Source organism: Aotus nancymaae, unplaced genomic scaffold (assembly GCF_030222135.1).
Source record: "Aotus nancymaae isolate 86718 unplaced genomic scaffold, 86718_ANA_hifiasm-v0.15.2.pri h1tg000286l, whole genome shotgun sequence".
NCBI classification, from domain to species: domain Eukaryota; kingdom Metazoa; phylum Chordata; class Mammalia; order Primates; family Aotidae; genus Aotus; species Aotus nancymaae.
Window position 1 is genome coordinate 384,450 of NW_026988701.1, and position 70,718 is coordinate 455,167.

The 70,718-nt window shown below is 53.8% G+C and overlaps 1 protein-coding gene and 2 pseudogenes across 2 annotated transcripts in view; 2 read left to right on the top strand and 1 right to left on the bottom strand.

Moving 5' to 3' along the window:
- Nucleotides 1-22,393: 22,393 nt before the first annotated feature.
- Nucleotides 22,394-31,886, top strand: LOC105712390 (rab-like protein 6; annotated as a pseudogene).
- Nucleotides 31,887-34,154: 2,268 nt separating this feature from the next.
- Nucleotides 34,155-40,300, bottom strand: LOC135273144 (selenoprotein W-like; annotated as a pseudogene).
- A 22,287-nt stretch (nucleotides 40,301-62,587) lies between these two features.
- Nucleotides 62,588-70,718, top strand: part of LOC135273134 (NUT family member 2G-like) — an 8,513-nt gene continuing 382 nt past the window's right edge. Inside the window, exons 1-8 of one of the 2 annotated variants that reach the window (XM_064372059.1) lie at nucleotides 62,588-62,721; nucleotides 64,509-65,205; nucleotides 66,812-66,940; nucleotides 67,888-68,024; nucleotides 68,492-68,781; nucleotides 69,247-69,363; nucleotides 69,710-69,911; nucleotides 70,065-70,648. In XM_064372059.1, the coding sequence (XP_064228129.1) occupies nucleotides 62,706-62,721; nucleotides 64,509-65,205; nucleotides 66,812-66,940; nucleotides 67,888-68,024; nucleotides 68,492-68,781; nucleotides 69,247-69,363; nucleotides 69,710-69,911; nucleotides 70,065-70,648 (2,172 nt within the window). In that variant the 5' untranslated portion in view covers nucleotides 62,588-62,705. Of the gene's footprint in view, nucleotides 62,722-64,508; nucleotides 65,206-66,811; nucleotides 66,941-67,887; nucleotides 68,025-68,491; nucleotides 68,782-69,246; nucleotides 69,364-69,709; nucleotides 69,912-70,064; nucleotides 70,649-70,718 lie in introns of those variants that run through there. The other variant, XM_064372060.1, reaches the window with a different exon arrangement.

Below are 70,718 nucleotides of genomic sequence, written 5' to 3' on the forward strand. Positions count from 1 at the left end.
ACAGGGGATGGGCCTCTGAAGAGAGCTCGCTTCTTGGACTTGGTGGCAGGAGCGGGTGCTGGGCTGAGGTCTCTTCTCTTTGCAGATTGGGACTGAAGAGCTCCCTGGGGTTCCCGCCCTTCTAGGCTGAGAAGGCCTGAGGCAGGGACAGGGCTCTGGGACAGCTTCCAGGCCGGCAGCCTGTAGTTGGTACCCACGGCAGAAACTATGCCAGGGATTTCCCTCTCCTCCTCACTTGACCCCTCAGACAGCCTGTGTGACTCCTTGACAGGAGAGGCTCCAGGGAGACCCCAGGTGTCCTTTGTCCCCACGCCTGGGCAGGTGGGTCTGTGGTCCTGGGGAGGAGAGTCTGGCCGGGCAGCCCTCAGCCAGTGGGAATCCAGTCTCTCCAAAACCACAACAGGGTTTATGGACCTGACCATCTCAATGCGCACCCTGCCTCGTCCATGAGGGTCCCGGGAAGCCCTCTGGGGGGTGGGTCTGTGATCCTGGGAGGAAGAGTTTGGCCGGGCAGCCCTCAGCCTGTGAGAATGCAGCCTCTCCAAAAGCACAACAGGGTTTTTGGACCTGGCCATTCCAGTGCACACACTGCCTTGTCCCTGAGCGTCCCGGGCAGCCGTCTGGGGTGGGCAGGTTTCCATGCTGACCCCTTGCTGGGGGCCAGGCACATCTCTCTCTGCTCCTTGGCCCGCTGCAGACTTAGAAGAGATTGAGTCCAGCTGGGTGGTGCCATGACTAGGGACTGCCCTCTGACACCGTTCCTCCTTCAAGGATAGGAGGCACTTCTCTGCTACCTGCGGGAGTAAAGGGGGCACTTACTGGCTCTGCCTCAAGTGTGAACAGGGCCCAGGGTGGTGAAGACCAAGGCTCTTGGGCGGCAGGCAGGGAAGCCTCAGGCAGCTGGGCTTCCTCTCAAAGACAGAGGGTGTGGCTCCGCTGGGCATCCCGCTGGGCCTCACTGCAGTTTGCATCCTGACTCCCCTCCCTGGCTCCTCTCCATCCCGCTCCATCTGAACCTGCACCTCCCCACCTCGGAGTGGCTCCCGAAGAAGCCGAGCATCCCCCTCAGGGTGGGGTGGACAATCAGGTGGGGCTTATGTGCCGGGACCCTCCTGCCCCCAGGGTACCTGGGTTCCCCTCCCTCCCTGCTCTACCTGGGCAAGAGTGAGTCCTTCCTCCTGCTCCAGCTCCTGGCTTAGGGCCAAGAAGTCCATGTGTGGATCTGGGGAAAGCAATTCTTCCAGGAATCGGGGGTGAATGACGGCCTCCACCTGGAAACAGAAGGGAGACGGTGTGAGCTTCCCGGGCAGGGAGTAACCTGGAGCCAAGGACACCTGGAGGAGATGCAGAAAGCAGTGGGCGCCCCGTCCCCACCCTTCTGGAGCTGTCTCATATCATGGCGACCACAGCTACACACACAGACCACAGACCTGGTAGCGTACACACATGCAGACAGAGACACACAAACCACACACAGACACACAAAGAGACCCACATATGACACAGGAATATGTACACAAGTAATTTCCACACTCTACACTCACACCCACACAGACACAGAGTAACCGATCACAGACAGAAAGACACAGACACAATCACATACACAGACAGTCAAATCGATGGCACCACACACACCCCTTCACTGCAGAGGAGCTAAGGAACAGAGCTTAATTCCAAGGACCTGCGAGTGCCACCCCCTGGAATTCTGCAGACCCCAGCACTTGAGGCTAGCCTACCTTGGTGACAAAGTCTTTCTGGGAACACAGATGGTCAACGTAGCTCAGGACACCTGGGTCTAGAAGCATCCCGTCCCCTTCCTGCTCCACTTCGCCCTCTTCCCATTGTCCCTCGATCTCCCTTGTGGCCCCAGCGGGAGGCCCCAGCAGCTCCTCCATGATGTCCATATACTCCTGCACCACTTCAGGGGGAATCTCCTCTGGGGCCTTGGTCTCCGCTGGCTGCTGCAGCCTGGGTGGTGTCAGGTGGGCCTTGGTCTCCGCTGGCCGCTGGGTCCTGGGTGTCGGCAGGCAGGCAAGTGGGGCCTTGGGGCCGGCCTTGCTGGGAAGGTACACTGAGGCAGGGAGGGAGGAGGATGGGTATGGTGAGGGCTGCTCCTCCTGCCTGCATCACACAGGGGAGGGCAGTGCTCAGGGACCTGAAGTGGGTCCCAGCTGGGTCAGGACCACCTGAACCACAGCGCCCCTGGAAGAGACGCCACAGGAGGGGCACATGTGAGACAGCATCCTTTTGGAGGAAGCTTGGAGTCACTGATATATGCTGAGTACTCCACCCGCTCATCCCTGCTTCCTGGGCAGATTGTTGAGTTTTGGAATTGCGAGGGGAGAGAGTAGCTAGGAAACCTGACCAGGTGAATACTCACTTCGTGACCACGGGCCGCCTAGCCCCCCAGCTCCCCTGAGCTGACTTGTTGGAACGAACAAATCCCTCTGTTGAAGGGAGGCATGGGGTGTGGGGACAGTGGCCTCCCTCGGCCTCTCTGGACTTTGCCGTGGCTCCTGTGGGAATGTGGGAAGCCATACCTGGCTGTTTGACCACCTCAGGGGCCGGTGGTCCCTGAGGTTCAAGCCTTGGCAGGGCTGGAGGAGGCAGGCACTGGGGCCCCTTCATCCACTGCGACTTCTGAATCTGCATCTCCTCCTCAGCCTCAAATTCCAGGAACCTGGGGTGAAGAAGGTTTAGGCCGTGCTGAGAGGGTCCAGGCCCTCTGCCCCCAGGACCAGGCAGCAGCTGATGGCAGGGATGGGAAGGTATGCCTTAGGCAGGCTGTGCAGGCCCTCCCTGGGGCCCGTCCCCCAGTCCCAGAGGGAACTACTCCCAGAGTTCTGGGCTCTCCCTCCCTCACCCGGCCCCTGCAGAGCCCATGGCATCAACAGGGCTTTCTGACTTAAGTCAGGGCCACCAGGCCCAGGAGGGCACCAGGGGTGGGGTTTATGGCGGAAGGCGTCCATGATGTTGCCCAGTTGCATGAGTCCTGAGGTTGGGACTGTGGGTCCCTGAAGGATAACCCAGGAAGATGAAGCGTGGGAGACCCCGGTCGGGAGGAAGCAAAAGCTGGGTGCAAAAGACAGGGCCCCTTTCCCCTGAGGCTGCTGTCTTTCTGTCTTAAAGGAAGGGACTACGAGGAGCAAAGGCAGGCAGGCCAGAGATAGGTCTCATGGTGTCCTGGACGCAGGTCTCCCCTGACCCAGCGCAGGTTTCTCCAACCCTGGCCAGGCCGGGATGGGTGAAAACCGACTTCTGGCCACTGCTGTGAGGAGAGTGCACCCCGCTGTGTCTGTAGTCCCCAGCGCCACTTGTCCCCATCCTCCCAACTAGCGGTGATCTCCTTTGGGCTGTGATGCTGGCTGCTCGCTCCCTGACCCTTAATGTCAGGCAGGGGACAGAGCCGTGAACACTGGCATGGAGGCGCCAGGGTTCTCGGTCACACCCGGTTCCAGCTCTGGGCATGCTGTGGAGACAAAGGAAAGAGGTGAATGAGTTGGGGTCTCCAGGTCCACCCTGGTCACTGGGGAATCAGAGGGGTGTCCTACAGCTGAGGGCATGTGACAGGGAAACTGCAGCTTGCAAGTGTCCCTGATTGTGCATCGCATGCTCTGTTCCTCCATAGGAGGGTCCCTTCACTAGAGAGCCTGGCAGTTAACCCAGATTGCACCACTGCATTCTAGCCTGGGTGACCCAGCAAGACTCCATCTTGAAAAAGAAACAATGAAAGAAAACCACTGGATGGAAATCTCTCCCAAGCCAGCACCCCGTGAACCCTGAAGATAACCCATACGCATCACACCAAGTGTGCAAGTGATTGTTCTGGCACCATGCCCAGCAAGTGCTAAACATGGGTCAGAGTCAGGCGACACTATCCTCAGTGCTCGGTGGTCCTGGCTGCCACTCAGGAAGCTCTGTTCCCAGGGAGCAGGTCTGAGAAGCAGTGGTGGAGTTCCCTGAGATACTGTCATTGCACAGCCAGCAAGAGTGGCACACGATTAGAGCAAAGCCAGCAAGCGGTGAGCAGTGGGGCTGTCGGGGGTAGGGGGGTGTCTGGGGATTTTCACAGCTGCTGGTGATGTTACAGTAGGTCGTGGGACAACGAGCCCATCTCTGGTCCTTTTTCTTTGAGCTCCCAGTAACTGAATATAGTGACCAACCAAGAACCAGAGGTTCTTGGGCCACAGGCCAGGTGTGGCAAAGTTGTCTGGAGCTCATCCCTGTTCGCTAGGACTTCATGCAGTCTCCAGTCAAGGGGAATAGGGATACAGCACATGCACCTCATCAGTCAGGACACACATCCTAACTTGAATAATAATAATAAGAGGACCATCTTCTATTTGTGTGCTACTCTCCTGCCTCTACTGAAAAGGAAAACAGTCTTTCCAGGCCTTTCCACTGAGAACCAGCAAGAGTCCACACCTGTCCCCTGTTCATGAGGTAGTAGACATGGAATAGAGGCAAATTGTTGATCTCCACAGAAACACAAAGTGCAGAGGACAGGCCGTGAGCTAGCAGACAAGAGGAAGTGGATCTGAAGACCTGAGCTTCCACAGAAGGACGAACAATTCAAAACAACCTGGGAAGCCCAGGCCGTGTTGCCTGAACTTCCCCACTGCCCCCACCCCTGTTAAAGCCAACAGCTACCTGAACTGACTGAGAAGCCACCTCTGGGGAGCGAGCTGAGAGGCTGTGGCAGTTACAGTAGCCCCAGGCTCGCCCACCCAGAGGCTGTCACTGCATGCTCTGTCACAGCCATCACACCCAACAGCTGTCTCTGGCTGAGACGTCTTCTCCTCACTCCTCCCTAAGATCTAGAAAAGTCCAGTCCAAATCCCTCTGAACACTATGGAAGGGCACCTTCCAGGTGCCCGAAGACATAACACAGGGCTCAGGCTTGCCCGCCATCTTCATTGGGCCACCGGCACAACACGATCCCACCACTCCCTACAAAGACACGGTGACGTGACCTGTCCCCCTCTAGAAAGAATCAGAACATCCACTCCATCCTTTCCCCTACACGGTGTATTCCCCAGGCATCTTGGTCCACCTCCAAGGAGTCGTCCTCCCTAACCACAGACTCAGGGTGCCATGGCCCTCTCCAGGTGTGATGTCTTTGGGGACATCCAGTGCTCCCTCCCTCCTCGACACTAGCCCTATCAGCTGTCCCTGGGGCAGTGTCAAATTTGAATTCCCAAGGATTTGAAACGTGACAGACTTGGATAATGCCCGTGTCCCTACAGACTCACCTCCATTTGAAGCCATCCCCTCAGGCTGGGTGCTGATCACCGCTGTCTGACAGTTTCCACAGTGAGAAAAGTCAAGAGCAGGACCCAGAGAGTGACCTGCCTCAACAGATTCTCTTGAGTTCAGGTAGGTCCGGTAAAATTTGAAAGTAAAGCAGTTTAGAACATAGGACCCCAGACATTCTGCAGAGGGGGAGGGGCAGTGTAGCGGGTACTGGAAGCGGTGGGGGACATTCTGTGAAGGGCTCCAGCCAATAGGAAAGAACTGAGGTTCCCTTCCAGCTGGAGGGCAGCAGCGCAGACTGTGTCCACCTCTTTAGGCAACTTTTTTTTTTTTTTTTTTTGAGATGAAGTTTTGCTCTTGTTACCCAGGCTGGAGTGCAATGGCATGATCTCGGCTTAGCGCAACCTCTGCCTCCTGGGTTCAGGCAATTATCCTTCCTCAGCCTCCTGATTAGCTGGGATTACAGGCACGCGCCGCCATGTCCAGCTGATTTTCTTTTTGTATTTTTAGTAGAGACGGGGTTTCACCATGTTGACCAGGATGGTCTCGATCTCTTGACCTCGTGATCCACCCACGTCGCCCTCCCAAAGTGCTGGGATTACAGGCCTGAGCCATCACACCCAGCCCCTCTTTCACCTTTTTATGTTAATAATTTTGCCTCTCCTAGCCATGCATGGAGGTTCATGTCTGTAATCCCAGCATTTTGGGAGGCCGAGGCAGGTGGATCACCTGAGGTCAGAATTTCGAGACCAGCCTGACCAACACGGTGAAACCCTGTCTCTATTAAAAATAGAAAAATTAGCCAGGCGTGGTGGCAGGTGCCTGTAATCCCAGCTACTCGGGGGGCGGGGGGGGGGGGGTGTGAGGCAGGAGAATCGCTTGAACCTGGAGGGTGGAGGTTACAGGGAGCCGAGATCATGCCACTGCAATCCAGCCTGGATGAGAGAGCGAGACTCCCTCTGAAGAAAATAAAAGAAACCAGCCTGTGCAATATGAGCTTTGAAGCCATGGCAACCAGCAGGGAGACGTGACAGCCCCTCTGCCCACAGGTGCTGGACATCACGGAGCAGCTGGATGCCGGCGTGCGGTACTTACACCTGCAGATTGCCCTCATGCTGGACGGCTCTGAGAAGAACCTGCAGTTTGTTCACATGGTATACACCATGGCACTGGTGGAGGTACGACCAGGCTGAGGGGATACACGGGGAGCGCTCAGGAGGCGGCCGGCCTCCCATGGGGAACCAGACTGCCATAGGGATGGGAGGTTCCTGACCTTTAGTGGGATGACGATGTCAGCTTCAGGGCCAGACAAGAGACCAGGAGATACTGATGCCTGCTGATCTTTTAGGAGCACTTATTTTTTTTTCTTTTGGAAATGGAGTGTCGCTCTGCCACCCAGGCTGGAGTGCAGTGGCTCAATCTCGGCTCACTACAACCTCCGCCCACCAGGTTCAAGCAATTCTCCTGCCTCCGCCTCCCAAGTACCCGGGATTACAGGCGCCCACCACCACACCCGGCTAATGTTCATATTTTTAGTAGAGACGGGGTTTCACCAGGTTGGCCAGGCTGGTCTCGAACTCTTGACCTCAGGTGATCCACCCGCCTCAGCCTCTCAAAATGCTGGGATTACAGGCGTGAGCCACCACACCTGGGGTACAGGGGGTTCTTGACGGATGTGAATTTCTTCATTTCTTTTTTTCTTTGTGTTTTCTTTATATTTTTTTGAGACAGAGTCTTGCTCTGTCACCCGGGCTGGAGTGCAGTGGCGCAATCTCAGCTCACTGCAACGTCTTCCTTCCTGTTCAAGCGATTCTCCTGCCTCAGCCTCTGGAGTAGCCGGGATTATAAGCATGCACCACCATGCCTGGCTAATTTTTGTATTTTCAGTAGAGACAGGGTTTCACCATGTTGGCCAGGCTGGTCTCGAACTCCTGACCTCAGGTGATTGGCCTGCCTCGGCCTCCCAAAGTGCTGGGATGACAGGCATGAGCCACCAAGCCGGGCTGAGTTGGCTCACTGCAGCCTCCTGTCTGCAGGAGGATCCACCTGTCTAAGCTTACCAACTACCTCTCGCTTGGACTAGAGGTGTGAACCACCACACCTAATTCTTTAATTCTTATTTTTTTTTAGCCATGTTGCCCAGGCTATTTTCAAACTCTTGGACTGAAGCCAATTCTCTGGGATCGGCCTCAGCCTCCTCGCAAAGCACTGGGATTGCCACTGTTCTGGCCTCATCTTTTCTCTTTTTTTGCGACAGACTTTTGCTCTTTTGCCCAGGCTGGAGTGCAGTGGCTTGATCTCGGCTCACTGCAACCTCTGCCTCCTGGGTTCAAGCGATTCTCCTGCCTCGGCCTACTGAGTAGCTGGGATTACAGGTGCATACCACCATGCCTGGCTAATTTTTGTATTTTTAGTAGAGACAGAGGTTTTGCCGTGTTGGCCAGGATGGTCTTGAACTCCTGACCTTAGGTGATCTGTCCCCGCTCGGCCTTCTGAAGTGCTGGGATTACAGCTATGAGCCAACGTGCCTGGCCGACATGGCTGGCTGCAGCCTCCACCTCCCAGGTTCAAGCAATTCTCTTGACTCAGCCTCCCAAGTAGCTGGGATTACAGGCGCCCACCACCACACCCAGCTAATTTTTTTGTATGTTTTTAGTATAGATGGGGTTTCGCCATGTTGGCCAGGCTGGTCTTGAACTCCTGACCTCAGGTGATCCGCCCGCCTTGGCCTCCCAAAGCGCTGGAATGACAGGTGTGACCCACGGAGCCCAGCCTTCCCCGAGCTGTGGGACTCATGAAGGACTCTGCCCCGCCCCCTCCCTCCCCCCAGGACACGCTCCTGGAGATCTCAGAGTGGCTGGAGCGGCACCCTCCTGAGGTGGTCATCCTGGCCTGCAGGAACTTTCAGGTACTGAGTGAGGACCTGCACGAGTACCTGATCTCCTGCATCAAGACCATCTTTGGGGAGATGCTGTGTCCCCGCGGGGTGAGTGACGAGGGAGAAGGATGGCCACAGGTCTCTCCCAGGGCTGGGGGATCCTCACACCCTCACCCTGCATTTGCTTACCTGGTACCCCCAGGTGTGGCTGCTGCCGTGATCCCTGCAGCAGGTGGAGTTTGGAACAACAGCAGCTCCCGGCTCTCCTGCAGGCCGACGTGGAGCTGGGGGTGGCTCCTAGTGAGAACTGCTTCCTGTGATGGGTTTAGAAATCTGCATAGCAGAGCCGGACGTGGGGGCTCACACCTGTAATCCCAGCACTTTGGGAGGCCGAGGCGGGCGGATCACAAGGTCAGGAGTTCGAGACCAGCCTGGTCCATACGGTGAAACCCTGTCTCTAAAAATACAAAAATTAGCTGGGCATGGTGGCGGGCACCTGTAATCCCAGCTACTTGGGAGGCTGAGGCAGGAGAATTGCTTGAACCCGGGAGGCAGAGGTTGCAGTGAGCTGAGATTGTGCCACTGCACTCCAGCCTGGGCGACAGAGTGAGACTCCGTCTCAAGAAAAATCAACAAAAAATTAGGCTGGGTGCAGTGGGTCACGCCTGTCATCCCAGCACTTTGGGAGGCTGAGGCAGGTGGATCACCTGAAGTCAGGAGTTCGAGACCAGCCTGGCCAACGTGGTGAAACTCTGCCTCTTCTAAAAATACAACAATTAGTCTGGCGTGGTGGCGAGTGCCTGTAGTCCTAGCTACTTGGGAGGCTGAGGCAGGAGAATCGCTTGAACCTGGGAGGCAGAGGTTGCAGTGAGCTGAGATTGTGCCACTGCACTCCAGCTTGGGTGACAGAGGGAAATGCCATCTCAAAAATATATAGATATATAAATAAATAAGCCTCCACAGTAATTGGGATTACAGGCACCTGCCAGTGGGCCTGTCTAGTTTTTTGTATTTTTAGTAGAGACGAGCTTTCATCATTTTGGCCACGCTGGTCTTGACCTCCTGACCTTGTGACCCACCTGCCTCAGCCTCCTAAAGTGCTGGGATTACAGGTGTGAGCCACTGCACCTGGCCGTAAATTGACTTTTTGAGACCGAGTCTTCCTCTGTCACCCAGGCTGGAGTGCAGTGGTGTGATCTGGGCTCACTGCACCCTCCGCCTCCCAGGTGCAAGCTATTCTCCTTCCTCAGCCTCCTGAGTAGCTGGGACCACAGGCACCAAACACCATGCCGGGCTAGTTTTTTTTTTTTTTTTTTTTCATTTTTAGTAGAGACGAGGTTTCATCGCGCTCACCAGGTGGGTCTGGAACTCTTGAAGTGGGGCCTGTCCTCCCACTGTGTCCTGGTGTGATGTGGGACCCTGGACGCAGGTCCTGTCCTTCCTCTGTGTCCCGGTGTGATGTGGACATGTGGACACGGGCCAGACTTCCTCCCTCTATATCCTGGTGTGATGTGAACCTCTGGACATGGGGCCTGTCCTCCCTCTGTGTCCTCGTGTGACGTGGATCCTTGGACATGGGGCCTGTCCTCCCTCTGTGTCCTGGTGTGACGTGGACCCCTGGACATGGGGCCTCTCGTCCCTCTGTGTTCTGGTGTGATGTGGACATGTGGACATAGGGTCCACCCTTTCTCTCTCTATGTCCTGGTGTGATGTGGACCCCTGAACACCTGGCCTGTCCTCCGTCTGTGTCCTGCTGTGATGTGGACCCCTGGACACAGGGCCTGATTTCCCTCTGTGTCCTGGTGTGACGTGGGCCCCTGGACACGGGGCCTGTACTTCCTCTGTGTACTGGTGTGACATTCACAACTGGACACAGGGCCAGTCCTCCCTCTGTATCCTGGTGTGGCGTGGACCCCTTTACATGGGGCCTCTCCTCCCTCTGTGTCGTGTTGTGATGTGGACATGTGGACAAAGGCCCACACTTCCTTCCTCTATGTCATGGTGTGACGAGGACCCCTCGACGTGGGGCCTGCCCTCCCTCTGTGTCCTGGTGTGATGTGGACCCCTGTACGCGGGGCCTGTCCTCCCTCTGTGTCCTGGCGTGATGTGGAAGTGTGGATACATGGCTCAGCCTTCCTCCCTCTGTGTCTTCGTGTTACGTGGAGCCTTGGACACGGGGCTTCTCCTCTCTCTGTATCCTGATGTGACGTGGACCCCTGGACGTGGGGCCTGTCCTCCCTCTGTGTCCTGGTGTGATGTGGACATGTGGACCCATTGCCCAGTCTTCCTCCCACTGTGTCCTGGTGTGATGTGGAGCCTTGGACACGGGGCCTGTCCTCCGTCTGTGTCCTGTTGTGATGTGGACCTCTGGACATGGGGCCTGTCCTCCCTCTGTGTTCTGGTGTTATGTGGGCGTCTGGACACAGGGCCCAGCCTTCCTCCCTCTATGTCCTGGTGTGACGGGGAACCCTGGACGTGGGTCCTGTCCTCCCTCTATGTCGTGGTGTGATGTGGACCCCTGGACGTGGGTCCTGTCCTCCCTCTATGTCCTGGTGTGATATGGACCCCTGGACACGGGGCCTGTTCTCCCTCTGTGTCCTGATGTGATGTGTATCCTGGACAACGGGCCTGTCCTCCCTCTATGTCCTGGTGTGACATAGATACCTGGACATGGGGCCTGTGCACCCTCTGTGTCCTTGTTTGATGTGGACGTGTGGACACACGACCTATCCTTCCTCTTTGTCATGTGGTGACATGTACCCCTGGACACGGGGCCAATCCTTCCTCTGTGTCCTGGTGTTTCCTGGACCCCTGGACACATTGCCTGTCCTTCCTCTGTGTCGTGGTGTGAAGTGGAAGTGTGGACACACGGCCCAGCCTTCCTCCGTTTGTGTCCTGGTGTGACGACCTGTGGACACCGGGTCTGTCCTCCGTCTATGACCTGGTTTGACGTGGACTCCTCGACATGGGGCCTGTCCTCCCTCCATATCCTGCTGTGATGTGGACCCCCAGATATGGGGCTTGTCCTCCCTCTATGTCCTGGTGTGACGTGGACCTCTGGACATGGGGCCTGTCCTCCCTCTGTGTCCTGATGTGATGCAGAACCCTGGACACGGGGCCTGTCCTCCCTGTATGTCCTAGTGTGGTGTGGACCACAGGACATGGGGCCTGTCATCCCTCTGTGTCCTGGTGTGATGTGGACGTGTGGATACAGGCCCCAGCCTTCCTCCCTCTATGTCCTGGTGTGACCTGGACCCCAGGACATGGGGCCTGTCCTTCCTCTCTGTCCTGGTGTGAAATGGACCCCTGGACACATAGCCTGTCCTCCCTCACTGTTGTGGTGTGATGTTGACGTGTGGAAACAGGACCCAGATTTCCTCCCTCTGTATCATGGTGTGACTTGGACCCCTGGACACGAGGCCTGTCCTTCCTCTGTGTCCTGGTGTGACATGGATCCCTGGACACATGGCCTGTCCTCCCTCACTATCCTGGTGTGATGTGGACGTGTGGACACACGGCCCAGCCTTCTTCCCTCTGTGTCCTGGTGTGACGTGGACTGCTGGACATAAGGCTTGTCCTCCCTCTGTCTCCTAATGTGATGTGGACCCATGGACATGGGGCCTGTCCTCCCTCTGTATCCTGGTGTATTGTGGATGTGTGGACACAGGGCCCAGCCCTCCTCCCTCTATATCCTGGTGTGACATGGACTCCTGGACACCTGGCCTGTCCTCCGTCTGTATCCTGGTATGATGTGGACCCCTGGACACAGAGCCAGTCCTCCCTCTGTGTCCCCATGTATGCAGACCCCTGAACACGGGACCTCTCCTCCCTCTCTGTCCTGGTGTGATGTGGACCCCTGAAAACCTGGTCTGTTCTCCGTCTGTGTCCTGGTGTGATGTGGACCCCTGGACACAGGGCCTGTCCCTCCTCTGTGTCCTGGTGTGACACTGACACCTGGACACAGGGCCTGTCCTCCCTCTGTGTCCCGGTGTGATGTGGACGTGTGGACACAGGGCCCAGCCTTCCTTCCTCTATGTCCTGGTGTGACATGAACCCGTGGACATGGGGCCTGTCCTCCCTCTGTGTCCTAGTCTGATGTGGACGTGTGGATACAGGACCCAGCCTTCCTCCCTCTATATCATAGTGTGACATGGACCCCTGGATATGAGGCCTGTCCTCTCTCTGTGTCCTGGTGTGACATGGACCCTTGGACATGGCCCTATCCTCCCTCTGTGTCCTGGTGTGACGTGGACTCCTCAACATGGGGCTTGTCCTCCCTCTGTGTCCTGGTGTGACGTGGACCCCTGGATTCAGGGCCTGTCCTCCCTCTATATCCAGGTGTGACGTGGACCCCTGGACATGGGGCCTCTCCTCCCTATGTGTCGTGGTGTGATGTGAACATCTGGACAGAGGGCCCACCCTTCCTCCCTGTATGTGCTGGTGTTATGTGGATCCCTGAATACGTGGCCTGTCCTCCGTAGGTGTCCTGGTGTGATGTGGACGCCTGGACACGGGGCCTCTCCTTCTGTGTCCTGGTGTGATGTGGACCCCTGGACACGGGGCCTCTCCTTCTGTGTCCTGGTGTGAGGTGGACCCCTGGACACGGGGCCTGTACTTCCTCTGTGTACTGGTGTGACGTGTACCCCTGGACACACGGCCTGACCTTCCTGTGTCCTCCCTCTGTGTCCCCGTGTGACGTGGATGTGTGGACACAGGGCCCAGCCTTCCTCCCTCTATGTTCTGGTGTGACGTGAACCTGCGGACATGGGGCCTCTCCTCCCTCTGTGTCCTCGTGTGACGTGTACCCCTGGACATGGGGCCTGTCCTCCCTCTTTGTCCTCATGTGACGTGGACCACTGGACATGGGACCTGTCCTCCCTCTGTGTCCCGGTGTGATATGGACGTGTGGACAAAGAGCACAGCCTTCCTCCTGTTATGTCCGGGTGTAACGTGGATCCGTGGACATGCGGCCTGTCCTCCCTCTGTGTCCTGTTGTGATGTGGATCCCTGGACACGGGATCTGTCCTCCCTCTATATCCTGGTGTGATGTGGACCCCTGGACATGGGGACTGTTCTCCCTCTGTGTCCTGGTGTGATGTTTACGTGTGGACACAGGACGCAGCATTCCTCCCTCTATGTCCTGGTGTGACGTGGACCCCTGGACGTAGGGCCTGTCCTCCTTCTGTGTCCTGGTGTCATGTGGACACCTGGATACGGGGCCTGTCCTCCCTCTATGTCCTGTGTGGCACGGAGCTCTGGGCATGGGGCCTGTCCTTCCTCTGTGTCCTGGTGTGATGTGGTCCTCTGGACATCGGGCCTGGACATGCAGCTGGATACCTGGACATGCAGCTGGACGCCTGTCCTCCCTCTATGTCCTAGTGTGGCACGCAGACCTCGACATGGGGCCTCTTCTTCCTCTGTGTCCTGGTGTGATGTGGTCCTCTGGACATGCGGCCTGTCCTCTTGCAGTATGCTGGGGGATTTGGAATTGTGGACACAGGGCACAGCTTTCCTCCTTCTATATCCTAGTGTGACGTGGACCCCTGGACATAGGGCCTGTCCTCCCTCTGTGTCCTGGTGTCATGTGGACACCTGGACACGGAGCCTGTCCTCCCTCTATGTCCTGGTGTGGCACGGAGCCCTGGACATGGGGCCTGTCCTTCCTCGCAGTATCATAGGGGGATGTGGACTTGTGGACACAGGGCCCAGCCTTCCTTCCTCTATGTCCTGGTGTGACGTGGACCCCTGGACATGAGGCCTGTCCTCCCTCTGTGCCCTGGTCTGATGTGGACGTGTGGACACAGGGCACAGCCTTCGTCCATCTCTGTCCTGGTGTGTCTTAAACCCCTGGATATGGAGCCTGTCCTCCCTCTGTGTCCTGGTGTGATGTAGACACCTGGAAACGGTGCCTGTCCTCCCTCTGGGTCCTGGTGTGATGTGGACGTGTGGACACAGGGCACAGCCTTCGTCCATCTCTATTCTGGTGTGTCTTAAACCCTTGGATATGGAGCCTGTCCTCCCTCTTGTGTCATGGTGTGATGTGGACATGTGGACACAGGGCACAGCTTTCCGCCCTCTATGTCCTGGTGTGACGTGTACCCCGGGACATGAGGCCTGTCCTCCCTCTGGTCCTGCTGTGATGTGGACGTGTGGACACAGGGCCCAGCTTTCCTCCCTGTATGTCCTGGTGTGACGTGGACCCCTGGACATAGGGCCTATCCTCCCTCTGTGTCCTGGTGTCATGTGGACACCTGGACACGGGGCCTGTCCTCCCTCTATGTCCTGGTGTGGCACGGAGCCCTGGGCATGGGGCCTGTCTTTCCTCTATCCTGGTGGGATGTGGTCATCTGGACATGGGGCCTGTCCTCCCTCAGTATCCTGGGTGGAGGTGGACTTGTGGACACAGGGCCCACCCTTACTCCCTCTATGTCCTCTTGTGAGGTGGACCCCTGGACATGAGGCCTGTCCTCCCTCTGTGTCCTCGTGTGATGTGGTCGTGTGGACACAGGGCCCAGCTTTCCTCCCTCTATGTCCTGGTGTAACATGGATCACTGGACATGTGGACTGACCTCCATCTGTGTCCTCTTGTCATACGGGCCCCTGGACACAGGGTCTGTCCTCCCACTACGTCCTGGTGTGAGGTGCACCACTGGACATGGGTCCTGTCCTCCCTCTGTTTCCTGGTGTGATGTGGACACCTGGACACTCGGCCTGTCCTCCCTCTGTGTCCTGGTGTGATGTGGATGTGTAGACATAAGGCCCAGCGTTCCTCCCTCTATGTCCTGGTGTGACGTGGACCTCTGGACATAGAGCCTGTCCTCCCTCTGTGTCGTGGTGTCATGTGGTCACCTGGACATGGGGCCTCTCCTCCCTCTGTGTCCTGGTGTCATGTGAACACCTTGACAGGAGGCCTGTCCTCCCTGTATGTTCTGGTGTGGTACGGAGCCCTGGACATGGGGCCTGTCCTTCCTCTGTGTCCTGGTGTGATGTGGTCCTCTGGACATGGTGCCTGTCCTCCCTCAGTATCTTGGGGGGATGTGGACTTGTAGACTTAGGGCCCAGCCTTCCTCCCTCTATGTCCTGGTGTGACGTGGAACCCTGGACATGGGGCCTGTCCTCCCTCTGTGTCCTCTTCTGATGTGGACGTGTGGACACAGGGCACAGCCTTCGTCCATCTCTGTCCTGGTGTGTCTTAAACCCCTGGATATGGAGCCTGTCCTCCCTCTGTATCCTGGTGCGATGTGGACACCTGGACACGGGGCCTGTCCTCCCTCTGTGTCCTGGTGTGATGTGGACGTGTGGACACAGGGCACAGCCTTCGTCCATCTCTGTCCTGGTGTGTCTTAAACCCCGGGATATGGAGCCTGTCCTCCCTCTGTGTCATGGTGTGATGTGGACGTGTGGATACAGGGCCCAGCTTTCCTCCCTCTATGTTCTGGTGTGACGTGGACCCCTGGACCTGAGTCCTGTCCTCCCTCTGTGTCCTGGTGTGATGTGGACGTGTGGACACAGGGCCCAGCTTTCCTCCCTCTATGTCCTGGTGTGACGTGGACCCCTGGACATGAGGCCTGTCATCGCTCTGTGTCCTGGTGTGTTGTTGACGTGTGGACACAGGACGCAGCCTTCGTCCATCTCTGTCCTGGTGTATCTTAAACCCTTGGATATGGAGCCTGTCCTCCCTCTGTGTCATGATGTGATGTGGACATGTGGACACAGGGCACAGCTTTCCGCCCTTTATGTCCTGGTGTGACGTGTACCCCGGGACATGAGGCCTGTCCTCCCTCTGTGTCCTGGTCTGATGTGGACGTGTGGACATAGGGCACAGCCTTCGTCCATCTCTGTCCTGGTGTGTCTTAAACCCCTGGATATGGAGCCTGTCCTCCCTCTGTGTCCTGGTGTGACGTGAACGTCTGAACATGGGGCCTCTCCTGCCTCTCTGTCTTGGTGTGATTTGGACATGTGGACAGAGGGCCCACCCTTCCTCCCTCTATGTCCTGGTGTAATGTGGACCCCTGAACACCTGGCCTGTCCTCCGTCTGTGTCGTGGTGTGATGTGGACCGCTGGACACGGGGCCTGTCCTCCCTCTGTATCCTGGTGTGAGGTGGACCCCTGGACACGGGGCCTGTACTTCCTCTCTGTACTGGTGTGATTTGGACCCCTGGACACGAGGCCTGTCCTTCCTCTGTCTACTGGTGTAACTATCACCCCTGGATACAGGGCCTGTCCTCGCTCTGTGTCCTGGTGTGATGTGACGTGTGGACACAGGGCCTAGTTTTCCTCCCTCTATATCCTGGTGTGTCGTGAAACCCTGGACATTGGGCCTGTCCTCCCTCTGTGTCCTGATGTGATGTGGACGCCTGGACATGGGGCCTGTCCTACCTTGGTGTCCTGGTGTGATGTACACCTATGGACACCTGATCTGTCCTCCTTCGATGTCCTGGTTTGACGTGGACGCCTCACATGGGGCCTGTCCTCCCTCTCTGTCCTGGTGTGATGTGAACGTATGGACACAGGGCCCACCCTTCCTTCCTCTATGTCATTGTGTGACAAGGACCATTGGACATGTGGCCTGCCCTCCCTCTGAGTCCTGGTGTGACTTGGACCTCTGGAAATGGGGCCTGTCCTCACTGTGTGTCTTGCTGTGATGTGTACGTGTGGACACAGGGCGCAGCCTTCCTCCCTCTATTTCCTGGTGTGACGTGGACCCCTCGACATGGGGCTTGTCCTCCCTGTGTATCCTGGTGTGACGTAGACCCCTGGATACAGGGCCTGTCCTGCCTCTATATCATGGTGTGACATGGTCCCCTGGACATAGGACCTCTCCTCCCTCTCTGTCCTGGTGTGATATGGACATGTGGGCAGAGGCCGCACACTTCCTCCCTCTATGTCCTGGTGTTATTTGGACCCCTGAACTACTGGCCTGTCATCCATCTGTGTCCTGGTGTGAGATGAACCCCTGGACACAGAGCCTGTACTTCCTCTGTGTACTGGTGTGACATTCACACCAGGATACTGGGCCTGTCCTCCCTCTGTGTCCCCATGTGATGTGGACGTGTGGACACAGGGCCCAGCCTTCCTCCCTCTATGTTCTGGAGTGACATGCACCTGTGGACATGCGGCCTGTCCTCCCTCTGTGTCCTGATGTGATGTGGACATGTGGACACAGGCCTCAGCCTTCCTCCATGTCCTGGTCTGACGTGGACCCCTGGACATAGGGCCTGTCTTCCCTCTGTGTCCTCATGTGACTTGAACACCTGGACATGGGGCCTGTCCTCCCTCTGTGTCCCGGTGTGATATGGAGGTGTGGACAAAGAGCCCAGCCTTCCTCCATGTCCTGGTGTGCCGTGGATTCCTGGACATGGGTCTGTCCTCCCTCTGTGTCCTGTTGTGATGTGGACCCCTGGACACGGGGCCTATCATACCTCTATATCCTGTTGTTACGTGAACCCCTGGATATGGGGCCTGTCCTCCCTCTGTGTCCTGGTGTGATGTGGAGGTGTCGACACAGGGCGCGGCCTTCCTCCATCTCTTTCCTGGTGTGACGTGAAACTCTGGACGTGAACCCTGTCCTCCCTCTGTGTCCTTGTGTGATGTGGACATGTGGACACAGCGCCCAGCCTTCCTCCCTCTATGTCATGTGACGAGGACCCCTGGACTTGAGACCTGTACTCCCTCTGTGTCCTGGTGTGATGTGGACCCCTGGACACAGGGCCTGTCCTCCCACTCTATCCTGGTGTGACGTGGACCCCTAGACATGGGGCCTGTCCTCCCTCTGTGTCCTGGTGTGAGGTCGACCCCTGAACATGGGGCCAGCAGTTCCTCTGTGTACTGGTGTGATGTGTACCCCTGGACACAGGGCCTGACCTCCCTCTGTTTCCCGGTGTGATGTGGACTTGAGGACACATGGCTCAGCCTTCCTCCATGTCGTGGTGTGACGTGAACCCATGGCCATCGGGCCTATCCTCCCTATGTGTCCTGGTGTTATGTGGACATGTGGACACAGGGCCCAGCCTTCCTCCCTCTATGTCCTGGTGTGATGTGGACCCCTGGACATGGGGCCTGTCCTCCCTCTGTGTCCTCGTGTGACGTGGAAACCTGGACATGGGGCATGTCCTCCCTCTGTGTCCCGATGTGATATGGACGTGTGGACAAAGAGCCCAGCCTTCCTCCCTCTACGTCCTGGTGTGACGTGGACCCCTGGACATGGGGCCTGTCCTCCCTCTGTGTCCTCGTGTGACTTGGACACATGGACATGGGGCCTGTCCTCCCTCTGTGTCCCGATGTGATATGGACGTGTGGTCAAAGAGCCCAGCCTTCTTCCCTATATGTCCTGGTGTGACGTGGACCCCTGGACATGGGGCCTGTCCTCCCTCTGTGTCCTGTTGTGATGTGGACCCCTGGACATGGTGCCTGTCCTCCCCCTGTATACTTGTGTGACGTGGACCCCTGGACATGGGGCCTGTCCTCTCTCTGTGTCCTGGTCTGATGTGGTGAGGACATCGGGCGCAGCCTGTTGTCCATCTCTGTCCTGGTGTAACGTGAACCCCTGGACATGGAGCCTATCCTCCTTCTGTCCTGGTGTGATGTGGATGTGTGGACACAGGACCCAGCCTTCCTCCCTCTATGTCATGCTGTGACATGGACACCTGGACACGGGACCTGTCCTTTCACGGTGTCCTGTACCCCTGGACATATGTCCTGTCCTCCCTCTGTGTCCTGGTGTGATGTGGCAGTGTGCACACACGCCCCAGCCGTCCTCCCACTGGGTCCTGGTGTGATGTGGACCCCTGGATATGCAGCCTCTCCTCCCTCTGTGTCCTGGTGTGATGTGGACGTGTGGACACAGGGCCCAGCCTTCCTCCCTCTATGTCCTGGTGTGACGTGGACCCCTGGACACCTGGTCTGTCCTCCGTCTGTTTCCTTGTGTGATGTGGACCCCTGGACATGGAGCCAGTCCTCCATCATTGTCTTCGTGTGATGTGGACCCCTGAACATGGGGCCTGTCCTTCCTATGTGTCCTGGTGTGACATGGACCCCTGGATACGGGGCCTTTCCTCCTCTGTCTCCTGGAGTAACAATGAACCCCGTACATGGGGCCTGTCCTTGCTCTGTGTCCTGTTGTGACGTGGACGTGTGGACACAGGGCCCAGATTTCCTACTCTATATCCTGGTGTGTCGTGAAACCCTGGACATGCGGCCAGTCCTCCCTTTGTGTCCTGGTATGATGTGGACCCCTGGATATGGGGCCTGTCTTACCTCGGTGTCCTCTTGTGATGTGAACCTCTGGACACGGGACCTGTTCTCCCTCTCTGTCCTGGTGTGATGTAGACCCCTGCACATCTAGTCTGTCCTCCTTCTGTGTCTTGGTTTTATGTGGACACCTGGACCTGGGGCCTGTCCTCCCTCTGTGTGCTATTGTGATGTGGACGTGTGGACACAGGGCCCAGCCTTCCTCCCTCTATGTCATCATGTGATGAGGACCACTGGACTTGCAGTCTGTCCTCCCTCTGTTTCCTGGCGTGATGTGGTCCTTGGACACCGGTCCTTTCCTCCCTCTGTGTGCTAGTGTTATGTGGACGTGTGGACACAGGGCCCAGCCTTCCTCCCTCTATGTCGTCGTGTGACGAGTACCACTGGACATGCAGCCTGTCCTCCCTCTGTGTCCTGGTGTGACGTAGACCCCTGGACATGGGGTCTGTCCTAACTGTGTGTCTTGCTGTCATGTGGACGTGTGGACACAGGACGCAGCCTTCCTCCCTCTTTTTCCTGGTGTGATGTGGACCCCTGGACATGGGCCCTGTCCTCCCTCTGTGTCCTGGTATGACATTCACACATGGATACAGGGCCTGTCCTCCCTGTGTCCCGGTGTGATGTGGATGTGTGGACACAGGGCCCAGCGTTCCTCCCTCTATGTCCGGGTGTGACGTGAACCCGTGGACATGGGGCCTGTCCTCCCTCTGTGTGCTCGTGTGACATGGATCCCTGGACATGGTGCCTCTCCTCACTCTGTGTCCTGCTGTGATGTCGAATCCTGGACACTGGGCCTCTCCTCCAAGTCCTGGTGTGATGTGGAACCCTGGTCATGTGGCTTGTCCCCCCTATGTGTCCTGGTGTGATGTGGACATGTGGAAACAGGGCCCAGACTTCCCCTTCTATGTCCCAATGTGACGTGGACCCCTCGACATGGGGCTTGTCCTCCCTCTCTGTCCTGGTGTGACATGGACCCCTGGATACAGGTCCTGTACTCCCTCTGTATCCTGGTGTGACGTGGAACCCTGGACATGGGACCTCTCCTCCCTCTGTGTCTTGGTGTGATGTGGACATGTGGACAGAGTGCCCACCCTTCCTCCCTCTATGTCCTGGTGTTATGTGGACCCCTGAACACCTGGGCTGTCCTCTGTCTGTGTCCTGGTGTGATGTGGACCCCTGGACACAGGGCCTGTCCTCCCTTTGTGTGCTAGTGTGATGTGGACGTGTGCACACAGGGCCCAGCCTTCCTCCCTCTATGTCATCGTGTATCAAGGACTGCTGGACATGCGGCCTGTCCTCCCTCTGTGTCCTGGTGTGATGTGGACCCCTGGACATGGGGTCTGTCCTCCCTCTGTGTCCTGGTGGACCCGTGGCTCAGAGCAAGATGGGTCTCAGAGCAGATAGGTCTCAGAGCAGACGGGGCCCAGAGCAAAATGGGACTCAGAGCATATGGAGCTATGAGCATATGGAGCTCTGAGCAAGATGGAGCTCTGAGCGAGATGGAGCTCAGGGCAGATGGAGCTCAGAGTGAGATGGTGCTCAGAGCGAGATGGAGCTCAGAGCAGCTAGAGCTCTGAGTGAGATGGAGCTCTGAGCAAGATGGATCTCACAGCAGATGGAGCTCCGAGCAAGATGGAGCTGAGAGGAAGGTGGAGTTCTGAGCAAATGGAGCTCAGAGCAAGATGGAGCTCTGAGCAAGATGGAGCTCAGAGCAGATGGAGCTGAGAGCATGATGGAGCTGAGAGCAACATGGAACTCAGAGCAGATGGAGCTCAGAGCAGATGGAACTCCGAGTGAGATGGAGCTCAGAGCAGATCGAGCTCAGAGCGAGATGAGGCTCAGAGCGAGATGGGGCTCAGAGTGAGATGGGGCTCAGAGCGAGATGGGGCTCAGAGCAGACGGACCTCAGAGCAGACGGAGCTCTGAGCAAGATAAAGTTCAGAGCATATGGAGCTCAGAGCAGATGGAGCTCTGAGCAAGATGGAGCTCAGAGCAGATGGGGCTCTGAGCAAGATGGGGCTGAGAGCAGATGGGGCTCTGAGCAAGATGGGGCTCAAAGCGAGATGGGGTCCTGAGCAGATAGGGCTCAGAGTGAGGTGGGGCTCAGAGCAGATGGGGCTCAGAGCAAAATGGGGCTCAGAGCAGATGGGGCTCAGAGCAAGATGGGGCTCAGAGCAAGATGGAGCTCAGAGCAGACGGAGCTCTGAGCGAGATGGAGCTCAGAGCGAGATGGAGCTCTCTGAGCGAGATGGAGCTCTCTGAGCGAGATGGAGCTCAGAGCACATGGAGCTCTGAACGAGGTTGAGCACAGAGCAAGATGGAGCACAGAGCGAGATGGAGCTCTGAGCAATTTGGAGCTCCGAGCAGATGGCACTCTGAGCAGATGGGGCTCTGAGCGATGTGGAGCTCCGAGCAGATGGAGCTCTGAGCCAGATGGGGCTCAGAGCAGATGGCGCTCTGAGCAGATGGGGCTCAGAGCAGATGGTGCTCTGAGCAAGATGGAGCTCAGAGCAGATGGAGCTCTTAGAAGATTAAGCTCAGAAAAGAAGCACCTCGATGCAAGCTTGAACGTGGAGCTGATGTTCTTCTGTGTAAGATGGAGTGCAGAGCAAGATGGAGCTCTGAGTAAGATGGTGCTCAGAGCAGATGGAGCTCTGATCAATAAGGAACTGTAAGCAAGATGAAGCTTGGTGCAGATATTGCTTGGTTTTAGATGGAGTTCAGAGCAGATGGTGTTTACAGCAGGATGGAGCTCAGAGTGATTAGAGCTCCAAGCAAGATGAACCTTGGAGCTGAGGGAGCTTTGAGCAATATGGAACTTGGAGCAGATGTTGTTCAGAGTAAGAAGGAGTTCCAAGGAAATGGCACTCAGAGCAAGATGGATCTCAGATAAGATGTTGTTCACAGTGAGATGGAGCTCTGAGCAGATGGTGCTTAGAGCAAGATGGAATTCTTGAGTAGATGGTGCTCAGAGCAAAATGAAGCTAGAAGTGGTTGGAGTTCTTAGCAAGATGGAGCTCCAAGGAGATGGTGCTCAGAGCAAGATGGAGCTCAGAGAAGATGTTGTTCACAGTGAGATGGAGCTTCAAGCAGATGGTGCTCAGTGCAAGATGGAACTCCAGAGTAATTGGAGCTCTGAGCAAGATGGAACATAGAGTAAATCGAACTCTGAGCAGATGGGGTTTAGAGCAGATGGTGCTCAGAGCATGATGGAGCTCTGAGCAAATTGTGCCCAGAACAAGATGGAACTCAGCTCAGTCGGAGCTCTGAGAAAGACAAAGCTCAGAGTAGATGGTGCTCAGAGCAAGATGGAGCTCTGAGCATATAATACAGCAAGATGGAGTTTAGAGTGATTAGAGCTCAGAAAAGATGGAGTTCACAGAAATTGCTTCCAAGTAGATGGTAATCAGAGCAATCTGGAGCTCCAAGTAGATGGTGCTCAGGGCAAGATGAACCTCAGAATGATCAGAACTCCAAGAAAAATTAAGCTCTGTGCAGATGGCACTTAAAGCAAGATAGAGGTCAGAGTGATTGGAGCTCTGAGCAAGATGGAGCTAGGAGGAGGTAGAGGTTTGAGCAAGAAGTACCTCCAAGTAAGATGGAGCTTGTAGAAGTTGTTTCCTGGTGTAAGGTGGAGCTCAGAGCAAGATGGAGCTTGGAGTGATTGGAACTGTGAACATTGCTCTGAGCCATTGGAACTCTGAGCAAGATGGATCTCTGAACAAGAAGGAGCTCTAAGCAAGATGGAGCTTGGAATAGACATCGCTTGGTTTTAGATGGAGCTCAGAGTGATTAGAGCTCCACAGAAGATGGAGCTCAGAGCAGACAGAGCTCTGAACAAAAAGGAGCTTCAAGCAAAATGGAAGTCGAAGCAGATGTTGCTTGGTGTAAGGTGGAGCTCAGGGCAGATGGTCCTCAGAGCAAGATGGAGCTCAGAGAACATGCTGCTCACAGTAGTAAGGTAGAGCTTTGAGCAGATAGATGGTGCTTAGAGCAAAATGGAGCTGGAAGTGACTGGAAATCTCAGCAAGGTGGACCTAGGAGAAGATGGAGCTCTGAGCAGAGGGTGCTCAGAGCAAGATGGAGTTTGGAGTGATTGAAGCTCTGAGAAAGATGGAACTTGAAGCAAATGCAACTCCAAGTAGATGAAACTCTGAGCAGATGGTGCTCAGAGCAAAATGGAGCTCAGAGTGATGGGAGCTCTAAGCAAGATGAGCTCAGAGCAGATGGAGCTTCAAGCAGATGGTGTTCAGAGCAAGATGGAGCTTGAAGTAATTGAAGTTTCAAACCAGATGGAGCTCAGATCAGATAGACCTCTGAGCAACAAGGAACTCCAAGCAAGATGGAGCTTGGAACAGATGTTGCTGGTGTAAGATGGACCTCAGAGCAGATAGTGCTTAGAGTAAGAGGCAGCTTGGAGTGATTGGCACTCTGAACATTGCTCTGAACAATTGGAGCTCTGAGCAAGATGCAGCTTGGAGTAGATAGAGCTCTGAGCAAAAATGAGCTCTAAGCAAGATGGAATTTGGAGGAGATGTTGCTAGGTTTTGGAGCTCAGAGCAAAATGGAGCCCATAGTGATTATAGATCCTAGCAAGGTGGAGCTCAGAGCACATGTTGCTCAGAGTAAGATGAGTTCCGACCAGTTGGTTGCTCAGAGCAAAATGGAGCTGGGAGTGATTGGAGCTCCCAGCATGATGGAGCATAGAGTGATTAGAACTCCCAGCAAGATGGAGCTCAGAGTAAATGGATCTCCAACTAGATGAAGCTCTGAGTAAGATAAATGTCTATGCAGATGGTGTTCAGAGAAAGATAGTGCTTGGAGTGACTGGAGCTCTGAGCAAGATGGAACTTGGAGCACGTTCAGCTTGGAATAAATAGAGCTTGAAGCAAGAAGGACCTCCAAGCAAGATGGAGGTTGCAGCAGATGTTGCTCGGTGTAAGATGGAACTCAGAAACGTGATGCTCACAGCAAGATTGAACTGAGTGATTGGCACTTCAAACATTGCTCTGAGCCATTGGAATTTGGAGATCATGCTCAGAGCAAGATGTTGCTCAGAGTGATTGGAGCTCCGAGCAAGCTGGAGCTTGGAGAAGATGGAGCTCAGAAAAGATGATGCTTAGAGTAAGATGGAGCTCCGAGCAGATGATGTGCAGAGCAAAATGAAGCTCAGAGTGATTGGAGCTCCAAGCCAGCTGGAGCTCAGAGCAGATGGACTTGGAAAAGAGACACATCATTTGTGCTATATTTCATTCATTCATGGTGACTTTTTAAACAGCACACACATTATTTAGACATCATTTGGGAAAAATATAAACACTCAACATTTATCTTTTGCAGTCTTACAGAAGGAAATTCTAGCAGATTTTATTACCAAACTTCTAGGGAAGGAACAGACCAGATGTTTATTAGCCACATATACCATGATGTCAGTCCTAGAATCACCTTGCAATGGAAAGTTTAATGACAGTTTAGGTGTCAACAGAATACATAATCCAAGAGAAGACTTAAGGATTCCTACTTCAAGCTCATTGTCTTCAAATATCAGAATGGAAAATTACTTGTCAAAGGTTAGCTACAGTATCTCTTTTCTTTAGTTTTCAGATTTCTTACATAATTCTTGTATTTTTCTGTTAACAGATCAGAACAGCTCCAGGAGCATAGAAGAGATCTTATAGACCAGGCCTCTGATCTTTGGTAAAGGGATATCAAGAGTTGACTCTGCTGGGGTGTCACCTTGTCTTCATTCTCAGAGCTCTTCCCTTTCCTGGGACCCCTGGCCTCTATCTTCCTTCTCCTTTTTGAGCCTTGCTCTCTGAATATTCTCAGTTTATTTCCTCCCATCTAGAAACCATCAGACTTCAAATGGTCTTGTGATGGGGATATCAACCTCTTTCCCTCCAGGACAACCAAGTCCCCATATGTCTCCTGTGGACAGCACGAGTGAAATCTTCTAAGAGACAACAATCACCAAAACCTCCTCACCATGACAGCACTCAAGGAGGAAGGACCCTGAAGACCCTCAATGTCCCTTTTCAGCAGGAAGTAGCTACAGAGAATGACCTCTGCCCCATCTCACAAAAGATTTCTGGGTCCCAACCACTTGAGGGAGAAATGTAAGAGTAGACAGATATGAGCAGGCACAAGGGAGAGGTACCCATGCTGGAAAGAATCCCCCAGAACACCTCTTTGGATGCTCAGTACTCCATCTTTGAACTGTCAGAATGTTAAGTAGCCAGAATATTTTTAAGACATGGGAATACTAATAGCTTTTTCACAGGATTTTAGGAGTTAAAGGTGAAAATACTTTTTAACCAATGCAAAAAGGAAGGACATCAAAGGGCCAGTTTGGCAGAAACAATGGTTTGTGGAAAGAAATGTAAAGAGATGAAAGTAGGAAGAGTAGGTTTCTTAGCATTATATGAATTAACGTGATGATATTGCTGTTGCAAAGAAAATAAAACTGAACACATTTCCCGAGTCTTAAGGTGGTGGAGTTACCTGTAAATAGAACTTACTACTTGTGACTCCCACCTGTTCCTTTCGAGATTTGCCTTTATAACTGAATAATTTGAGCTGAGTTAAAAGGAAAAAGAGAAGCAAAACATATACATACAGTGATTGAAAATGTACCAGTAAGTGAATATCCTCAACTGCATACTAGGAGCAAAAATGGGGGAAGGGAGAACTGATGAAAAACATCAGTTTGGACTGGATGCCGTGGCTCACACCTGTAATCCCAGCACTTTGGGAGGCCAAGACAGGAGGATCACAAGGTCAGGAGCTCAAGATCAGCCTGGCCAAAGTAGTGAAACCCCATCTCCTCTAAAAATACAAAAATAATTAGTTGGGCGTGGTGGTGGGCATCTGTAATCCCAGCTACTCAGGAGGCTGAGGCTGCAGAATTGCTTGCACCTGGGAGGTGGAATTTGCCGTCAGCCGAGATTGCACTACTGCACTCTAGCCTGTGTGACAGCAAGACTCCTTCTCAGGAAAAAAAAATCAAAAAACAAAAAAAATCATCAGTTTGTAACCAAGGAAATTAGAAATTTTTATCTGCCAGTCTCCAGATAATTATTTGATTTATAAGTAGTAACTTTTTATTTATGGGAAAAATGTATTGAATTAGCATGTTTCTTCCCAACCTATTTCTAGAAATAATTTTACATGTTGAAAGTTTTCAGGTTCTTTAAAAAAACTGTTACGAAGTTAACATTGTAATACAGTAATATTTCATCGCTGAAGCCTGCTGCCTTTTTTTTCCAGTGTAAAGAGAATGGCGCTTTCACTGTGCTCGTTGACAACTACATGAAGGAAGAAGAAGGCACAGCGGTTGTCCACCAAGCTCCTTATTTTGGTGCTGTGAGTAGCATAAATCTGGCAAATGTATTTGAAAAGTATGTTGGTGGCCACTTTTCATAGATGCTGACTCACATGTCTTATCATGTTGGGCCACCAGGTTGGCCTCTTTTCTGACTCACTGCCTGCAAGATGGCTTATAAAATTTGCATCTGCAATTCCCTTTCATCCTAAGCTAATTTCTGGAAAGAGTGGGTAAAATTCAGGGCCACTTCCAGTCATTTAATCTTTGTAAAAGGCCACAGTGCCTTGCTGTGTCTTTATTTATTCATTCATGCAGTAAACTCTTTCTGGTATACAGTTCTGTGAGTTTTGACAGGTATCTAGAGACGTGCAGGTGCCTCAGCCACCGAAATACACACCATTCCCATCACCTCTGCTGTGTTCTTAATTAAATGCTACATGATCAGAAGGGGAAATGTGACCTCTCCTCTCAAAACCGTACTTTTCAGTTAATTTTATATTTTGCCCAGAATAATTTTTCTAAAAACACTTTACCTTTCATGTAATTTGTGTATGAATAAAAACAGAATAACATAAAGGCACATGCTTTGCGGTAAACCACCTCTCACCTTAAATCATGGAGCGGCCACTAACGGGCAGTTCCAGGCTAAGTTGCTTGGCCTGTCTGGATTTCCTTTGCCTCCTCTGTAGCATGGTGTAGCACCTACACATTCATCTAGGCTTGATCATTTTGTTGGTGAGAGGCATTGGAAATGTGACTTTGTCCTGTACATCACCATTCTGAGCGCATTACTCAGCATCTGGCCTCTCCACGCGGGCTTGTGTATACATCAGTCTTAACATTTGTGCAAATGGCAGTGAACAAGGTAAGAGTAAGTTCCATGATTTGTATGACTGTTTTTTAGTTAAACTTATGGATATGAAAAAACAACCAAAAAAACTTACGGATGTTTTTAAGGGAATTGGAAGAATTATTTAATAGATAACTTTTTTCTCTTAATTGTCATCAAAATGAATTCATTAGGTGAGATGAAATGGCTCATGCCGGTAATCCTACCACTTTTGGAAGCCAGGGTGAGAGGATTACTTGAGGCCAAGAGTTGAAGACTAACCTAGCCGGCATGATAAGACCCTGCCTCAATTAAAAAAAGAAAAAAGAAAAGGCCGAATGCAGTGGCTCATGCCTGTAATCCCAGCACTTTGGGAGGCCAAGGCAGGTAGATTACTTGAGGTCAGGAGTTTGAGACTGTTCAGTACCAGCCCCAGCCCCATTCATTGGTGCCCTTAGTCCTGGTGGTTGGCCCCGAGCTCTGGGCTCCAAACACTTTGATTATGTGCATAATTCATTGATCTTACGGGCATGGAAGGGGAGGGTGAAGTGGTAGGTAAGATGGTGGGGAGTACTTGAGATGCTTCTAAGACATGCTAAACTAGTGATCTGATTGTTACCAGGATGCGGCTGCATCAGAAGTCTGGCATGAGGAGCCACCCTGTCTGACCCCACCCAATGCATCAAGGGCTTTTATCTCCCAAGCATTGAGAGCATAGAGCAATTAAAACCGTTCCATATTCCAAGAACCTAGGCAGAGGCTGAGGTGTTCTAGGATCTCTGCCCTGCAATGCTTTTCTCCTCCTTGCCAGCTCCCATCTACAAAGACCCTCCCAGATCTTGTGAGCAGAGGTCGCCTCCCTTCTCAGAGGTCTTTGCATAAGCCCTCTTTACCAGACCCTCATATATTCTCCATGTTGAGAAGGCATTTGTAGGACTAGAGCAGTATTGCCTGCTCCACAACCACCCTGCATTGTTTCCCGGTGTTACTTCGCGCTCAGGTGGTCTTTACCTTAGGCCTCCTGTTGCTGTTTGATTTCTAATTAACTGCAATAATACAGTTTAGTTTGCTACATAAACTTAAGTGTACTTTGAACCAAACAAGCTTATAATTATTTAGCTAGAATTAACATAGGTCTCCCCCTGGCCATCTTGATCCACAGAGACTAGCCTGACCAACATGGTAAAATCTCGTCTGTCCTAGAAATATAAACATTAGACAGGTGTGGTGCCGGGCACCTGTAATCCCAACTACTCGGGAGTCTGAGGCATAAGAATTGCTTGAATCTGGGAGGTGGAGGTCAGAGTGCGCCGAGATATTTTTGGTCAGTAACTGCTCTACTCTAGCTAGGCACCATAGAAAAAACTATGGTCCCATCACCACCCATACCAGCAAAGGCCAATTAGGTAACCTGGCCTTGACCCTTGCCAAGCTGAACACCCCCGTTACAGGGGTATCAGAGAAGACCAAGTAGGGAGTTGGGACTTTCATCCTAGTGGGGCAGTAATGAGCCCCTCTGCCCAGTGGTATCAGTAGAGGCCACATGGGAAGCCTGGATTTCTATCTCCTTTGGGTAGTAACAAGGCATCCCTCCCATTCACAAATGCATGGCAGCAATGAGGCCACATACTACCAGCAACTCCTCTGTAGTGTCAGTAAAGGTATGTGTGAAACCCAAATAGGATAAACCCAAAAGAATCCACTTCAACATATATCATAATCAACTTCTGAAAACCGAAGACAAAAAAAAGTCTTGTATGCAGTGAAAGATGTAACACCTAACTTAGAGGGGAAGAACAGTTCAAATGATACTGGATTTATCATTAGAAACTACAGAGGCCAGAAAATGAAAAGGCAGCATTTTTGAAGTGCTGAAAGATAAGTATTGTCTACCAAGAATTCCGTATCAATCAGAGATATCCTTCAGGAAGATGGGAAAATCAAGACATTCTCAAATGAAAGAAAACTAAAAGAATTTGTTGCCAGCAGACCAGTCCTAAAAGTAGCTGAAGGAAGTTCTTTTTTTTTTTTTAAGTTATTTATTTATTTTACTTTAGGCGAATACTGTATCTGGCATTTCCCCCCATGTTACCAGTCCCCACCCTCCCCTCCCTCCCCACCCCCATTGTCTCTCCCCTACCCCCCCAACTGTCCCCTGTGTGTGATGCTCCTCTCCCTGAGTCCACGTGTTCTCGTTGTTCAACACCCACCTATGAGTGAGAACATACGGTGCTTGGCTTTCAGTCCTTGGGTCAGTTTGCTGAGAATGATCATTTCCAGATTCATCCAAGTCCCTACACGAAATCATCATTTTTTATGGCTGCTTAGTATTCCATGATGTACATGTACCACATTTTCTTTGTCCAGTCTACCATTGAGGGCATTTGGGTTGCTTCCAGGTCTTTGCTGTTGTACACAGGGCTGCAATGAACATACGTGTGCATGTGTCTTTATAGTATAATGATTTGTAGTTCTTTAGGGTATATTCCCAATAGTGGGATTGCTGGGTCAAATGGAATTTCTATTTCTAGATCCTTGAGAAATCACCACACTGTCTTCCACAATGGTTGAACTAATTTACACTCCCACCAACTGTGTAAGTGTGTTCCTATTTCTCCGCATCCTCTCCAGCATCTGTTGTCTCCAGATTTTTTAATTATCACCATTCTAACTGGCGTGAGATGATATCTCAGTGTGGTTTTGATTTGCATTTCTCTAATGACCAGTGATGATGAGCATTTTTTCATGTTTGTTGGCCTCATATATGTCCTCTTTTGAAAAGTGTCTGTTCATATCCTTCGCCCACTTTTGAATGAGGTTGTTTGTTTTTATCTTATATATCTGTTTTAGTTCTTTGTAGATTCTGGATATTAGCCCTTTGTCAGATGGGTAGATTGCAAAAATTTTTTCCCATCCTGTTGGTTGCTGATTCACTCTAATGGTGGTTTATTTTGCTGTACAGAAGCTCTGGAGTTTCATTAGATCCCATTTGTCTATCCTGGCTTTTATTGCCATTGCTTTTGGTGTTTTAGTCATGAAGTCCTTGCCTATGCTTATGTCCTGGATGGTTTTGCCTACGTTTTCTTCTAGTGTTTTTATGGTGTTATTTATTTTTTATTTTTTTTTTATTTTTTAAGACAGAGTTTCACTCTTGTTACCCAGGCTGGAGTGCAATGGCGCGATCTTGGCTCACCACAACCTCCGCCTCCTGGGTTCAGGCAATTCTCCTGCCTCAGCCTTCTGAGTAGCTGGGATTACAGGCACGCACCACTATGCCCAACTAATTTTGTTGTATTTTTAATAGAGACGAGATTTCACTATGTTGACCAGGATGGTCTCGAACTCTTGACCTCTTGATCCACCTGCCTCGGCCTCCCAAAGTGCTGGGGTTACAGGCTTGAGCCACCATGCCCGGCTACATTTTATGTTTAAATCTTTGATCCATGTGGAGTTAATTTTAGTGTAAGGTGACAGGTAGTGATCCAGTTTCTGCTTTCTTCACATTACTAGCCAGTTTTCTGAACACCATTTATTAATAAACATAGAGTCCTTGCCCCATTGCTTGTTTTTGCTAGGTTTGTCAAAGATCAGATGGTTGTAGATGTGTGGTATTTCCTCTGTGGTCTCTGCTCTGTTCCATTGGTCTATGTCTCTGTTTTGAGCCAATGTTTTTAAATGGAAATAACATAAAAATACGGCTTTTGGCTCCCCCGGCGTCCCGCGGAGCCAGCGCCAAGATGGCGGCATTAAAGCCTGGAGAGCGGCCGTGCCTGAGGCCGTGGGGCTGGAGTGAAGCCGCCGAGGTTGAGGCTCCCGAGCTGCCGCTCCAGGCCACGCTCCACCGCCGGGACCCCGGCCTCCGGGACATGGTGCAAGTCGCGCCCCTTGTCTTCTGCTGCTGAGCTTGTTTTCCGCCCTGAAGAAGCTGGTGGGGCTGGATTAGACCCTGGGACAAGAACATTCCTGCCAGGCTGCAGTCCTTGAACCAAGCGTCGAAAAGGCGCTTCACCAACGGGGTGCAGTACATGAAAACAGTGATCTGGGAGACAGGAACACCGGCAAGACGGCACTGTGGCACCGCCTGCAGGGCCGGCCGTTCATGGAGGAGGCCGTTCTCCCCACGCAGGAGATCCAGGTCACCAGCATCTACTGGAGCTACAAGATCACGGATGACATCATGAAAGTTGAAGACGTGGTGGACAAAGGAAAATTTAAAAAGTGAGACAGTGGCTTGAAGATTGAGAATGACCCACAGGAGGTGGAATCCGAAATGGCCCTGGATGCCGAGTTCCTGGACGTGTACAAGAACTGCAACAGGGTGGTCATGATGTTCGACATCACCAAGCAGTGATTTGGCAGAAGCAAGTGGCCGCTTGTGTACGGGGGTCCCCGAGACCTCCATCTTCCATGAACGCGGGTTTCCCAGAGGTGAACTTCTTCACCTAGAAGGGGCTCAGCGCTGTCCAACCCCAGGCCTCACTGGTGTTAAAACACGCACTCTGAATGGAGAGACCCCCCAAAACAGGCTTTGTGTGAGCAACATGGCTGTTTATTCACCCGGCTGCAGGCAGGCTAAGTCCGAAAAAAGTCAACAGAGGGCAGTAGGATAGGAGTTAGTTTTGTAAGTTTGAGGTAGTGGAAAGTTACATAAGTAACTTTAGGGTGGTATTTGGCAAGCTGGGAGGGGGTCCTAGGTTGTGGAGTCACGAAGTTGGCCAAGGTCGGCTGCAAAGTCGAAAGACCTTGTCAATTGAGGCAGGAATAAGAAACGACAGAAGAAGGTCTCAGGTTAGTTAGGTGCCACAGGTGTTGATCGTCCTTCCGTTTTCCATGTCTTCCAGCTACTTCAGGTTTTCTAATTCTGGAAGGCCCTCGGGAGGTGTGTGTGTGGGTCATGGGGGTTGCCATAGCGTCAGTGGCGCATCAGTCAGCCTAAAAGACATTACAGCTGGGACTCCCTCCCGAGCTTTCCATCTGTGCATTTAGGGCCCAGCACCCACAGGTGTCTCAGAGAGGACGCTGGGCCTGGTGCTGACTCCTGCCAGGCAGGCTCCCTGAGCCACAGAGTGGGTGGCCAGTCCCATCTAGTGGACTCATTCCCCCTGCCCAAGTGCATGGATGTGTGTCTGTGAATTGAGTGTCTGTGTTCTTGGTCCATTTATCTTTGGGGCTTTTGTGTTTTCTTACGTAATCATTTTGCATGGGTGCTTCATATAGGAAAGATGTTAGTTAATATTTGTTTAACAAAACACATTTGGGATCTATTGATTAAAAAAGAAAATGGTGATAATGACAATCCAAGGACACGGTTGAAACTGGCAGAGGCTGGGCCGAGGGCTCAGGCAGTGGTGCGTGGAAAAGGTGCTTATTGTAGTTTCGTTCTTGAGATGAAGCCAGTGAGGGCCAGGGGATGTTTCTGAACCTCTGCCCTGAGAGGAATTGGGTCGGCAAACAGAGGAGTGGGAGACTGGTTTTGTCTTGCACACACAGCCTTTCCCAGGAACAAATTCTCTCTTAAAATGCAGCATCAAGAAGTCACCTCAGAGCGGGTGCAGTGGCTCATGCCTGTAATCCCAGCACTTTGGGAGGCTGAGGTGTGGAAATTGCTTGAGCTCAGGCGTTTGAGACCAGCCTGGGCAACATGGCGAAACCCCATCTCTAAAAATACAAAAAATGAGCCAGGCATGGTAATGGGTACCTGTAATCCCAGCCACTTGGGAGGCTGAGGTATGAGAATCACTTGAACCCGGGAGGCCGAGGTTGTAGTGAGCCAAGATCACACCACTGCAGTCTAGCCTGGGTAACAGTGAGACTCTGTCTCAAAAAATAAAGATAAAAATTAAAATTGCAACCCTCCCCACTGAGCATGGTAGCTCATGCCTATAATCCCAGCACTTTGGGAAGCCAAGGCAGGAGGATTGCTTAAGCCCAGGAGTTGAAGATCAGCCTGGGCGACACAGAAAGACTCCATCTCTACAAAATACTGGAAAAAAAAAAATTAGCTGGGCATGGAGGCCTGTGCCCATAGTCCCAACTACTTGGGAAGCTGAAGCTGAAACCGAAGGATTGCCTGAGCTGGGGAGGTCTACTGCAGTGAGCTGTGATCTTGATGCTGCACTCCAGCCCAGGTAAGAGAGCAGGACCCTGTCTCAAAACTAAATGATTGCAACCCCCCTCCTTGCAGCTGCTGCTCGGCTTGGGAAAGAGTTGATTCTCCCAGCTGACTCCAGAACGTCCAGCTCTCTGTGGTTACGAGGGCTCAGAGACCATTGTTTGCGCTGGGTCCTGGGATGGGTTTACACAGGGCCACGTGCCTTCTGCTCCCTTCCACTCCCGTCTGCATTCCCTGTTTGTGGTTCTTACCATTCTGCTTGCCTGAGTCCTTGGTCTCCCCAAAAAGAGCACAGTGGAGGTCACCCCATATGCACCCCAGCATGCACAGACCAACAGCAAGCAGACATCAGGGGCGCCTAAGCTGGTCCCACTGGAGCAGCCGGCGGCCTGCAGCAGCGCTGGGCAGAGAGGGTGGTGTGCAGCCCTGCTAATAACTCACCTGTGCCCTGTGCCCCATCCGTGGGCTGTGGGGGTTCCCGCTTGCCCCTGCACCAGACATGACCTCTCACCCAAGCTCTCGCTTCCTCTCCGCTGCCCTGTGGCTATCCTCCTGGTTGTACAGTTGGCTGATCTTGGCTGTACTATAACACCCTGACAGTGTGAGGGAGGAAGCATGGGGGACTGTCACAGCCCACGAACCTGTTCACCTCCAGAAGCAGCTCCCAACAGCAGGCTCCTTCCACTAGACCCTTGGAAAGTTCACCCAGCTTGGCTGCCCCAGGCCTCAAGGGGCAGAGGATGGGGTGCAGCAGGGTGGATAGAGGTGCCTTGGGCCACGCTGAGGGGTTCAGGGCTTCACCTGGGAGGGTGTGTGCTGGGGAGACGTAGGAGGCCCCATGGCAGGAGGAAGGGACCCTCCGGGCTCCCAGCTAGGGAGGGGTGGCTTGAGTCACATGGAGACTGTGGGCTTGGGATGCTGACTCCTGGAGTGGGAGGAACTGCAGGCCCGCTGGCTGCAGGCAGAAGGTGGGGGCCACAAGAGCAGCCTGGGCAGGTCTGGGGTGAGGTGAGGATGTGACAGGGGAGGTAGCTGGAGTGTGGAGCTGCACGGGCCCATTTGAGGGACATGGGTCCCGCACAAGCGTCCACTGGACTCAGGAATCTGGGCAGTGATGCCTTGCTCCTAGCTCCAGCCTTGGGTGGCTGGACAGCACTGCACTCCAGCCTGGGTGACAGAACGAGACTCCCTGTCAGAAAAAAAATTGTTTTGTAAATACATATATATATATATATGCAGACAGTTAAGGATCAGCATGACATTTGGGAAAAGCATATAATGTGAAAAATAAACACCAAGCTAAGCATAAAACAGTTTAGAAGTTTAGAGGGAAAAGATTATGCAGGTTTTGTGTATATATATATATATATGTATATGTGTGTGTGTGTGTGTATATATATATATATATATCACTTGTATAAATATACATATCTTTGGCCGGGCACGGTGGATCACATCTTTAATCCTAGCACTTTGGGAGACCAAGGTGGGTGGATCACCCGAAGTCGTGTGTCTGAGACCAGCCTGACCAACATGGGGAAACCCTGCCTTTACTAAAAATACAAAAATCAGCCAGGCATGATGGTGAGTGCCTGTGATCCCAGCTACTCAGGAGGCTGAGGCAGAAGAATCGCTTGAACCCGGGAGGCAGAGGTTGCAGTGAGCTGAGATCGCACCACTGCACTCCAGCCTGGGCGACAGAGAGAGAGACTCCATCTCAAAAGACATATTTTGGCTCGTGCTCTTGGCTTCTGCTACCTGGGCCCCATCTTCCTTTCTGTGGCTGCCCCATCATTTTGCTGATGCCCACCCTCCGTCACTTCTTTAAATATATATAATGGGTTTTTTTGCCCATGGCATACTCTCAAGAGGTCTTAAGAACATGTTTCCTCCATGTCCTCCTACTTATGTATTTTTTGAGACAAAGTCTTGTTCTGTCTTGGAGTGCAGTGGTGAAATCTGAGCTCACTGCAACCTCCACCTCCCACATTGAAGTGATTCTCCTGCCTCAGCCTTCCAAGTAGCTGAAACTACAGGGGCACCCCACCACGTCCGGCTAATTTTTTTCACATTTTTAGTAAAGACAGGGTTTCACCATGTTGGCCAAGCTGGTCTCAAACTCCTGACCTCAAGTGATCGACCTGCCTCGGCCTCCCAAAGTGCTGGGATGACAGGTATGAGCTGCTACGCCCAGCCATGGCCTTCTAATTCTTTCTTTCTTTTTTTTTTTTTAAAGATGGGGTTTCACCTTATTGGTCAGGCTGGTCTCGAACTCCTGACCTCATGTGATCCACCCACCTCAGCCTCCCAAAGTGCTGGGATTACAGGCATGAGCCACTGTGCCCAGCACATTCTAATTAATTCTTTTGGTTTATTTTTTGAGACAAAGTTTTGCTCCCTTTACCCAGGCTGGAGTGCAGTGGCATGATCTCGGCTCACTGCAACCTCTGCCTCCTGTGTTCAAGCGATTCTCATGCCTCAGCCTCCCGAGTAGCTGGGATTACAGGCATGAACCACCATGCCCGGCTAATTTTTGTATTTTTAGTGGAAAAAGCGTTTCACTATGTTGGCCAAACTGGTCTTGACCTCCTGACCTCTGGTGATCCACCGTCTCCCCCTCAAAGTACTGGGACTACAGGTGTGAGCCACCGAGCCTGGCCATAATTATTTATTTTGTAGAGACAAGGATCTCACTGTGTTGACCAGGCTGGTCTCAAACTCCTGGTCTCAAGCAGTCCACCCTGCTTGGCCTTCCAAGCTACTAGGATTACAGGTGTGAGTCATCGAATCCAGCTTCCATGGCTTTCCTGAGAAACGGGCTGGCCAGACATGGTGGCTCACGCCTGTAATCCCAGCACTTTGGGAGGCTGAGGCGGGTGGATCATGAGGTCAAGAGATTGAGGCCATTCTGGTCAACATGGTGAAACCCCGTCTCTACTAAAAATACAAAAAATTAGCTGGGCATGGTGGCATGTGCCTGTAATTCCAGCTACTCAGGAGACTGAGGCAGGAGAATTGCCTGAACTCAGGAGGTGGAGGTTGTGGTGAGCTGAGATTGTGCCATCCCACTCCAACCTGGGTAACGAGCGAAACTCTGTCTCAAAAAAAAAAAGAGAAATGGGCTTACAAAGAAAATCTCTGAGATCTCAGGTGACCAAAAAGTTGTTTTGTTTTTTCTGGTTTTTTTTTTTTTTTTTTTTTGAGACAGAGTCTTACTCTGTCACCCAGGCTGGAGTTCAATGGTGCAATCTTGGCTTTCTGCAATGTCCATCTCCCAAGTACAAGCGATTTTTCCTGCCTCGGCCTCCTGAGTAGCTGGGATTACAGACATGCACCACCATGCCCTTCTAATTTCTGTATTTTTAGTAGAGATGGCGTTTCATCATGTTGGCCAGGCTGGTCTCGAACTCCTGACTTTGTGATCTGCCTGCCTTGGCTTCCCAAGGCGCTGGAGTTGCATGTGCCACAGTGCCCAGCTCATAAGTGTCTTTAATCTCAAACTTCATACAGCATTTGGTAAAGCATAGAATTCTGGGATAGAAATCATTTTCCATCAGCATTTTGAAGTTTCAGCTCCAGTGTCTTCCAGCTTCTGGCACTGCTGTTGAGAAGCCTGGGCCATTCCCATTTTTAGTCCTTTGTGCAAAACCTAAATTTTCTCCTCCCTGGTTTGTCTTCAGTGTTTGGAAATTTCACAATGATGTACCTTTCCCCCATTTGCCCTGAGTCCTCAGTGTGCCTTTTAAATCTGGAAACTCACATCCTCTGTTTCTTTTTAATATTTATTTATTTATTTGAAATGGAATCTCACTCTGTTGCCCATCCTGGAGTGCAGTGGTGCAATCTCAGCTCACCACAACCTCCACCTCCTGGGTTCAAGCAATTCTCCTGCCTCAGCCTCCGACACAGCTGGGACTATAGGTGCACCTCACCTTGCCCAGCTAATTTTCATATTTTAGTAGAGACAGGGTATCACTATGTTTCCCATTCTGGTCACCAACTCCTGGACTCATGAGATCCTTCTGCCTTAGCCCCACAAAGTGCTGGGATTACAGGCATCAGCCACCATGCCCAGACTTACTATTATTTTTGAGACAAAGTCTCTGTCACTCATGCTGGAGGCAATTAAATTGAACAGGCTGGACACGTTGGAACATCCTCCCTCCTTTTTTTTTTTTTTTTTTTTTTTGAGATGGAGTCTCACTCTGTTGCCCAATCTGGACTGCAGTGGCATAACCTTGACTCACTGCAACCTCCACTTCCCAGGTTCAAGTGATTCTCCTGCCTCATCCTCCTGAATAGCTGGGATTACAGGCATCTGCCACCATGCCCAGCTAGTTTTTGTATTTTTGGTAGGGATGGGGTTTTGCAATGTTGGCCAAGCTGGTCTCAAACTCCTGACTTCAGGTGATCCACCCACCTTGGCCTCCCAAAGTGCTGGGATTATAGGTGTGAGCCACTGTGCCCAGCCTATTTTTGAGACAGAGTCTCACTTTGTCACCCAGGCTGGAGTGCAGTGGCAGAATCTCTGCTCACTGAAACCTCTGCCTCCCTGGCTCAAGCGATACTCTCCCCTCAGCCTCCCAGGTAGCTGGGATTACAAGCATTCACCCCAGCCACTGGCTAATTTTTGTATTTTTATTAGAGATGGGGTTTCACCATTTTGGCCAGGCTAGTCTCAAACTCCTGACCTCAAGTGATCTGCCCAACTCGGTCTCCCAACGTGCTGGAATGACAGGCTTGAGCCACCACACCCAGCCTCCTAAGCACATTATTTAAGGATAAAAAGGCAGACATGGAAAGACTGACCTGAAACAGAAACACTGGAACAATAAACACAGGGGCATGTGAGGCTTGTGGATGCACTAGGTTGGGGATTGTTTTTATAACAGGTGCATGAACCACTTGTGTCCTCAAGACACACATAGGTCCTTGGTTAACAGAGAGAATGGAGTGGGAGGAGACCTCACACTGCACTCCCACCCAGGAGGTACTGGGCCTTGTAGGGGACACAGGGAAGGGTCATTGGGCTCCACCTGGGATATGGGAAGGGTGAGGGAGGGGACTCTACAGGGGGAAGAGAGGAAGTTTCACTCCAGAGACACCAGAGCCAGACAGCAGCAGCCCTGTTCCTGGTACAGTGGAAACTCAGGGGTGGAGAAGAGAAGTGGCAGTGGGACTGGTGCTGCCTGTTGGCTGGGACCCCCCCACACACCCCCATGGCCCGCTGTGGGTCTCATGGATATAGCACCTTCCGTGGCCCATTGTTTCAAGGCTCTGGTTCATTGCTTGTCTTCCTGGGGAAGACAGGAAGAAAGATGAAGGCATTGGAGAGATGCAGCTTTGGCCGGGCTCGGTGGCTCACGCCTGTTAATCCTAGCACTTTGGGAGGCCGAGGTGGGTGGATCACCTGAGGTCAGGAGTTCAAAACCAGCCTGGCCATCATGGTGAAACCCCATCTTTATATATATATTAAAAAAAGGGAATATTAAAAGTCTGGGCGCAGTGGCTCAAGCCTATAATCCCAGCACTTTGGGAGGTCGAGGCAGGTGGATCAAGAGGTCAAGAGTTCGAGACCATCCTGGTCAACATGGTGAAACCCTGTCTCTACTAAAAATACAAAAAAATTTAGCTGGGCGTGGTAGCACATGCCTGTAATCCCAGCTACTCAGGAGGCTGAGGCAGGAGAATTGCCTGAAACCAGGAGGTGGAGGTTGCGGTGAGCTGAGATCACGCCATTGCACTCTAGCCTGGGTAACGAGCAAAACTCCATCTCAAAAAAAAAAAAAAAAAATTAGCTGGGCGTGGTGGTGCACCCTGTAGTCCCAGCTACTTGGGAGGCTGAGGCAGGAGAATTTCTTGAACCCAGGAGGCGGTGGTTGCGGTGAGATGAGATCGTGCCATTGCACTCCAGCCTGGGTAAGAAGAGCGAAACTTCATCTCAAAAAAAGAAAATAATAATAATATAAAATTAGCCAGGCATAGTGGTGCATGCCTATAATCCCAGCTACTCTAGAGGCTGAGGCAGGAGATTGCTGGAACCTAGGAGGCAGTGAGCCGAGATCCTGCCATTGTACTCCAGCCTGGGTAACAAGAGTGAAACTCCGTTTCAAAAAAAAAGTAAAGAACCTTGCTTTCGGCCGGGCGCGGTGGCTCAAGCCTGTAATCCCAGCACTTTGGGAGGCCGAGGCGGGTGGATCACGAGGTCAAGAGATCGAGACCATCCTGGTCAACATGGTGAAACCCCGTCTCTACTAATACAAAAAATTAGCTGGGCACGGTGGCGCGTGCCTGTAATCCCAGCTACTCAGGAGGCTGAGGCAGGAGAATTGCCTGAACCCAGGAGGCGGAGATTGCGGTGAGCCGAGATCGCGCCATTGCGCTCCAGCCTGGGTATCAAGAGCGAAACTCCGTCTCAAAAAAAAAAAAAAAAAAAGAACCTTGCTTTCCGTGTCCATGTAGACATCGCCTTTCTTCTTAGAGTGAATCAACTTCCCAGCTACCGTTACTTCGAAGATCTCGGTGGCCTGGGGAGTTCCCTCGCTGGAGATGTCGAGGTGGCCAGGGAACTCATCTTCTAACTTCTTGAGCTAAAGATACTTGGACTTGTAGCCTCAAGTGCCACAATAAACGGCTCAGATGGTGAGAGCCATGGCTTGGGGCTGCCACATCCGCCGGGAAGCAGAAGCCCGGGCCACACCGAACCTCCCGCCTGGACGCACGAGGTCTGCATGAGTGCAGCAGGAACCAGTTCAGTAAGGATGGAACCTCCCTAACAATTCTTGTATCCTCAGGTGCTGAGTGTGAGCCCAAGGACTGCGCCAGCTAGTTCACCTCCACTGCTGTGTTTGCATCTGATTTGCCATTTAGTCTCCATGTGTTAAATTTGCATTTCCCTTGCTACTATGGTATTAGGTTTTATTCCTAATACTCAGAGCTAGAATACATGGCTCAAAGTGATTCATGAAGGCTTGCAGGGGTCATGTGGATCCCACCACGTGGAACGATCTTGTACACATAAGGCGCAAGTGAGCCATGCAAATGCAGAGAGGGCTGCACCAGCCAATCCGCAGGTGCAGCTGGAAGGAACAAGCAGGCGGGATAGCAAAAAGCTGGCAGGGACTGACTAGCCGCACCCAACCCAGCTCCTAGCAGTGGCTGTGATGCAGCTGTGAGTGCAGAAGAGGCCAGGAGCTCTTTTTTTTTTTTTTTTTTTTCTCCCTTTTTTTTTTTGAGACGGAGTTTCGCTCGTTACCCAGGCTGGAGTGCAATGGCGCGATCTCGGCTCACCGCAACCTCCGCCTCCTGGGTTCAGGCAATTCTCCTGCCTCAGGCTCCTGAGTAGCTGGGATTACAGGCACTCGCCACCATGCCTAGTTAATTTTTTGTATTTTTAGTAGAGACGGGGCTTCACAATGTTAACCAGGATGGTCTCGATCTCTTAACCTCGTGATCCACCCGCCTCGGCCTCCCAAAGTGCTGGGATTACAGGCGTGAGCCACAGCACCCGGCCCTCTTTTTCTTTTCTGAGATGGAGTCTCGCTCTGTCACCCAGTCTGGAGTACAATGGTGTCATCTTGGCTCACTGCAACCTCCCCATCTTGGGTTCTTCTTTTGTCTTTTTTTCCATGTACCAAGAACTTAGTTTTAGCTGAACCCCTTTTCAGGTTCTATGGATTCTCCTGCCTCAGCCTCCTGAGTAGTTGGGGTCACAGGTGTGTGCCACCACACCTAGCTAATTTGTATTTTTAGTAGACACGGGGTTTCACCATGTTGGTTAGGCTGGTCTCGAAATCCTGACCATGTGATCTGCCTACCTTGGCCTCCCAAAGCACTAGGATTACAGGCATGAACCACTGCACCCGGCCTGTAATCTCAGCAATTTGGGAGGCTGAGGAGGGCAGATCACTTGAGGTCAAGAGTTCAAGATCAGCCTGGCCAACATGACGAAATCCCATCTCTACTAAAAATACAAAAATTAGCCAGGTGTGGTGGCATGTGCCTGTAATCCCAGCTACTCAGGAGGCTGAGGCAGGAGAATCGCTTGAACCCGGGAGGTAGAAGCTGCAATGAGTCAAGATCACGCCACTGCACTCCAGCCTGGGCAACAGAGTGAGACTCTGTCTCAAAAAAAAAAAAAATAGCTGGGCGTGGTGGTGCATACCCATAATTCCAGCTACTTGGGAGGCTAAGGTGGGAGAATCACTTGAACACAGGAGGTAGAGGTTACAGTGAGCCAAGATGGTGCCACTGCACTCAAACCTGGGTGACAAAACAAGACTCTCTCAAAATAAACCCTGAAAAATCCCGTCAGTAAAGAAACCCCCAGCCATACGTTATGGGGCTGTGACTGATCTTTAATCTGCTGGTCTTGTGCGTTTGCAGAGGGACTCTGCTGGAACTGGAGTAATTTGGTCAGGGCCGAAGCTGGGTGAACACAGACAGCTTGTCCTGGGTACTGGCAGGGGGGCGGGAGGGAGGCCACAGGTTCCCAGGACGGTACGCCTCACAGCTCGAAGGGAATTGGGAGAGACCCCCTCCCTGCAGAGACCCCAGTAACCAGTGTGTCACCCCAAGCCTGGGAGGGAAGGAGCTTCCCTCTTCCTAGTATACAGATGAGGAAACTGAGGCTCTGAATGGCCCATGGTCTCAGAGAATGAGCAGCTGAAACATGCTGACCAGGCCTGTCAGAGTCCACAGCCTCATCTGCCTCTCGGTGGATAGGTGCTGCCACTCAATGAGGTGGCTGAGCCAATCTGGGGTGTCCTTCCCCTCTTTCCCATGGGCCCCTCCCATGTCTGGAAGCTCCCTTTCCAGAGCCAGCCTTTGGAGTCCTGGAAAGGATCTGCCCAGGTCACTTCCTGGGGACTTGCCTTAGCTGACCCCCAGCTGGTCACCAGGGAGGGAGCCTGGGATAATCGAGGAGGACCAGGGGGTAGGGGAGTCTGCATGGACTCCACCCCTCCCCTCACTTCCCCTTCCAGTCTGGCCCTGGCCTTTCCTCGTCTCACTCTGCTCCCCACAGACCCCGAGGGACAGATGTGGCCTCTTACTGCTATCCGAGAGCTATGGGGGATGCCTGTTACCTGTGTCCATGACTCAAGGGATGAGTCAAAGTCCTCTCTTGGTTCCCAAAAGGCTGACCCCACCCTGGCAGCATGGTCCTTTGTCCTGCTTTCCTGGGGGAACCGCTTGTAAGTTGATTTGAGAACTCGTCCTAGTTCCAGATTATTTGTTTTATTTCAAAAGAGCAATCACTGGGAGCAGGGTGGGAGGGGGACACAGGGGCAACTGGGCAGAGTGCCAAGGGGCTAGCTCTCTGGGGAATGGGCTGAAGCCAGCAGTCATCGGCCATGCGCCTTAACCCTTGAGAGGCCTGGCCGGGTCTGTGCCCACCCTCTGATGGGTGCAGTTGGGCACCTGGAGAGACCACCCCAGTGACACACTGGGACACACTCGTCTTCCCAAAGAGAAATGATGAGCTGTCTCGAGAGAAGGGCTGGATGCAGCAAGGGCAGGGACATGGTGCTTGCCATTGGCCCTTGCCTGGGGCCACCTCCACATGGGGGACCCAAAGGTGACAACCATAGTGAAGGCATGGGGCCACCCTTGAGCTGCAAAAGAAGATCCTGTTTCATCTTTTTTTTGATACAAAGTCTCACTCTGTTGCCCAAGCTGGAGTGCAGTGGCACAATCTTGGCTCACTGCAACCTCTACCTCCTGGGTTCAAGCGATTCTCCTGCCTCAGCCTCCCCAGTAACTGGGAATACAGGCATGTGCCACCACACCTGGCTAATTTTTTTGTATTTTTTAGTAGAGTCAGGGTTTCACTATGTAGGCCAGGCTGGTCTTGAACTCCTGACCTCAGGTGATCCACCTACCTCGGCCTCCCAAAGTGCTGGGATTTCAGGCATGAGCCATCATGCTCAGATCGTTTCATCTTAAGAACTACTCAGCCAGTGGGGCACGATGACTCACGCCTGCAATCCCAGCACTTTGAGAGGCTAAACCCAGTGGATCACCTAAGGTCAGGAGTTCAAGACAAGCCTGGCCAACATGGCAAAACCTCATCTCTACTAAAAATACAAAATGTAGCCAGATGGCATGGCATGCACCTGTAATCCTAGCTACTCGGGAGGCTAAGGCAGGAGAATTGCTTGAATCTGGGAAGTGGAAGTTGCAGTGAGCCGAGTTCCTGCCACTGCACTCCAGCCTGGGTGACAGAGCAAGACTCTATCTCCAAAAAAAACTCAGCCAGGCAGGCACAGTGGACCAGCCTGGCCAACGTGGCAAAACCCCTTATCTGCTAAAAATACAAAGATTAGCTGGGCGTGGTGACAGGTACCTGTAGTCACAACTACTTGGGAGGCTAAGGCAGGAGAATCTCTTGAACCACAAGATGGAGACTGCAGTGAGCTGAGATCACGCCACTGCACTCCAGCCTGGGAGACAAAAGCTTGACTCCATCCATCTCAAAAAAAAAAAAAAAAGTAATCAGGCAAGAGGAGGAAAAAAATGGAAATAAGTCAAGCTTACAAGCTACTCAGCATGAGCCGTGAGGGCAGCCTCTGACCAGCTGCCTCACCGCCATGCAGTGCCTGCAGCCTCAGAATCACACAGACCCTGTCACAGGATAATGGCATCCTTTAGCTGCTCTGTAGATAGCCACTTGCACATCATGAAACGTTAACTTGCGCATTTGAGGTATTATTTCAGGTCCTGCATCTGGGTGAAACTACCGACGCCAGCTAATCTGAAAGATCCCACAAAGGACCAACTCGCCAAAAAAAGTATGTCATTTCCACATCGGATGAATTCATCTCCCTGCCTCCATCAAACAACAACTCCAGTTTCCCAGCCCCTTCCCTCTTTATAGCATCCCCATGAAAGCCCAGAACTCGGGAGGTGGATTTGAGGGTCTCCTCCCATTCCCTCGCTCTGTGCTCTGTGCCTCCTTCTTTGCTGCAAACCTTGCTGTCTCAGTGTTCTGACTGGCTACTCAGCAACAGGCATGCAAACATGTCAGTCCTATGACACCAGCCTTAGGCAAACCCTAGGCCCAGGAGAGTCACACCCTAGAGGTCTAGACAAGAAGAGTGTCAGCAGAAACCATTTTGTATTGTAGACTACAGTCTCAGCTAAGTTTCGTATTTTTAGTAGAGACAGGGTTTCACCATGTTGGCCAGGCTGGTCTTGAACTCCTGAGTTCAAGAGAACCACCCACCCTGACCTCCCAAAGTGCTGGGATTACAAGCATGAACCACCTTGCCCAGGCTGGAAGTTCCTTTTAATGAGTATAATAAAACCTTTGTATCTTGTTTTTCTGAAAATGCTATATTTCCACTTTGTTCTTTTTTTTTTTTTTTTTTTTTAAAGATGGGGTTTCACCATGGTCAGGCTGGTCTTGAACTCCTGACCTCAGGTGATCCACCCGCCTTGGCCTCCAAAGTGCTTGAATTTCAGGTGTGAGCCACCACACCCAGCCCCACTTTGTTCTTAAAAGACTGTTTTCCTTGGCACACATTACCATTTAATAGTTATTTTCTCTTAACATTTTGGAAACATTGTTCCATTGTCTTCCAGCTTCCATTGTCGCTGAAAGCCTCCCTGTTGTGTTCTAGGTTTGATGGTTTAAAAAAAAAAAGTCTCCGGCCAGGTGCGGTGGCTCATGCCCATAATCCCAGCACTTTGCGAGGCTGTTCGGTTGCTTGAGTTCAGGAGTTCAGGACCAGTCTGGGCAACATGGCGAAACCCCATTGTCACAGTTGGAGGCTCTTGGCATCTTGAACAAAGAATTGTTCACAAAGCAAGGAAGGAATAAAGGGATTTATTGAGAATGAATATACACTCCACAGTATGGGAGCTGGCCGGAGCACAGGGGCTCAAGGGCCCCATTACAGAATTTTGGGGAATTTAAATACCCTCTAGAGTATTCCATTGGTTACTTGGGGTACGCCCTATGTAAATGAAGAGGATGAAGTAAAGTTACAACGTTTTAGACTTGGCCTATACCCACTATGGAGAGGGTATTTGCTGTCATAGCTGAAGTGTGAATTGAGCTTATGTTCCCTGTCTCCAGACCTGATTTTCCTGTCTCACTGTCTCTACTAAAACTACAAATGAATTAGCCAGGCATGGTGGCGGCTGCCTGTAGTCCCAGCTACTGGGGTGGCTTAAGTGGGAGGATCACTTGAGCCTCGGAGGCAGAGGCTGTAGGAAGTAGAAAGCATGTCACTGTACTCCAGCCTGGGTGATAGAGAAAGACAGTCTCAAAAAAAAAAAAAAAAAAAAAAGCCTTCTATTCATCTTGCTACCATGATCTGTGACTTTGCAAAAAAAAAAAACCTAGGTTTAGATTCTTTTTATTTATCCTGCTCAATATATGCTGTGGCCTCTATGTTTTTAAATTCCTCACTTGCATCAATGCTAGAAAACTCTCAGTCATTAGCTTTTTTTTTTTTTTTTAGAAGGAGTTCTGCTCTTGTTGCCCAGGGTTCAAGCAATTCTCTCTCCTGCCTCAACCTCCCAAGTAGCTGAGATTACAGGCATGTGCCACTACACTGGCTAATATTGTATTTTTATTTTGCATTTCTTTTTGAGATGGAGTTTCGCTCTTGTTACCCGGGCTGGAGTGCAATGGCGTGATCTGGGCTCACCACAACCCCTGCCTCCTGGGTTCAGGCAATTCTCCTGCCTCAACCTCCTGAGTAGCTGGGATTACAGGCATGTGCCACCATGCTCAGCTAATTTTTTGTATTTTTAGTAGAGACGGGGTTTCACCATGTTGACCAGGATGGTCTCGATATCTTGACCTCTGATCCACCCGCATCAGCCTCCCAAAATGCTGGGATTACAGGCGTGAGCCACCACGCCCAGCCTATTTTGTATTTTTTGAGACCAAGTCTCCCTCTGATGCCCAGGCTGGAGTGCAGTGGCGTGATCCCGGCTCACTACAACCTTTGCTTCCCTGGTTCAAGCAATTATCTTGCCGCAGAGATTCTCCTGCACCAGCCTCCAAAGTAGCTGGGGTTACAGACTCCTGCTACCATGCCTGGCTAATTTTTATATTTTTAGTAGAGACAGGGTTTCACCATAATAGCCAGGCTGGTCTCAAATTCCTGACGTCAGGCAATCCACCAGCCTCTGCCTCCCAAAGTGCTGGGATTACAGGCATGAGCAATCGCACCTGGTCATTACCTCCTTATGGGCTGCCTCTCCTCCTTCCCCTCCTGGGACTCAAGATTAGACTCTGTGAATCTCCCCTGGTGGGTGATGGGCAGGTCTAGACAAACCTGCCCCCAAAGTCTGAGGAAGCTAGGAGGCTGGAAAAAGAGGCTGACAAATCGGGCTTCTCAGAAAGAAACTAATAGGGCCTTACGAACAGCAGCCATGTCTGTTGCTAAGGCAGCAACAAGATGGTGAATTTCCATCTCTCACTCCCAGACCCAAGGCTTACTTAGCCTGGGAAGGGAGGGTCAGAGGGACGTGCAGGACACTTGATAACATTAATGTTGTTTGACCTCAGGGCAGGATTTACAGTAAGTGTGTGCTCTCACACAAGGAACAATAGATAAGCTGGAAATATTTTTGTTTGTCTGAGTCTCACTTTGCAGCCTGGACTGGAGGGCAGTGACATGATCTCGGCTCACTACGACCTCTGCCTCCCAGGATCAAGTGATCCTCCCCGCTCAGCCTCCCGAGTAGCTGGGAGTACAGGAGGAGGTGTGACATCACTGTAGCTGGTACTACAAGTGCACACCACTATGCCCAGCTAATTTCTATCTTTTCTGTAGAGACAGGGGCTGGGTACACTGCCCAGGCTGGTCTGGAACTCCTGGGCTGAAGCGATCTGCCTGCCTAGGCCTCCTGCAGTGCTAGCATTTCAATCTCTGCTTACTTGATCGGTGGAAAATGGTCATCTATTCATGTTGAATAGTGGTGTCTCCTCACATGCATGTCTTTTGAGAATGCCATACAAAGTCAAGTGAGTTTCCTGCCGTGTGTCTGATCAGAGGTGATTTTGGTATTAGAAGGCCTGTGTTACGATTTTGAGCATGGGGATTTGGAGCATAAATGATTAGCAGGTGGACAAGTGCAGCTGGGATCGGGGTGAGGAGCCCTCATCCCTGACTCTGCCTTCATCCCTGACTTCCTAACTCCAGCTCAGGGCTTTATTTTATTTATTTAGTTTTTGAGATGAGTTTTGCTGTGTCTCCCAGGCTGGAGTGCAGTGGCACCATCTCGGCTCAGTGCAACCTACGCCTCCTGGGTTCAAGTGATCGTCCTGCCTCAGCCTCCCCAGTAGCTGAGATTACAGGAGCCTGCCACCATGCCTGGCTAATTTTTTATGTATCTGGTACAGATGGAGTTTCACCCTGTTGGCTAGGCTGGTCTTGAACCCGTGATCTGAAGTGATTTGCCTGCATTGCCCTCCCAAAGTGCTGGGATTACAGGACTGAGCCACTGTGCCTGTCCTATTTAGTTATTTATTTGTTTATTTTGAGACAGTCTCACTCTGTCACTCAGGCTGGAGTGCAATACCATCATCTCGGCTCACTGCAACCTTCACCTCCTGGGCTCAAGCGATTCTCCTGCCACAGCCTCCCGAGTAGCTGGGATTACAGGCACCCGCCAACACACCCAGCTAATTTTTTTTTGTTTATAGACGTGGTTTCACCATGTTGGTCAGGCTGGTCTTGAACCCCTGACCTTGTGATCCCAAAGTGCTGGCATTACAGGCGTGAGGCACCATGCCCAGCTTCATTTATTTATTTTTGAGATGGAGTCTCTCTCTCACCCATGCTGGAGTGCAGTGGCACGATCTCACCTCACTGCAGCCTCTGCCTCCCAGGTTGAAGCAATTCTCCTGCCTCAGCCTCCTGAGTAGCTGGGATTACAGGCACCAGTCACCAACCCTGGCCTAAATTTTGTACTTTTTTAGTAGAGACAAGGTTTCACCTTCTTGGCCATACTGCTCTTGAACTCCTGATTTCAAGGAATCCGCCTGCCTCGGCCTCTCAAAGTTGTCTCTTTTCTCTAGTAAAGGGGTAAGACCCACCTTCGGAGACACCAGTCCGTATCCTTTTTACTTCTCAGGAAGGAGAGGGGGAATGGAATTGGTGATGGTTTAAAAGAAGCCAGCTCAGGCCGGGCACAGTGGCTGACACCTGTAATCCCAGCACTTTGGGAGGCTGAGGCAGGCAGATCACATGAGGTCAGGAGTTTGAGACCAGCCTGGCCAACATAGTGAAACCCCATCTCTACTAAAAATACAAAAACTTAGGAGTGGTGAGGAGTGTTGTGATCCCAGATACTTGGGAGCCTGAGGCAGGAGAATCTCTTGAGCTTGGGAGGCAAAGTTTGCAGTGAGCCGAGATCACAACACTGCCCTCCAGCCTGGGCAACAGAACAAGACTCCATATCAAAATAAATAAATAAATAAATAAAATAAACATTTATCTCCACCTGGTGTCCCTCCTTGCCATTGGAGGAGGTGCTCCCCATCCTCAGTATTTGAAACCCAATATGGAGTGATGGAATGTTCCAGTGGAGAAGAGGTCTTTGCATCACAGGTAGCGCCCCGACCAAGAGCTTCCATGCCGGGCATCGGGAGGGGTTGGCAAACGCACCTTGCAGTACACAAGGGCACTGTCAAGAGGGAAGTCCGAGCATTTCCAGGGCCTCAAACCCAGCCCATTTAACTCAAGCACCTTTCAAAACCCTCGGCTCACACAACAGAGGCAGCTCCAAGGCACGGACGAGACATCCCTTAGCTGACTGGAGGTCCCCGCCCACTGTCCGGCCCACACGCAGCGGCCCAGGACACAGAGCGGGAGGAGCGACTGGGTGCCATGACCACAGGTCCACATCACACGAGGACAAAGATGGAGGACAGGCCCCGTGTCCAGGGTTCCAAGTCACACCAGGACATAGAGGGAAGAAGGCTGGGCCCTGTGTCCATATGTCCACATCACACCAGGACACAGAGGGAGGACAGGCCCCATGTCCAACGGTCCACATCACAAGAGGACATAGAGCGACGAAGGCTGGGCATTGTGTCCACACGTCCACATCACACCAGGACACAGCCAGAAGACAGGCCCTGGGTCCAGGGTTCCATGTCATACGAAGACACAGAGGAAGGACAGGCACCATGTCCAGGGGCCCACATCACACCAGGACAAAGAGGCAGGACAGGCCCCGTGTCCAGGAGTCCACATGACACCAGGACATAGAGGGAGTACAGGTCACATGTCCAGGGGTCCACATCACACCAGGACAAATAGGGAGGATAGGACCCATGTCCAGGTGTCCTCATCACATCAGGACATAAAGGGAGGAAGGCTGGGTCCTGTGTCCATTCGTCCACATCACACCAGGACACAGTCAGAAGACAGGCCCCGTGTCCAGGGGTTCCCATTATACCAGGACACAGAGGGAGAAAACGCCCTGTGTCCAGGGGTCCACATCACAACAGGACACAGAGGGAGTACAGGTCCCATGTCCAGGGGTCAACGTGACAGCAGGACATACAGGGAGGAAGGTTGGGCCCTGTGAACACACGTCCACATCACACCAGGACACAGATGGAGGACAGGCCCCATGTACAGGGGTCCACATCACACCAGGACATAGAGATAGGAAGGCTGGGCCCCGTGTCCACAGGTCCACATCACTCCAAGACACAGAGGCCAGAGAGGCCCTATGTCCAGTGGACCATGTCACACCAGGACATAGAGGGTGAACTGGCCCTATGTTAAGGGGTCCACATTACCACAAGACACAGAGGGAGGACATGCCCCGTGTCCAGGGGTCCACGTCACACTAGCACACAGAGGTAGGACAGACCCCTTGTCCAGGGGTGCACATCACACCATGACACAGAGGGACAACAGGCCCCATGGACAGGGGTCCACGTGACAACAGGACACAGAGGGAGGACAGGCACCATGTCCAGGTGTCCACACCAGGACACAGAGTGAGGACAGGCACAATGTCCAGGGGTCCACGTCACACCAGGAAATAGAGGGAGGAAGGCTCGGCCATGTCTAACCACGTCCACATCTGTCCAGAACACAAAGGCAGGACAGGCCCCAAGTCCAGGGTTCAACGTCACACCAGGACTTAGAGGTACGACAGGCCCCGTGTCCAGGGGTCCACATCACAACAGGACACAGAGGGAGGACAGACCCCATGTCCAGGGGTCCACATGACATCAGGACACAGAGGGAGGACAGGCCCCGCGTCTAGGGTTCCACATCACATGAGGACACAGAGGGAAGACAGTCCGCATGTCCTGAGGTCCATGTCACAGCAGGAAATGGAGGAAGGCTGCGCCCTGTGTCCACACGTCCACATCACAGCAGAACACACAGTGAGGACAGGCCCCATGTCCAGGGTTCCACGTCACACCAGGACAGAGAGGGAGGAAGGCTGGTCACTGTGTCCACATGTCCACATCACTCCAGGACACAGAGGGAGGACAAGCCTCATGTCCAGGGGTCCACATCACATCAGGACTTAGAGGGAAGACAGGTCCCGTGTGCAGGGTTCCACATCACACCAGAACAAAGAAGGGAGGACAGGCCCCGTGTCCACGGGTTCATGTCACACCAGATCATAGCGGGAGGAAGGTTGGGCCCTGTGTCCTGGTGTGAATGTCACACCAGGACACAGAGGAAGGACAGGCCCAGTGTCCAGGGGTACACATCACATCAGTACACAGAGGAAGTACAGGCCCCGTGCCCAGGGGTCCACCTTACACCAAAACACAGAGGAAGGACAGGCCCCGTGTCCAGGGTTTCACATCACACCAGGTCACAGATGAAGGACAGGCCAGGTGTTGAGGGGTCCACATCACACCAGGACAAAGAGGGAGGAAAGGTGGCCCCTCTGTCCACATCACATCAGGACACACAGGGAGGAGAGGACCCATGTCCAGAGCTCCACGTCACACCAGGAAATAGCGGGAGGAAGGCTGCGCCCTCTGTCCACACGTCCACATCACAGTAAGACACACAGTGAGGACGGGCCCCATGTTCAGGGGTCCACGTCACACCAGGATATAGAGGGAGGAGAGGCCCCGTGTCCAGGAGTCCACATCACACCAGGACACAGAGGAAGGAGAGGCCCCATGTCCAGCGGTTCTCGTCACATGACATAGAAGAAGGAAGCCTGGGCCCTATGTCCACACGTCCACATCACACTAGGACACAGAGGGTGGACAGGACCCACGTCCAGGTATCCACGTCAAACCAGGACAAAGAAAGACGACAGATCAGGTGTCCAGCGGTCTACATCAAACCAGGACACAGAGGGAGAACAGGCCCCGTATCCAGGGGTCCACATCACACCAGGACACCGAGGTAGGACAGGCCCCGTTTCCAGGGGTCCACATCACCCCAGGACACAGAGGGAGGACAGGACCCGTGTCCAGGGTCCACGTCACACCAGCACAAAGACGTAGAATAGATCACGTGTCCAGCGGTCCACATAACACCAGGACACAGAGGGACGACAGGCCTCATGGACAGGGTTCCACGTGACACCAGGACACAGAGGGAGGACAGGCACTGTGTCCAGGGGTCCACATCACACCAGGACACAGAGGGAGGACAGGCCCAATATCCAGAGGTCCACATCACACCAGGACATAGAGGCAGGAAGGCTCGGCCGTGTCTCCACACATCCCCATCTGACCAGGACACAGAGGCAGGACAGGTCCCATGTCCAGGGATCAACGTCACACCAGGACTTAGACGGAGGACAGGACTCGTGTCCGGGGGTCCACATCACAACAGGACACAGAGGGAGGACAGGCACCATGTCCAGGGGTCCTCGTCATACCATGACATAGAGGGAGGTAGGCTGGGCCCTGTGTCCACACATTCATATCACACCAGGAAACAGAGGGAGAACAGGCCCCGTGTCCACGGCTCCACATCACACCAGGATACAGAGGGAGAACATGCCCTGTGTACAGGGGTCCACATCACACCAGGACACAGAGGGAGGACAGGTCGCATGTCCAGGGTTTCACGACACACCAGGACATAGAGGGAAGAAGGCTGGGCCCTGTGTCCACATGTCGACATCACAACAGGAGACAGAGGAACGACAGGCCCCAAGTCCGGGGGTCCACATCACACGGGGACACAGAGGGAGGACTGGCCCCGTGTCCAGGGATCAAGATCACACCAGGATACAGAGGGAGGACAGACCCCATGTCCAGGGGTCCACATCACACCAGGACACAGAGGAAGGACAGGCCCCGTGTCCAGGGTGCCAGGTCACATCACGACACAGATGGAGGACAGGCCCCATGTCCAGGGTTCCACATCACATAAGGACACAGAGGGAGGACAGGCCCCATGTCCAGGGGTCCTCATCATACCATGACATAGAGGGAGGAAGGCTGGGACCTGTGTACACATGTCCACATCACAGCAGGACATACAGTGAGGACAGGCCTCATGTCCAGGGGTCCACGTCACATCAGGAAATAGAGGGAGGACGGGCCCCATGTTCAGGGGTCCACATCACAGCAGGACACAGAGGGAGGACAGGACCCATGTCCAGGGGTCCTCATCACACCATGACAAAGAGGGAGGAAGGCTGGGACCTCTGTCCACACGTCCACATCACACCAGGACAAAGAGGGAGGACAGGCCCCATGTCCAGGCATCCAGGTCACACCAGGACATAGGAGGACGGACCCGGTGTCCAGGGGTCCACATTAGACCAGGACAAAGAGGGAGAACAGGCCCCGTGTCCAGGGGTCCACCTAACAGAAAGACACAGAGGTAGGACAGGCCCGATCTCCAGGGGTTCACATCATATCAGGACACAGGAGGAGGACAAGCCCCATGTCGAGGGTTTCAGGACACACCAAGACATAGAGGGAGGAACGCTAGGCCCTATGTCCACGTGTCGACATCACACCAGGACACAGAGGGAGGACAGGTCCGGTGTTCAGGGTTAATAATTATACCAGGAGATAGAGGAATCACAGGCCCCGGGTCCAGGGGTCCACATCGCACCAGGACACAGAGGGAGAACAGGCCAGGTGTCCACGAGTCCATGTCACACCAGGACAAAGAGGGAGGAAGGCTGGGCCCTGTGTCGACACGTCCACATCACACAAGGATACAGAGGGAGGACAGGCCCCATGTCCAGGGGTCCACATCACACCAGGACACAGAGGGAGGAGAAGCCACATGTCCGGGGGTCCACGTCACACCAGGACACAGTGGGAGGAAGGCTGGGATGTGGGTCCATACTGCCACATCACATCAGGACGCAGAGGAAGGATATGCCATGTGTCCAGGGGTCCATGTCACACCAGGACACAGAGGACGGACAGGCCCCATGTCCAGGGGTCCACGTCACACCATGACATAGAGGGAGGAAGTCTGGGTACTGTGTCCACACGTCCACATCACACCAGGACAAAGAGCGAGGACAGGCCCATGTCCAGGGGTCCATGTCACAGCAGGACAGAGAGGGACGAAGGCTGGGCCCTGTGTCCACACGTCCATGTCACACCAGGACACAGAGGGAGGAGAGGGCCAATGTCCAGGGGTCCACGTCAAACCAGGACATAGAAGGAGGATAGGCCCCGTGTCCAGGGGCCCACATCACACCAGGACACAGAGGGAGGACAGGCCCCATGTCCAGGGTTTCACGACACACCAGGACACAGACGGAGGAAGGCTGGGCTCTGTGTCCACACGTCCACATCACACCAGGACACAGAGCGAGGACAGGCCCTGTGTCTACGGGTGATTGTTACACCAGGAGACAGAGGAAGGACAGGCCCCGTGTCCAGGGGTCCATATCACACCAGAAGACAGAAGAAGGACATGCCTGATATCCAGGTTTCCACATCACACGAAGATACAGAGGGAGGACTGGACCCATGTCCAGGGGTCCACGTTACAGCAGGACACAGATGAAGGACAGGCCAGGTGACCAGCAGTCCACGTCACACTAGGACATAGACGGAGGAAGGCTGGGACCTGTGTACACATGTCCACATCACACCAGGTCACAGCGGGAGGACAGGCCCCACGTCCAGGGGTCCGCATCACACCGGGACACAGAGGGAGAACAAGCCCGGTGTTCACGGCTCCACGTCACACCAGGACACCGTGGGATGAAGGCTGGGCCATGTGTACGCACTGCCACGTCACACCAGGACACAGAGGGAGGACAGGCCATGTGTCTAGGGGTCCATATCACACCAGGACACAGAGGAAGGACTGGCCCTGTGTCCAGGGGTCCATGTCACACCCTAACATAGAGGAAGGAAGGCCGGGTCCTGTGTCCACAAGTCCACATCACAACAGAACACAGAGGGAGGACAAACCCCATGTCCAGGGGTCCCCGTCACACCAGGACAGAGATGGAGGAAAGCAGGGTCCTGTGTCCACACATCCACATCAGACGAGGACACAGAGGGAGGACAGGCCCCATGTCCAGTGGTCCACGACACACCAGGACAGAGAGAGAGGAAGGCAGGGCCCTGTATGCACACGTCCACATCACACCAGGACACAGAGGGAGGACAGGCGCCATGTCCAGGGGTCCACGTCACACCAGGACATAGAGGGAGGACAGGCTCCATGTCCAGGAGTCCACATCACACGAGAACACAGAGGGAGGACAGGCCCCATGTCCAGGGGTCCACGTGACACCAGGACATAGAGGGAGGACAGGAACCGTGTCCAGAGGTCCACATCACACCAGGCGACAGAGGGAGGACAGGCCCCATGTCCATGTGCCCACGTGACACCAGGACATAGAGGGAGGAAGGCTGGACCTTGTGTCCACACGTTCACATCACACCAGGACACAGAGGGAGGACAGGCCACATGTCCAGGGGTCCACGTCACACCAGGACATAGAGGTAGGACAGGCCCCACGTAGAGGAGTCCCGTCACACCAGGACACAGAGGGAGGAAAGGCCCCATGTCCAGTGGGTGCACGTTACACCAGGACAGAGATGCAGGAAGGCTGGGCCCTGTGTCCACACGTCCACAACAGACCAGGACACAGAGGGAGGACAGTCCTCATGTCCAGGGGTCCCTGTCACAAAAGGACACAGCGGGAGGACAGGTCCCGTGTCCACGGGTTCACGTCACACCAGGACATAGAGGGAGGAACGCTGGGCCCTGTGTCCAGGCGTGAGTGTCACACCAGGACACAATGGAAGGACAGGCCCCGTGTCCAGGGGTCCACATCACACCAGGACACAGAGGGAGGACAGGCCCCATGTCCACAGGTTCACGTCACACCAGGACATAGAGGGAGGAACGCTGGGCCCTGTGTCCACACGTCCACATCACACCGGGACACAGAGGGAGGACCGGCCCTGTGTCCTGGTGTCAATGTCACACCAGGACACAGAGGAAGGACAGGACCTGTGTCCAGGGTCCCACATCACACCAGGACACAGTGGGAGGACAGGCCCCATGTCTAGGGGTCCACCTCACACCAGGACATAGAGGGAGGAAGGCTGGGCCCTGTGTCCACACATCCACATCACATGGGGACAGAGAGGGAGGACAGGCCCTGTATCCAGGTGTGAATGTCACACCAGTACACAGAGGACGTAGACGCCCCGTGTCCAGGGACCCACCTCACACCAGGACACAGAGGGAGGACAGGCCCCATGTCCAGGGGTCCACATCACACCAGGACACAGACAGAGGACAGGCCAGGTTTTCAGGGGTCCACATCACACCAGGACATAGAGGGAGGAAGGGTGGGCCCTCTGTCCACATGTCCACATCACACCAGGACACAGAGGGAGGAGAGGCCCCATGTGAAGGGTTCCACGTCACACCAGGATATACAGGGAGGACTGGCCCTGTATCCAGGAGTCCACGTCACATCAGGACACAGAGGGAGGACAAGCCCCATGTCGAGGGGTCCACGTCACACCAGCAAATAGAGGGAGGACGGCTGTGCCGTTTCCAGACATTCACATCACAGGAACACACACAGTGAGTACAGGCCCCATGTCCAGGGGTCCACGTCACACCAGAACATAGAGGGAGGACAGGCCCCGTGTCCAGGGGTCCACATCACACCAGGACACAGAGGGAGGACAGGCCCCATGTCCAGCGGTCCTCATCACACGATGACATAGAGGGAGGAAGGCTGGGCCCTGTGTCCACAGGTCCACATCCCACCAGGACACAGAGGGAGGACAGGACCCATGTCCATGGGTTCAGGTCACACCAGGACACAGAGGGAGAACAGGCCCCGTCTTCAGGGGTCCACATCACACCAGGACACAGACGGGAGGACAAGCCAGGTGGTCAGGGGTCCACATCACACCAGGACATAGAGGGGAAAAAGGGTGGGCCCTATGTCCACATGTCCACATCACACCAGGACACAGAGGGAGGAGAGACCCCATGTCCAGGGATCCACTTCACACCAGGATATAGAGGGAGGACAGGCCTTGTATCCAGGGGTCCACGTCACACTAGGACACAGAGAGAGGACAAGTCCCATGTCGAGAGGTCCACATCACACCAGGATATAGAAAGGGAAGACTGGGCCTTGTTTCCACATGTCCACATCACGCCAGGACACAGAGGGAGGAGAGACCCCATGTCCAGGGATCCACCTCACACCAGGATATAGAGGGAGGACAGGCCCCGTATCCAGGGGTCCACATCACACCAGGACACAGACGGAGGACAAGCCCCATGTCGAGGGGTCCACATCACACCAGGACATAGAAGGGGAAGGCTGGGCCCTGTTTCCACATGTCGACATCACATCAGGACACAGAGGGAGAAGACGCCCCATGTCGAGGGGACCAGGTCACACCAGTACAAAGGGGGAGGAAGGCTGGGCCCTGTGTCCACACGTCCACATCACACCTGGACACAGAAGGAGGACAGGCCCTGTGTCCTCGGGTGATTGTTACACCAGGAGTCAGAGGAAGGACAGGCCCCATGTCCAGGGGACCACATCACACGAGGACACGGAGGGAGGAGTGGCCCCATGTCCAGGGATCCACATCACACGAGGACAGAGAGGGAACACAGGCCCCATGTCCAGGGGTCCACATCACATGAGGAAAGAGACGGAGGAAGGCAGAGCCCTGTGTCCACACGTCCACATCACAGCAAGACACACAGTGAGGACAGGCCCCATATCCAGGGTCCCACATCACACCAGGACACAGTGGGAGGACAGGCCCTGGGTCCAGGTGTGAATCTCACAGCATGACACAGTGGGAGGACAGGCCCCACTTCAAGAGTTCCACACCCACCTGGTGAGCGCGATGAAACCTCGTCTCTACTTAAAATGAAAAAAAAAAAAAAAAAACTAGCCCAGCATGGTGTTAGGTGCCTGTGGTCGCAGCTACTCAGGAGGCTGAGGAAGGAGAATAGCTTGCACCTGGGAGGCGGAGGGTGCAGTGAGCCCAGATCACACCACTGCACTCCAGCCTGAGTGACAGAGGAAGACTCGGTCTCAAAAAGTCAATTTACGGCCAGGTGCAGTGGCTCACACCTGTAATCCCAGCACTTTAGGAGGCTGAGGCAGGTGGGTCACAAGGTCAGGAGGTCAAGACCAGCGTGGCCAAAATGATGAAAGCTCGTCTCTACTAAAAATACAAAAAACTAGTCAGGCCCGGTGGCAGGTGCCTGTAATCCCAGTTACTGTGGAGGCTGAGGCAGAATCGCTTGAATCTGGGAGGCAGAGGTTGCGGTGAGCCGAGATTGCGCCACTGCACTCCAGCCTGGGTGACAGAGGGAAACACCATCTCAAAAATATATATATATAAATAAATAAATAAAAAAAACATTTAAAAATTTAAAACCTTTTTACAAGGGGGTTGGGGGAACACATGTAGCCAGGAACAGACCTGTGGGGAGGCTGGGGCACCCTCTCTGGGTGCCTTCAGGACGCCTTGACCGTGGCCTGCAGCCTGCAGAGCGGGGGGCTGGTCAGCTCACGTCTCAGCCCTTCTGAGGCTGCTGTCTGGGCTCCCGGGTGCCTGCAACCCCGGTAAAATAACACAGACCCTGATTGGGGTGCCCATGGAGCCAGGAAGATGCTGCTCACATATCCTTTTTCGCCGCACCTGGCCATTTTTCCTTTTTGTTTTTAATTTTATTTTAAGTTCTGGGATACATGTGCACATCTTGCAGGATTCTTACAGAGGTATACACATGGCGTGGTACCTCCTAATGCTATCCCTCCCCAATCACCCCACCCCGTTATCCCTCCCCTAACCCCCTGTTTTGTTGTATTTTGAGATGGAGTCTCGCTCTGTCACCCAAGCTGGAGCGCAGTGGCACAATCTCAGCTCACTGCAACCTCTGCCTCCCGGGTTCAAGACATTCTCCTGCCTCAGCCTCCCAAGTAGCTGGGACTACAGGCACTCGCCACCACGCCAGACCAATTGTTGTATTTTTAGAAGAGGCAGAGTTTCACCACGTTGGCCAGGCTGGTCTCGAACTCCTGACTTCAGGTGATCCACCTGCCTCAGCCTCCCAAAGTGCTGGGATGACAGGCGCGACCCACTGCGCCCAGCCTGATTTTTTGTTGATTTCTCTTGAGACGGAGTCTCACTCTGTCGCCCAGGCTGGAGTGCAGTGGCACAATCTCAGCTCACTGCAACCTCTGCCTCCCGGGTTCAAGCAATTCTCCTGCCTCAGCCTCCCAAGTAGCTGGGATTACAGACACCCGCCACCATGCACGGCTAATTTTTGTATTTTTAGAGACAGGGTTTCACCGTATCGACCAGGCTGGTCTCGAACTCCTGACCTTGTGATCCGCCCGCCTCGGCCTCCCAAAGTGCTGGGATTACAGGTGTGAGCCCCCACGTCCGGCTCTGCTATGCAGATTTCTAAACCCATCACAGGAAGCAGTTCTCACTAGGAGCCACTCCCAGCTCCAGGTCGGCCTGCAGGAGAGCCGGGAGCTGCTGTTGTTCCAAACTCCACCTGCTGCAGGGATCACGGCAGCAGCCACACCCGGGGGTACCAGGTAAGCAAATGCAGGGTGAGGGTGAGGATCCCCCAGCCCTGGGAGAGACCTGTGGCCATCCTTCTCCCTCGTCACTCACCCCGCGGGGACACAGCATCTCCCCAAAGATGGTCTTGATGCAGGAGATCAGGTAGTCGTGCAGGTCCTCACTCAGCCCCTGGAAGTTCCTGCAGGCCAGGATGACCACCTCACGAGAGTGCCGCTCCAGCCACTCTGAGATCTCCGGGAGCGTGTCCTGCGGGGAGGGAGGGGGCGGGGCAGAGTCCTTCATGAGTCCCACAGCTCGGGGAAGGCTGGGCTCCGTGGGTCACACCTGTCATTCCAGCGCTTTGGGAGGCCAAGGCGGGCGGATCACCTGAGGTCAGGAGTTCAAGACCAGCCTGGCCAACATGGCGAAACCCCGTCTATGCTAAAAACATGCAAAAAAATTAGCTGGGTGTGGTGGTGGGCGCCTGTATTCCCAGTTACTTGGGAGGCTGAGTCAAGAGAATTGCTTGAACCTGGGAGGTGGAGGCTGCAGCCAGCCATGTCGGCCAGGCACGTTGGCTCATAGCTGTAATCCCAGCACTTCAGGAGGCTGAGCGGGGACAGATCACCTAAGGTCAGGAGTTCAAGACCATCCTGGCCAACACGGCAAAACCTCTGTCTCTACTAAAAATACAAAAATTAGCCAGGCATGGTGGTATGCACCTGTAATCCCAGCTACTCAGCACGCCGAGGCAGGAGAATCGCTTGAACCCAGGAGGCGGAGGTTGCAGTGAGCCGAGATCAAGCCACTGCACTCCAGCCGGGGCAAAAGAGCAAAACTCTGTCTCAAAAAAAGAGAAAAGATGAGGCCAGAACAGTGGCAGTCCCAGTGCTTTGCGAGGAGGCTGAGGCCGATCCCAGAGAATTGGCTTCAGTCCAAGAGTTTGAAAAGAGCCTGGGCAACATGGCTACAAAAAAGAAGAATTAAAGAATTAGGTGTGGTGGTTCACACCTCTACTCCAAGCTAGAGGTAGTTGGTAAGCTTAGACAGGTGGATCCTCCTGCAGACAGGAGGCTGCAGTGAGTCAACTCAGCCCGGCTCGGTGGCTCATGCCTGTCATCCCAGCACTTTGGGAGGCCGAGGCAGGCCAATCACCTGAGGTCAGGAGTTCGAGACCAGCCTGGCCAACATGGTGAAACCCTGTCTCTACCGAAAATACAAAAATTAGCCGGGCATGGTGGTGCATGCTTATAATCCCGGCTACTCCAGAGGCTGAGGCAGGAGAATGGCTTGAACAGGAAGGAAGACGTTGCAGTGAGCTGAGATTGCGCCACTGCACTCCAGCCTGGGTGACAGAGCAAGACTCTGTCTCAAAAAAATAGAAAGAAAACAAAAAGAAAAACAGAAATGAAGAAATTCACATCGGTCAAGAACCCCCCGAATGCCAGGTATGGTGGCTCACGCCTGTAATCCCAGGATTTTGAGAGGCTGAGGCGGGCGGATCACCTGAGGTCAAGAGTTCGAGACCAGCCTGGCCAACCTGGTGAAACCCCGTCTCTATTAAAAATATGAAAATTAGCCGGGTGTGGTGGTGGGTGCCTGTAATCCCGGGTACTTGGGAGGCGGAGGCAGGAGAATCGCTTGAACCTGGTGGGCGGAGGTTGTAGTGAGCCGAGATTGAGCCACTGCATTGCAGCCTTGGTGACAGAGCGAGACTCCATCTCCAAAGGAAAAAAAAATAAGTGCTCCTAACAGATTAGCAGACGTCAGCATCTCCTGGTCTCTTGTCTGGCCCTGAAGCTGACATCGTCATCCCACTAAAGGTCAGGAACCTCCCGTCCCTATGGCAGTCTGGTTCCCCATGGGAGGCCGGCCGCCTCCTGAGCACTCCCCGTGTATCCCCTCAGCATGGTCGTACCTCCACCAGTGCCATGGTGTATACCATGTGAACAAACTGCAGGTTCTTCTCAAGAGCCGTCCAGCATGAGCGGAATCTGCAGGTGTAAGTACCGCACGCCGGCATCCAGCTGCTCCGTGATGTCCAGCACCTGCGGGCAGAGGGGCTGTCACGTCTCCCTGCTGGTTGCCGTGGCTTCAAAGCTCATATTGCACAGGCTGGTTTCTTTTATTTTCTTCAGATGGAGTCTCGCTCTCTCATCCAGGCTGGATTGCAGTGGCATGATCTCGGCTCCCTGCAACCTCCACCCTCCAGGTTCAAGCGATTCTCCTGCCTCACCCTCCCGAGTAGCTGGGATTACAGGCACCTGCCACCATTCCTGGCTAATTTTTCTATTTTTAATAGAGACGGGTTTCACCGTGTTCGTCAGGCTGGTCTCGAAATTCTGACCTCAGGTGATCCACCTGCCTCGGCCTCCCAAAATGCTGGGATTACAGACATGAACCTCCATGCATGGCTAGGAGTGGCAAAATTATTAACATAAAAAGGTGAAAGAGGGGCTGGGTGTGATGGCTCAGGCCTGTAATCCCAGCACTTTGGGAGGCCGACGTGGGTGGATCACGAGGTCAAGAGATCGAGACCATCCTGGTCAACATGGTGAAACCCCGTCTCTACTAAAAATACAAAAAGAAAATTAGCTGGGCATGGTGGCAAGTGCCTGTAATCCCAGCTACTCAGGAGGCTGAGGCAGGAGAATTGCCTGAACCCAGGAGGCGGAGGTTGCGCTGAGCCGAGATCATGCCATTGCACTCTAGCCTGGGTAACAAGAGCGAAACTCCATCTCAAAAAAAAAAAAAAAAAAAAAAAAAAAGTTGCCTAAAGAGGTGCACACAGTCTGCCCTGCTGCCCTCCAGCTGGAAGGGAACCTCAGTTCTTTCCTATTGGCTGGAGCCCTTCACAGAATGTCCCCCACCCCTTCCAGTACCTGCTGCACTGCCCCTCCCCCTCTGCAGAATGTCTGGGGTCCTAAGTTCTAAACTGCTTTACTTTCAAATTTTACCGGACCTACCTGAACTCAGGAGAATCTGTTGAGGTAGGTCACTCTCTGGGTCCTGCTCTTGACTTTTCTCACTGTGGAAACTGTCAGACAGCGGTGATCAGCACCCAGCCTGAGGGGATGGCTTCAAATGGAGGTGAGTCTGTAGGGACAGGGGCATTATCCAAGTCTCTGTCGCGTTTCAAATCCCTGGGAATTCAAACTTGACACTGCCCCAGGGACAGTTGATAGGGCTAGTGTCGAGGAGGGAGGGAGCACTGGATGTCCCCAAAGACATCACACCTGGAGAGGGCCATGGCACCCTGAGTCTGTGGTTAGGGAGGACGGCTCCTTGGAGGTGGACCAAGATGCCTGGGGGAATACACCGTGTAGGGGAAAGGATGGAGTGGATGTACTGATTCTTTCTAGAGGGGGACGGGTCACGTCACCGTGTTTGTAGGGAGTGGTGGGATCGTGTTGTGCCGGTGGCCCAATGAAGATGGCGGGCAAGCCTGAGCCCTGTGTTATGTCTTCGGGCACCTGGACAGTGCCCTTCCATAGTGTTCAGAGGGATTTGGACTGGACTTTTCTAGATCTTAGGGAGGAGTGAGGAGAAGTCGTCTCAGCCAGAGACGACTGTTGGGTGTGATGGCTGTGACAGAGCATGCAGTGACAGCCTCGAGGTGGGCAAGCCTGGGGCTACTGTAACTGCCGCAGCCTCTCAGCTCGCTCCCCAGAGGTGGCTTCTCAGTCAGTTCAGGTAGCTGTTGGCTTTAACAGGGGTGGGGGCAGTGGGGAAGTTCAGGCAACACGGCCTGGGCTTCCCAGGTTGTTCTGAATTGTTCGTCCTCTTGTGGAAGCGCAGGTCTTCAGACCCACTTCCTCTTGTCTGCTAGCTCACGGCCTGTCCTCTGCACTTTGTGTTTCTGTGGAGATGAACAATTTGCCTCTATTCCATGTCTACTACCTCATGAACAGGGGACACGTGTGGACTCTTGCTGGTTTTCAGTGGAAAGGTCTGGAAAGACTGGTTTCCTTTTCAGTACAGGAAGGAGAGTAGAACACAAATAGGAAGATGGTCCTCTTATTATTATTATTATTCAAGTTAGGATGTGTGTCCTGACTGATGAGGTGCATGTGCTGTATCCCTGTTCCCCTTGACTGGAGACTGCATGAAGTCCTAGCGAACAGGGATGAGCTCCAGACAACTTTGCCACACCTGGCCTGTGGCCCAAGAACCTCTGGTTCTTGGTTGGTCACTCTATTCAGTTATTGGGAGCTCAAAGGAAAAGGACCAGAGATGGGCTCGTTGTCCCACGACCTACTGTAACATGACCAGCAGCTGTGAAAATCCCCAGACACCTCCCCACCCCCCGACAGCCCCACTGCTCACCGCTTGCTGGCTGTGCTCTAATCGTGTGCCGCTCTTGCTGGCTGCGCAATGACAGTATCTCAGGGAACTCCACCACTGCTTCTCAGACCTGCTCCCTGGCAACAGAGCTTCCTGAGTGGCAGCCAGCACCACCGAGCACTGAGGAAAGTGTCGCCTGACTCTGACCCACATTTAGCACTTGCTGGGCATGGTGCCAGAACAATCACTTGCACACTGGGTGTGATGCGTATGGGTTATCTTCAGGGTTCACGGGGTGCTGGCTTGGGAGAGATTTCCATCCGGTGGTTGTCTTCCATTGTTTCTTTTTCAAGATGGAGTCTTGCTCTGTCACCCAGGCTAGAACGCAGTGGTGCAATCTGGGTTAACTGCCAGGCTCTCTAGTGAAGGGACCCTCCTATGGAGGAACAGAGCATGCGATGCACAATCAGGGACACTTGCAAGCTGCAGTTTCCCTGTCACATGCCCTCAGCTGTAGGACACCCCTGATTCCCCAGTGACCAGGGTGGACCTGGAGACCCCAGCTCATTCACCTCTTTCCTTTGTCTCCACAGCATGCCCAGAGCTGGAAACGGGTGTGACCGAGAACCTTGGCGCCTCCATGCCAGTGTTCACGGCTCTGTCCTTCGCCACACCTGCTCCTGGCCCAGCAGATGGGCCGCCCCTCGTGACTGCAGTGGTTCCCCCAGGCGGCCCTCCGGTGCTGTCTGCCTTTCCCAGGACCCCTCTGGTGGCAGGACACGATGGCCAAGGCCTCAATTGGGCCGGGGCTTCCAACGTCCTTGTCCAGATGAAGACAGAAGTGGGGCCTGTGAAGGCTCCTCAGGCACAGACCTTGGCCCTACCTCAGGACCCCCTCGTCTGGCGGGCTCCAGGTGCCGTCTGTGAGGGAGTCGCATGTCCACCTCCCCGACCCCTGGCAGCTGCCCCTGTGGTGCCCGCTATGGCTGCCCACATCATTGGGGTCACCCAGGCCTGTGACGGAGGCTGGTTCCAGGGCCTTCCTCCTCCAGCACCACCACCTGCTCCCCAGCCGGGCCCCATCGTGGCCCCAGGGAATGCTTGTCCATTGTCACAAGGGGCTCATGGAGAGGGCAGCCTGGCTCCCTCCCAGGCCAAGACTCCCCCGGACGACTCCTGCAACACCCAGAGCGTGTATGAGAACTTCCGACTCTGGCAGCACTACAAGCCCCTGGCCCGGAGGCACCTTCCCCAGAGTCCGAACACGGAAGCGCTTTCCTGTTTCTTCATGTGAGTGTCCTCGGGGCACCGGAGCTCACCCTGAAGCTCACCCATAAAGAGGCTGCTGGATGGACGGGAGGTCACGCTGTTCGGGGGAGCTTGCAGGGTGGTCTTGAAGGCGACGGGTCGAGCTATGGAAGGGCACATTTTCAGGAACATTCATCTGGCTGCCGCTCAGGACAGACTCTCAGGGGCCTCATCTCACCTGCCCCTCACTGTCCCGTGAGTCCAGCCAATCCTTACTGGGCAGGTATTTGTAGCTTTGCCCTCGATCCCTTCTAGAAAAAGGGATGACGTTGCTTCATTCAGAGGATGGTGAAGAGGTGACTTGAGCTCACACATGAGGCACACGGCACAGTGCCCGGCACGTGCTGGGACACATTACATGATAACTGTTATGATTACTGTCCCTACTGCTATCGTTATCAGAACTAGGCTATCTAGGACAGTGTTCCCCAAAGCCACGGGCTCCAGTGATGGCTCTGAGTGCACCACGAGCCCAGCAGCCCAGGGCCATGGACTGTGGTGACTGAGGCAGCAATGCCAGCATCTGAGAGTTTGTCGATTCAGTCCCAGTCGTGCCTCTCTCCATCCTGCAGTGCCTCTGTGACCCTGTGTCCCCCGCTGATGAGCAAACCCGTACTCCACGGGAGCTTGAGCACATCCACCCGGCAAAACACTGGCCACTCCCGTAGGCAAGTCCCCTGCCCAGGGTGTAGGTGTAAGGAGGCCCCATCTTTGTCCCAAAAAATCTTGCCGCCCCTGCATCTTGGAACTGGTTGCATTCTCCCTTGGAGCTGAGTCCCGGTGCACTGGGGACCCTGATTCTTGGAGTGGAGTCGCCCCAGGCTCACAGGCTTGGTGTGGAGTGGGCTTGGACACCGCTCTGCTTTGGTTCTGGTTTCTACTCGTCTCCAGGACCCTGAGGCTGCGTCCCCAGGGGCCGCCTTGCTCCAGAGTCCCCAGGAAGCTGGTTAAATGCTCAGTCCTGGGGCCCTGGAACCTGCACATTAACCCTCGCTCCCCGGGCATTCTGTGTGTGCGCTGTCTCAGTCAGCTCGGGCTCTGCCATAACAAATCCTATAGACTGGGTGCTTTATCAGGACACATTCACGTCTCCCACTTCCAGAGGTCGGAAGTCCCAGATCAAGGTGACGGCCGACTGGTGTCCTGGCTGGAGAGGGCTGCCTCTGGCTGTGTCCTCTTGTGGCTGAGAGGGAGAGCCCTGGTGTCTCCTCCTGCCCTTATCGGGGCTCGGATGCCATGATGGGAACCCACCCTCATGACCTGCTCTAACCCTGATTAACTCCAAGAACTGACACACCGGGGCTGAGGGCTTCAGCACAGGAATGCTGGGGACGCTCACATTCCACCCATAGTACTGAGTTCATTTGTCAACACTGTAACACTGAGGACTCGAGGGGCAGTTGGAGAGGCCAGCCGGTGGCTTGTGTTGATGACTGATCTTGGGGACATATCCTGCCCATGTGGGGGAGAACAGGACAGGGACAGATGACAGGACATGTGTGGGGGTGACAGGGGCCGGGTGTTGGGACTGGTGGGCTTAGGATGGAGGGTGGGCTTATGGACTGGGACTGACTGCACCACCTTACAGCCCAGTTCTCAGATCCCTGGCCCAGCAGAAGCCCACCATGACCATAGAGGAGGGACTGTGGTGGGCCGTGCGGGAATGGAAGCACACGAGCAACTTTGACCGGATGATCTACTACGAGATGGCGGGTAAGTGAGTCTGGGGTGCAGGGGCAGAGCCCACATGGCAGGGTGACAGAGGGTGACAGAAGCCAGATGGCCATGGTGGCTTCTCAGTGTGGAGCATGAGGAGGGTGTGGACAAACACAGGCACTCCTTGGCCCCTGGCTCCCTCAGGAAGCTGCTCCTCCCTCCTAGAGTGCTCTGGGGTCTCTATCCTGCCCTGGTGGGAAGCCACGCCCTGCTTGGCCTCGGGCCAACCCCTGCCTGACACTAAGGGTCAGGGAGCGAGCAGCCAGCATCACAGCCCAAAGGAGATCACCGCCAGTTGTGAGGATGGGGAGAAGGGGCGCTGGGGACTATAGACAGAGCGGGGTGCACTCTCTTCACAGCAGTGGCCAGAAGTCAGTTTTCGCCCATCCCAGCCTGGCCAGGACTGGAGAAACCTGCGCTGGGTCAGGGGAGACCTGTGTCCAGGACACCATGAGACCCATCTCTGGCCTGCCCGCCTTTGCTCCTCGTAGTCCCTTCCTTTAAGACAGAAAGACGGCAGCCTCAGGCGAAAGGGGCCCTGTCTTTTGCGCCCAGCTTTTACTTCCTCCCGACCGGGGTCTCCCACGCTTCATCTTCCCGGGTTATCCTTCAGGGACCCACAGTCCCAACCTCAGGACTCATGCAACTGGGCAACATCATGGACGCCTTCTGCCATAAACCCCACCCCTGGTGCCCTCCTGGGCCTCGTGGCCCTGACTTAAGTCAGAAAGCCCTGTTGATGCCATGGGCTCTGCAGGGGCCGGGTGAGGGAGGGAGGGCCCAGAATTCTGGGAGTAGTTCCCTCTGGGACTGGGGGACGGGCCCCAGGGAGGGCCTGGACAGCCTGCCTGAGGCATGCCTTCCCATTCCCTGCCATCGACTGCTGCCTGGTCCTGGGGGCAGAGGGCCTGGACCCTCTCAGCACGGTCTACACCTTCTTCACCCTAGGTTCCTAGAGTTTGAGGCTGAGGAGATGCAGATTCAGAAGTCACAGTGGATGAAGGGGCCCCAGTGCCTGCCTCCTCCAGCCCTGCCGAGGCTTGAACCTCAGGGACCGTCGGCCCCTGAGGTGGTCAAGCAGCCAGGTATGGCTTCCCACATTCCCACAGGAGCCACGGCAAAGCCCAGAGAGGCCGAGGGAGGCCACTGTCCCCACACCCCATGCCTCCCTTCAAGAGAGGGATTTGTTCCTTCCAAAAAGACAGCTCAGGGGAGCTGGGGGGCTGGGCGGCTCGTGGTCACAAAGTGGGTATTCACCTGGTCAGGTTTCCTAGCTACTCTCTCCCCTTGCCATTCCAAAACTCAACAATCTGCCCAGGAAGCAGGGATGAGCGGGTGGAGTACTCAGCATATCAGTGACTCCAAGCTTCCTCCAAAACGATGCTGTCCCACATGTGCCCCTCCTGTGGCGTCTCTTCCAGGGGCGCTGTGGTTCAGGTGGTCCTGACCCAGCTGGGACCCACTTCAGGTCCCTGAGCCCTGCCCTCCCCTGTGTGATGCAGGCAGGAGGAGCAGCCCTCACCATACCCATCCTCCTCCCTCCCTGCCTCAGTGTACCTTCCCAGCAAGGCTGGCCCCAAGGCCCCACCTGCCTGCCTGCCACCACCCAGGCCCCAGCGGCCAGCGGAGACCAAGGCCCCCGAGGAGATTCCCCCTGAAGTGGTGCAGCAGTATATGGACATCATGGAGAAGCTGCTGGGGCCTCCCGCTGGGGCCACGAGGGAGATCGAGGGACAATGGGAAGAGGGCGAAGTGGAGCAGGAAGGGGACGGGATGCTTCTAGACCCAGGCGTCCTGAGCTACGCTGACAACCTGTGTTCCCAGAAAGACTTTGTCACCAAGGTGGGCTAGCCTCAAGTGCTGGGGTCTGCAGAATTCCAGGGGGTGGCACTCACAGGTCCTTGGAATTAAGCTCTGTTCCTTAGCTCCTCCGCAGTGAAGGGGTGTGTGTGTTGCCATCGATTTGACTGTCTGTGTATGTGATTGTGTCTGTGTCTTTGTGTCTGTGATCGGTTACTCTGTGTCTGTGTGGGTGTGAGTGTGGAGTGTGGAAATTACTTGTGTCCATTTTCCTGTGTCATATGTGGGTCTCTTTGTGTGTCTGTGTGTGGTTTGTGTGTCTCTGTCTGCATGTGTGTACGCTACCAGGTCTGTGGTCTGTGTGTGTAGCTGTGGTCGCCATGATATGAGACAGCTCCAGAAGGGTGGGGACGGGGCGCTCACTGCTTTCTGCATCTCCTCCAGGTGTCCTTGGCTCCAGGTTACTCCCTGCCCGGGAAGCTAACACCGTCTTCCTTCTGTTTCCAGGTGGAGGCCGTCATTCACCCCCGATTCCTGGAAGAATTGCTTTCCCCAGATCCACACATGGATTTCTTGGCCCTAAGCCAGGAGCTGGAGCAGGAGGAAGGACTCACGCTTGCCCAGGTAGAGCAGGGAGGTACCCTGGGGGCAGGAGGGACCCGGCACATAAGCCCCACCTGATTGTCCACCCCACCCTGCGGGGGATGCTCGGCTTCTTGGGGAGCCACTCCGAGGTGGGGAGGTGCAGGTTCAGATGGAGCGAGATGGAGAGGAGCCAGGGAGGGGAGTCAGGATGCAAACTGCAGTGAGGCCCAGCGGGATGCCCAGCAGAGCCACATTCTCTGTCTTTGACAGAAAGCCCAGCCGCCTCAGGCTTCCCTGCCTGCCACCCAAGCGCCTTGGTCTTCACCACCCTGGGCCCTGTTCACACTTGAGGCAGAGCCAGTAAGTGCTCCCTTTACTCCCGCAGGTAGCAGAGAAGCGCCTCCTATCCTTGAAGGAGGAACCGTGTGAGAGGGCAGTCCCTAGTCATGGCACCACCCAGCTGGACTCAATCTCTTCTAAGTCTGCAGCGGGCCAAGGAGCAGAGAGAGATGTGCCTGGCCCCCAGCAAGGGGTCAGCATGGAAACCTGCCCACCCCAGACGGCTGCCTGGGACGCTCAGGGACAAGGCAGTGTGTGCACTGGGATGGCCTGGTCCAAAAACCCTGTTGTGCTTTTGGAGAGGCTGGATTCTCACAGGCCGAGGGCTGCCCGGCTAAACTCTCCTTCCCAGGATCACAGACCCACCCCCCAGAGGGATTCCCGGGACCCTCCGGGACGAGGCAGGGTGCGCACTGGGATGGTCAGGTCCATAAACCCTGTTGCCGTTTTGGAGAGACTGGACTCCCGCTGGCTGAGGGCTGCCCGGCCAGACTCTCCTCCCCAGGACCATAGACTCACCTGCCCAGGTGTGGGGACCAAGGACACCTGGGGTCTCCCTGGAGCCTCTCCTGTCAAGGAGTCACGCAGGCTGTCTGAGTGGTCAAGTGAGGAGGAGAGGGAAATCCCTGGCATAGTTTCTGCCATGGGTACCAACTACAGGCTGCGGCCCTGGAAGCTGTCCCAGAGCCCTGTCCCAGCCTCGGGCCTTCTCAGCCTAGAAGGGTGGGAACCCCAGGGAGCTCTTCAATCCCAATCTGCAAAGAGAAGAGACCTCAGCCCAGCATCCGCTCCTGCCACCAAGTCCAAGAAGCGAGCTCTCTTCAGAGGCCCATCCCCTGTTCAGATGCCCCATTTAAGGCCTGGACTCAGCGCCTGTGGGGCGCAGTCCCTGGCTTGGGGGCTGAGTGGCCCCTCGCAGTCTAAAAAGAGAAAGGGTGACCCCTTGCTCTCTAAGAGGAAGAGAATGCAGCATTGTAGCCAGTAGAGGGACAGGGCAGGCTCTCTGGTGCCAATCCCCAAGGGTGGGGCTCTCAACTCTCGGACCCTCAGGGCAT